This window comes from Gossypium raimondii, chromosome 1, assembly GCF_025698545.1.
Source record: "Gossypium raimondii isolate GPD5lz chromosome 1, ASM2569854v1, whole genome shotgun sequence".
NCBI classification, from domain to species: Eukaryota; Viridiplantae; Streptophyta; class Magnoliopsida; order Malvales; family Malvaceae; genus Gossypium; species Gossypium raimondii.
In genome coordinates, this window is record NC_068565.1 from 6,610,576 (window position 1) to 6,682,664 (window position 72,089).

General features: G+C 31.3%; 3 protein-coding genes and 1 non-coding gene across 4 annotated transcripts; 3 read left to right on the forward strand and 1 right to left on the reverse strand.

The window, feature by feature from the left end:
• The first annotated feature begins 1,493 nt into the window (after window positions 1-1,493).
• Window positions 1,494-2,212, forward strand: LOC105779387 (TIR-only protein). The gene is made up of 2 exons (XM_012603134.2): window positions 1,494-2,052; window positions 2,134-2,212. The coding sequence occupies exons 1-2, from the start codon at window positions 1,547-1,549 to the stop codon at window positions 2,210-2,212; spliced, it is 585 nt and encodes a 194-aa protein (XP_012458588.1). The 5' UTR covers window positions 1,494-1,546.
• A 19,100-nt stretch (window positions 2,213-21,312) lies between these two features.
• LOC105779397 (ABC transporter G family member 9) lies at window positions 21,313-23,786 on the forward strand. The gene is made up of 4 exons (XM_012603143.2): window positions 21,313-21,519; window positions 21,610-22,402; window positions 22,480-22,802; window positions 22,891-23,786. Exons 1-4 carry the CDS (start codon window positions 21,421-21,423, stop codon window positions 23,557-23,559), a joined length of 1,884 nt encoding a protein of 627 aa, XP_012458597.1. The 5' UTR covers window positions 21,313-21,420; the 3' UTR covers window positions 23,560-23,786.
• Window positions 23,787-37,273: 13,487 nt separating this feature from the next.
• On the forward strand, window positions 37,274-38,775 carry LOC105779409 (NAC domain-containing protein 72). The gene is made up of 3 exons (XM_012603148.2): window positions 37,274-37,551; window positions 37,650-37,918; window positions 38,005-38,775. Exons 1-3 carry the CDS (start codon window positions 37,371-37,373, stop codon window positions 38,593-38,595), a joined length of 1,041 nt encoding a protein of 346 aa, XP_012458602.1. The 5' UTR covers window positions 37,274-37,370; the 3' UTR covers window positions 38,596-38,775.
• A 13,111-nt stretch (window positions 38,776-51,886) lies between these two features.
• On the reverse strand, window positions 51,887-51,993 carry LOC128032638 (small nucleolar RNA R71). The gene has a single exon (XR_008188886.1). It is a non-coding gene; the product is annotated as a small nucleolar RNA R71 (small nucleolar RNA).
• Window positions 51,994-72,089: the final 20,096 nt, after the last annotated feature.

Consider the following 72,089-nt stretch of genomic DNA (forward strand, 5'->3'; position numbering starts at 1 on the left):
ATTGGAATTAATTTTTAATAATATATAAAATTAATTAATTCAGTTAATAATAAAAAGGCTACTTTGATTCGATCTTATAATAGAAACACAAATTACATTTTCCAATTATTATTATTAGGGTAAACTACAAAAATAGTCACTTTTGTTTGCTTCAGATTATATATTGTAGCGACTTATGTTAGAAATATTAAGTTTTAGTCACTTATGTTATTGTTTTGTTACGAAGTGGTCACTCTACCGTTAAGCTCCGTTACCTCCCTAATGGTGGTTTTATGTGGTAGTCCAAATGGGTTTTAAATGCTAACTTGGCAGTCCAAATTAAATTTATTTAATCAAAAACCTATTTTCATCTCATTAACTGGATATATAAGTTGGCATTTAAAATCCATTTGGATTGCCACGTAGGACTACCGTTAGGGAGGTAACGGAATTTAACGATAGAGTGATAATTTTGTAACAAAACGATAACGTAAATGACTAACATAACATTTCAAATATAAATGACTAAAATATAATTTAATACAAACAAAAATGATATTTTTATAGTTTACTCTTATTATTATTATTATTATTATTATTATTATTATTATAAGCTTGATCGGAGGTGCATGCGGAAACCCAAATCTTGAAAAAGGTGAGGGAAATTACCTTTTCACAACCCAGAAATTCCTTCAATGGGGGGTTGAACAAGCACCTAACGATGTTGATGTTGATGTTTAATTTGTCTGATAATATTGTACTTCGTTTGATCAAACAATCAAAGTAGACATATCTCATGTGTTTCACATGTATCCCTTCCCTTTAGGCCTTTATTTATTTATACTATAGGGTTAGTATTTTTTATATAATTCTTATTATTACTCCTGTTTTTATCTATAAAATTTTAAATTGGGAAATAATATACATTTAAGTGTATGTAAACTCGTATTGTAGTAGTAATAATAATAATAATGTCATACTATTAAAGGGTAGTCGTTAATACATTATTAATAAAATATTTTAATTTCATTGAATTATTTTAATATCTTAATATTTAAATTTTACTACATTTAACTCTACAATGCACTAAATAAATTTGATAGAGTATTAAAATTAAGCAAGTAAAAATAATTAAATACAACATTAACTATTTAGGTTTGTAAAATGGATTGTTCACATGACCATGTTTTCATAGTTATATTGATCTCATGCTTGTTTTTAAAAAAGGAATTCAATGTAACTTGTTTGAAGGGCGAATGAAAGTTTTCAAAGGTTCTGAGGCAGCATAGATTTGGTCAAGGTTTATTTTTGTTTCCTTTCTTTTCCCCATCCACCTTGTCAAAATCAAACTCACATTCTTCCTTGTTACTTTCTTTACAATTCAACTATAGAAGTAGAACTGCTCCTATATGAAGATTCCAACACAGTTTACCCCACATTTCCAGACTCCCCCTATATATATATGCATATGGCACCATAATACCAATAATCTTAACATACAAGCCACACAAAATAAAAAAATATAATCAGGGTTTCCTTTATTTTCCTTCTTCATCGACCCAACACCATGCATATGCAACGTTATTCATCAGCAGCCATGAAAATGATGAACTTCCATCGCAACTTTCTTGCCCTCCAAACACCAACGAATCCCCTTGTGACAAATAAAGCTTGCGATGTTTTCATTAACCATAGGGGCATTGACACCAAGCGGACTATAGCCACCTTGCTTTACGATCACCTTTCTCGGTTAAACCTTCAACCTTTCTTGGATAACAAGAATATGAAACCCGGCGATAAGTTGTTCGACAACATCGATAACGCGATAAAGAATTGCAAGGTCGGCATCACGGTTTTCTCGCCGAATTACTGTAAGTCCTATTTTTGCCTCCATGAATTGGCTCTTATCATGGAGTCGAAGAAGAAGGTAATCCCGATCTTTTGCGACATTAAGCCTTCGCAACTTGCTCTTGTCAACAACGGAACTGTCCCGGACAAAGACTTGGAGAGGTTCAAATTGGCTATTGAGGAAGCGAAAAATACTGTCGGGCTCACGTTCGACTCGTTAAAAGGGTAAGCCAATAATCAATCTTTTCTAAAGTTTAGTTTAATCGGTTCATACATAACCAATTTTTTTATTTTGATTTTATGTAGGAATTGGTCCGATGTAGTGACGAGTGCTTCCGAGATTGTGATCGAAAGCTTGATCGAGATGAAAAGCGAAGAGATATGATTAAGAGCATGAACAATACTCCCATCGCCCCTTTCTGATTCAGACTCAAAAGTCTGGGAATGGAAATTACTAATGATTTCCTCCGTCACAATTTTTTTACATTGTTCTCATTAATTTGCTTTGTTATCTTTCATGTTAATAAGCCTATAGTTATATTCTTTCCTTTTTTAAATCTTTCTTTACATGTATACTTTGTAATCGAAACAAGAAAAACAAAGACACATAGTTTTGAATCTTTGGTTCATTTGTACAATCATACTCAGTTGTAATAAAATTCAAGTTAATGGTGCTCTCTTTTATTTATTCATATTTTTGTTTCATTGGTTATATTATTGATGATTACAGAAATTGAATTTGATGTTCAATATTCAAAGATTGGTTTCATGACTTTCAAATCCAAACTACATTCAAAGGGAAAATGCCAAGAAATTTAATGTTTATATACGTATTTGTGAAGATTGAAGGTTTATTTTTTTGTGGTAAAAGAGGCAGCAAATTAGGTGTTATATATGGAATTTCATTTGATATATTGTGAAGTGCCAAATCCTGTAGGAAAGCAGCATCAGACTACATCCTATATATCCAACAAAATATTTCTCCATTGCCAGCACCAATTTTCTTATGTAAAAAGACAAAAGAAAGAAAGAACACTAGATTCCAAACTACGTAGATGTCCATGATTATAAACAAAATAGAATTCCTCCCAATTTCTTTTCCTTCCGTGGTTTAGAAGAATGAGTTATTTTGGGTGAATTTCATTGTAAAGTCCCTCTTTTATAGGGATTGATTTAAATTAGTCATTCTACTATTAAATAGATTAATTTAATCTTTTACTATTAAAAAAGAGTCAAATAAAGTCAAGCTGTAATAGAGTTAACATTTATTGTTGAAAAATTTATATGAAAATATTCTTTTCATTTTCAGTTAACTCCAAAGAATATCATTTTATTTGCATGACCATAAAAACTTTTATAATATAACTTTGTTATACAATAAACAATATTTTAAACAGTAAACACTAATTCCATTGGAATTAATTTTTTAATAATATATAAATTTAATTAATTCAGTTAATAATAAAAAGGCTACTTTGATTCGATCTTATAATAGAAACACAAATTACATTTTCCAATTATTATTATTAGGGTAAACTACAAAAATAGTCACTTTTGTTTGCTTCAGATTATATTTTAGTCACTTATGTTATCATTTTGTTACGAAGTGGTCACTCTACTGTTAAGCTTCGTTACCTCCCTAACGGCGGTCCTATGTGGCAGTCCAAATGGGTTTTAAATGCCAACTTGGCAGTCTAAATTAAATTTATTTAATCAAAAACCTATTTTCATCCCAATAACTGGACATGCAAGTTGGTATTTAAAACCTATTTTGGCTGCCATGGTAGAGTGACCATTTTATAACAAAACGATAACATAAATGACTAAAACGTAATATTTCAAACATAAATAACTAAAATATAATTTAAGACAAACAAAAGTAGCTATTTGAAGTGTGAATGAAAGTTTTCAAAAGTTCTAAGGCAGCATAGATTTGGTCAAGGTTTATTTTTGTTTCCTTTCTTTTTCCATCCACCTTGTCAAAATCAAACTCACATTCTTCCTTATGTAAAAATATTTCTCCATTGCCAGCACCAATTTTCTTATGTAAAAAGACAAGAAAGAAAGCACATTAGATTCCAAACTAGATGCCCATGATTACAAAACAATAGGTGATTATGTTGGCCCCAAGCCCGCAACCCTGAAATTATGCAACATTTCGAAGTGGTACTTTTTGATAGAAATGGACTAGATGTTATCTACTATTATTTCTAACATGTAATCACTTTTAAAAAATGATATCCAATAAATTTGATATGCAATTTCTAGCCTCTGTAAACTATTTACCAAATCTTCAATATGATCCTGTAAATTTAGAACGTCGGTAATGACAATATATCGCAAAGAAAAGAGAAATAAAAATAAAGAACACACAGATTTTTACTTGGAAACCTTTTTGGGGAAAAAATCACGGGCAGATGAGAAGAAAATTCACTATGTCAAATTCGAATAATTATAAGAGGAGTTTCGACTACTTCTATTTATAGGTTGAAAAAACCTAATTCTAATCAAAGTCAAATATATTATGCTAATAAATGCTAAATATATTATACTCATAAATACTAAATCTTCTAGAAAAAAGATATATTTTGTTTAACTTGACTTGCAAGCAATCTCTTAGTTTTTGGGTCACACAACTCTAAAAATCTCCACATTGACAAGAATTCTCAACGAACATGTAATCCCAAACCCGGCCTAGATGTTATGGCCGAATCTGTCGATGTCATATGGAAAGGGATTTGAAGACAAGATTGTCGAGTTTAAAAATCGTTACAGTAAGTTAGCTTTTATTTAATTAAAAAAAAACTAGTTGATTTGCTTTAAAACTTGTCTCTTAGCTGAAGCTTTTATAACCAATTAATTTAGGGAAAATCGTTTCTATTTACGAAGAACCTTAGTTTTTAGAAAAAAAATCGTGTTTTGTGGAGTTGCAATTTAAAAAAAAATCCATAAAAAACAGTATAAAGTCCCAAATTTAAAGCCAACCAGTCCATAATCTAGAAGATACATCAAAAACCCCCAAACAAGTAATAAATTCTAGGCATTAACATAAAACAGTCTAAAATTTACGTGTGGCCACCATCGAGTCCTCCGCTGCACCTACCCGTCAAGTCTGGGGATTACCTGTACAGATTAAACAAAGAAAGGGTGAGTTTTTTTAAACTCAGTGTGTAGTCCCCACAGAAAACATGCATACAGATAATCAACAAAATTCAGTTAGATACAGTTTAGGGCCCGTGCCCATCACAGAATCAGTTTGGGCCATCAGATACAGAATGCAGATACAGTAAATCAGAATCCTACCCGCCAGCCTCTACACACCATCTCCGTTCAACCCTACGCACCATGTGAGAATTAATCAACCCACCCATCCCTACACACCATGCTGTATTGAAATGCGACACATAATCAGAAGGTTGCAGCTGAGCTGCCAGATAATAGGCTTAATAGCCTTTCAGACACTTCCTTCAAATATCATCAACCCACCCCAATGTAATGCAACATACAAAATATGTCATGCCATTATGCAATTAATAGTACATACATTTAGATATTATAAGTCATGCTCGGTATAGAAATCAGACAGACATATCACACATATAAGGGTCTAAGTAAAACTTACCGACCCTACAGTAGGTTTACAGTCGACTTGGGCGACCCGTGCAACCTTACAGAACTTTTCAAAAAAATGGGCTCACATGCCCATGTGGCCCACTCGACCCAAATTGGCCTTGGCCACGTGGTCCATTTTTAATGTAACCCGTTCTAGTTAATTATTCATATATGTTTTCACTATTTACTTATATGTTCCTTCAAAACTGTCTACTTGAGTCATTGTTACTAAATTATTTATATATTGAGCTACAGAATTCCGAATTAAGATCTGCTTGATGTTTTTGAAACTAGACTCAAATACCTTTCTACCATAAAATTTTCAGAATTTTTAGTTCAGCCAATAAATACAGTAAAATCTTCAAACTTACCCCTATTCTACTGGCTGACAGCTCCGACCCTTCTTTGCTAAAAATTAATTATCTCTTAATACAAAATTTGGATGATGTTTTCTTTTGTTTCTATTGAAAATATACTCATTAATAATTTAAACATGTAAATTTTAACCCCTAATTATTTTTCTCCAATTTTTGATAATTTTCCAAAGTTAGAAAAAGGGAACTCGAATTCATTCTAGTCTTGTCTCACAAAGTTTATTATATCTCACGATTTTCAATTCCATTACTGACACCATTTCTTCTATGAGAAACTAGACTCAATAAGCTTTAATTCCATATTTTTTCATCCTCTAATTCGATTTCCACAATTTTTGGCGATTTTTCAAAGTTAGTCTACTGCTGCTGTCCGCCGAATCCCTTATTTCTGCGTTTTGGGTACACACCTGATTTTGTTTGATGTTAAAACAGTCCCCGAGCACTCCAAAAGCTATAATCAAGATACTCAACATCAATTATTAGATATACAAGCGAATTGACAACCAAGAATGAAAAAAAACCCAACTTACCACCAACAATAACCCTCCGTTTAACTATTGTTAAGACTAGAACACTGAATTCACCAGTCCGAGCCTCCCCCTACGCCCAAATCGCAGAGAAAAAACATTACCACTTCAGTCGTTAAGAGATTCATGACAGAAACGAAGAGAAATACTTACCGAAACTAAGCGAGCACTAACCGTGTACGAAAACGAAGGAAAATAAATGGATTAGGGAAAAATCAAGAAGAAGAAAAATAAGAGAAAGATGGAAAAACTCAGAGAATTTCAGTAAGAGAAGAGGGAGAAGAATAGACGGCAGAATTTTTTTTTAGAAAAGAGAGCCAAAATTTGGTTATGGGAATAAAATAAAATAAAATCCCGATAACCCCCAAAATCCCTTAATCTTCTCCCCCAATTCCCACTACACATCCACTACTCAGAATCCCCTTATTACACAACTCTATCTCGAAATCTAAGCAAAAAAATAATACCCTTACCTACATAAGGATTCGAACACAAGACCTCCACCTTAATAACACACCCTTTAACCACTAGACTAACAAGGCCATTCTGATGTAATTTACCCAACAATCAAATAAAAGCCTACTAAACAAGAGTAAGACCTAATTCATTCAAAATACCAAAATTTTCCCAAGCGAAGGCTTGAACTTGGGACCTCCCAAACACTCTCAGAACACATAACCACTAAAGCTGACAGATATTTGTATCATATTTTCACAATAATGAAATTAAAAATTTTGGGGCGTTATAGAATAAGTTTTTCACCTCTTCTATAAAACCCCTTAAGGGTTTAACTTCAACAATGAATACCAACCAAGCCTAAGTAATGCTCAAACTTGGTTATAGGAAGTGACTTAGTCATCATATCTGTAGGATTTTCATGAGTACTAATTTTGCTCACAACAATATCACCACGAGCAGTAATATCACGAACAAAATGATACCAAACATCATTGTGTTTTGTTCTCTCATGAAACATTTGATCTTTTGTAAAGAAGATGGCACTCTGACTGTCACAAAATACTGTACTGATTTGAAGGTCTTCATTGAGTTCACTAAAGAGTCCATTCAACCAAATAACTTCTTTACAAGCCTCAGTAATCACCATGTACTCAGCTTCAGTGGTAGACAAAGCAACTGTAGTTTGGAAAGTGGCTATCCAACTGATTGCACAACCTCCGATTGTAAAGATATAACTTGTGAGAGATTTTCTTCTATTGAGGTCTCTAGTAAAATCAGCATCAACATACCCAAAGACTCCGTCTCTAGTTCTTCCAAACTGTAAGCAAACATCAGTAATACCTCATAAGTATATTAAAATCCACTGAATTTCTTTCCAAAGTTCATTATCGGGATTCGTCATGTATCTACTAACTGCACTGATAGTATATGATAAATTTAGACGTGAACAAACCATAGCATACATGAGAGATAGAGTATGGAACATGTGACATGTACTCAATCTCATCATCTGATTGTGGAGACAAAACAGATGAAAGTATGAAATGGGTTGCTAAAGGAGTGCTAACAGGCGTAGCACTCTGCATATTGAACCTGCAAAGAACTTTGTGATAGCCCGAAATAGGGTCTAATCGGAATAGTGGTTTCGTAACCACAAATTCGAAGTGAAATAGTTTAATTTTATAAAGTTCTATTAATTTTCGATTGATTGAAATATTGTGTGAAAATATGGATAGGAAATTTTAATGATTTAGTGCCTAATTGAATTTTTAGGACTAAATTGAGAAAAATGTAAAGTGTGTCTAATTAGTGATTAAATGACTTAATTGAATTATTGCATGAAATTGGAAGTGTTTATGTGGCAATTAGACCATAAATTAGTGTTATGGACACAAAAGGGTAATTCTAGAAAAATATCTAAGTAATGGGTCAAGGGCATTTTTGTCCAAATTAAGTAAAAGACAAAATAAAGAGGAAATAAGTGTCCATCTTCTTCAAAATTGAAGAGCTTGCTGCTGAAACTTTCATGCTTCAATAGTTAGGGTTTTTGATTTTTCTAAGCTCAATTGTAAGTGATTTCTTGCCCTGTTTTTAATTATTTTCGTATTTTTATGCTCATTGAAGCTTGAATTTCATGTTTCTACCATTTAATTTAAATGAAATCAAAGTTTAAAAATTGACCCATTCATGAGATAACTGTAAATTGATTAGTGATGTTAGATAATGAATGTTTGAAGTGTTAATTACAAGTTTTACTAGATGAATTTCCATGAAAATATTGAAAAATGACTAAATTGTGAAAGATGGTAAAGTGTGCATAAAGTTGTGATTTTGTGAAATTGAGGGCTTTTATGAGCATGAAATATGATTTAGTGAAGTTTGAAATTTAAGAATTTAGTGAATTTTATTTTTACGAGCTTTGGGACAAAAGTGGAATTTTTAAAAAGTTATGGGGAAAAATGTAAATTTGCCAAAATGTTGTGTATGAATTGTATTTGAATGGAATGTTGATAAAATGTATTAAATTGTGTTAATATAGATCAGGAAAGAAGGAATAGTGGAAGTGATCGGGGAAAAGAGAAAGTTATCGACTAAATTACAAAAATAGTCGTTTTGCATCTGAGGTAAGTTACGTGTAAATAATAGTTATATTTTTATAAATTGTGAACTATATTTGATATGTGAATTAATATTCAATGTGGAAGGAAAATTGTTCATGAATTATTCAAGTGATAAAGTGTTGAAAATAAAGTGTTAAGTGTAAATTGCCGGTTGAACTTAGGAATAGAAATGGATACAAGTGACATGTCACTAGAGATCAGTGTTACAGTGTTACAGTGAGTCCCGGGTGCTGGGTGATCTAGCATGTGTTGCAGACACCTAACAGCTTGTGTGAGCAGGCCCATGGACATTTCCAGTGTTATTGATTAGTGGTAGCTTCGGCTACATATCAGTGGTAGCTACGGCTACAAATTAGTTGTAGCTTCGGCTACATATCAGTGTGGCACTTATGCGCTAAATCTCTACGTATCTGTGTATATTCTGAGTGTTCAACGGGATTAATAATGAGTTAAAGTGAATATGAAATGAAGTGTGTATGCAGGTACATTTGAAAAGAATGAGCATAAGTGATAAATGTTAAGTGTGAAAATGTATATGCAAGTGAATTGGTAAGATTGTGCATGTGTAAGTGATTGAAATTGCTAAGAAATGTTGTGAATAGTTATAAGTTAAAAGTGTTAATTATTAAATGAGTATTATTGTTTACATGTAACTTACTAAGCTATTAGTAGCTTACACCTTTCTTCCTTTCCTTTGTTTTATAGTATTTTGAGCTTGCTCGAATTGGGGATCGTCGGAGCTCGTATCACACTATCACAGCCATCTCGGTATTATGTGTTTTCAAAAAGTTTAAAGTTATGGCATGTATAGAGTCTTAATCATATTGAGTATGTTCTTATGATATGGCTAAGATTAGCTATTGAAATGGTTAGTAAAGACTATGTTTTGGAGTTATGTATGTGGAAATGGTAGTTAAAACAAAGAAGCAGTTTCTTTGACAGCAACAGTGACGTGAATGTGAAAAATCACCATAAATAGTAGAAATGGAATTAGAGAGTGAATGATATATAGAATTAAAGCTTATCAAGTCTATTTTTACATGAAAGAAACAGTGTAGGCAAAGGAATTTTTATATTTCGAGATATTTGAATTTTAGTGAGACAAGGTCAGAATGGTTTTTGAAGTCCCATATTCTAACTTTATAAAATTATTATAAATTGTACAGAAATAATTATGGGTCATAATTTATATGTATAGATTCCTTAGTGAGTCTATTTGCAAAAGAAATAAATGATAACCTTATATGAATTCTGTAAAATGAGATAATTGATTTTTAGTGCCAAGAGGTCAGAACTGTCAAGTAGTGAAACAAGGGAGACTTTAATGAATAAACTGTACTAATTGGCTAAACCAAAAATTATAAAAATTTTATTGTAAGAAGGTATATGAGTCTAATTTCAGGAAAAATTTATGGATTTAAATTTTTAGTTTCGTAACTCGAGATATAATTAAATTAGTGACAGTCGCGCAGGTGAACAATTTTGTTGTGAACAGTGAATTTAATTTTAAAAGCAAATTTTTATGCTCCGAATTGGTAAATTAAATTGGATGACATCTCGTACTAGATTCCGACGACGGTCTCGGGTAAGGAGTGTTACAAACTTTCTCAATGTACCCCTTCTGACTTAGGTACAATTTACTTGTTTTTTATCTCTGAGAATCTCCATACCAATTATCTTCTTTGCTGGTCCCAAATCTTTCATCTGAAATTCTTCACTTAGTTGGGCTTTGACCTTTATTATGTCTCATTTATCTTTTGCTGCTATCAACATGTCATCAACATAAATGAGTAGATACACAAAAGAACAATCATTGTTTTTCATAAAGTAAACACAATTGCCAAAACTACTTCTTTTGAAATCATGAGAAGTCATAAAGAAATCAAACCTCTTGTACCATTATCTTGGTGACTGTTTCAAATTGTAAACGGACTTTTTCAGCAAGTAAACATAGTCATCTTTTTTTGAGACTGTAAAAACCTCTGGTTGTTGTATGTAAATATCTTTCTCAAGTTCTCCATGCAAAAATGCAGTTTTTACATCTAACTGCTCAAGCTTCAAATCATGCATGGCCACAATACCAAGTAAAACTCAAATCGAACTCTGCTTCACAATTAGGGAGAACACATCTGTGAAGTCCACTCCTGAAATTTGACTATAACCCTTTGCAACAAACCTTGCTTTATATATGAGTTATTCAACTCTTGGAGTCCCTTCTTTCTTTTTAAACACTCATTTACAATAAATAGCCTTTTTTACCTTCAGGAAGTTTTACAAGGTCCCATGTTCTATTTTTGTGGAGTGATTCTATCTCCTCTTGCATAGCAAACATACACTTTTCTGAGTCTTCACAACTAACTGCCTTAGAATAATTAGATGGCTCTTGGTTTGCATTTATATCTTCAGCCACATTGAAATCATAAGCAACTAGATCAGCCTAGGCATACTTCTTTGAAGGTTTAATTTCTCTTCTAGTGCTGTTTTTGGCGATAAAGTATTGTGGTAAAGAAGCAACTTTATTTTGAATTTTTGTACTGACTTGAGGAGTCGACTCTATTGTAGATTCTGAATTAATTTGATGCTCCACCTGCTTTTGATTTTCTTTATTGGAAGAGTCTTTAAGAGATAAGTTAGGTAGTATAGCAGTTTCATCAAAAACATCTTTACTAATCACAACTTTTCTATTTTTAGGACATAATAACTTATACCCTTTTACACCAGCCTTATAACCAAGAAAAACACATTTAATGGATCTCGGTTACAATTTTTCATTATCAACATGAGCATACGAAGGACATCGAAAGATCTTTAAATCAGAATAGTCAGCAAGATTACCAGACCATACCTCTTGTGGAGTCTTTTTTTCAATGGCAACGGATGCAGATCGGTTGATAAAAAAACATGCCGTAGAGGCTACTTCGGCCCGAAACGACTTTGGTAAGTTAACATTTGACAACATACATCAAACATTCTCCATGATCGTTTTGTTTATTCATTCTGACGTTGTTTTGCTGTGGAGTATAACGAACTGTCAAGTGTCTCACGATCCCTTCTAACTTGTACAAGTTATTAAACTCATTAGAATAGAACTCTAAGCCATTGTCTGTGCGGAGGTATTTTATTTGTTTTCTCGTCTGTTTTTCAATCATAATTTTCCAAGATTTAAATGTGAAAAACACATCGCTTTTTTGCTTCAGGAAGAATGCCCAAGCTTTTCTAGATAAATCATCAATAAACATTAGCATATAATTAGCCCCACCTCTCGAAGGCACTCTGGATGGCCCCCACAAATTAGAATAAATATACTCCAACATTCCCTTCGTGGTATGGATTCCTCTAGTGAATCGAACTCTCTTTTGCTTCCCAAAAACATAGTGCTCACATAACCTCAGTTTTCAAATTTATTGCCCATCAAGAAGTCCTCTTTTGCTCAATTCTGCCATGCCATTCTCACTCATATGCCCTAGGCGCATGTGCCAAAGTTTAGTAATATCATCATCTGACAAGGAAGAGGAAGTGACAGTTGCATCACCAGTAACAGTAGAACCCTGCAAAATATATAACTTGGCAGTCTTTCTCTGCCCTTTCATCACAACAAGGGAACCTTTAGAAATCTTCAAAACCCCACTTTCAGCTGTGTATTTGTACCATTTTGAATCAAGAGTAGTCAACAAAATTAAATTTCTCTTAAATTCTGGAACATTTTGCACATCACTAAGTGTTCTGACAACTCCGTCAAACATCTTAACTTTAATCGTTCCAACACCTGCAATTTTACACGAAGCATTATTTCCCTTCAAAATAACACCTTCAAACACTGTTTCGTAAGTTGTAAACCAATCCCGATTGGGACTCATATAGAAGGTGTAGCCTGAGTCAAAGATTCACTCCTCACTCACTTTAGAATTGTTGACAGAAGCGACTAGAAGTTCACCGTCGCTGTAGTCTTCTACAACATCAGCTTCACCGAAATTTTCTAATTGTTTTCCCTTTTGATTCGCAACCTCCCTTTGGATCTTATTCTTTAGCTTATAGCACTCAAATTTAACGTGCCATTTCTTCTTGCAGAAGTTACAAGTTTTACCTCCGTTTGAAGACTTCGATCTACCTTTAGGTTTACCGCGAGGATTCTATTCCTGTGTCCTTGTAACGCCTCAAAATTTCTAATTTCGTTATTGTGAAAATATGACACAAATATCTGTCAGCTTTAGTGGTTATGTGTTATAGGAGTGTTTGGGAGGTCCCAAGTTCAAGCGTTCGCTTGGGTAAATTTTCGTATTTTGAATGAATTAGGCCTTACTCTTGTTTAATAGACTTTTATTTTATTGTTGGGTAAATTAATCAGAATGGGCTTGCTGGTCTGGTGGTTAAATAGTGTGTTATTATGGTGGAAGTCTTGTATTCGAATCCTTATGCAGGCAAGGGTATTATTTTTTTTACTTAGATTTCGGGATAGAGTTGTGTAATAGGGAGATTCTGAGTAGTAGATGTGTAGTGGGAACTAGAGAGAAGATTAAGAGATTTTGGGGGTTATCGGGATTGTATTTTAATTTTTTTCCCATAACCGAATTTTGACTATCTTTTTTAAAACAAATTCTGTCGTCTATTCTTCTCCCTCTTCTCTTACTGAAATTCTTTGCATTTTCTATCTTTCTCTTCTTTTTCTTCTTCTTAATTTTTCCCTAATCTATTTATTTTCCTTCGTTTTTGCACGCGGTTAGTGCTCGCTTAGTTTCGGTAAGTGTTTCTCTTCGTTTCTGTCATGAATCTCTTAACAACTGAAGTGGTAATTTTTTCTCTACGATTTGGGCATAGGGGGAGGCTCAGATTGGTGAATTCAGTGTTCTCGTCTTAATAATAGTTAAACGGAGGGTTATCGTTGGTGGTAAGTTGGGTTTCGAATCATTCTTGGTTGTCAATTCACTTGTAAATCCGTTAAATTGATGTTGAGTGTCTTGATTATAGGCTTTGGACTACTCGAGGACTATTTTAGCTTCAAAAAAAACTAAGTGTGTACCCGAAATGCAAAAAAAAAGGGATTCGGCGGAAAGCCGAAATTGTTTGTTGTTTGGACAGTAGCAGTAGGCTAACTTTGAAAAATCGCCATAAATTATGGAAATCAAATTAGAGGATGAAAAAAATATGGAATTAAATCTTATTGAGTCTAGTTTCTCATAGAAGAAATGGCGTAACTAATGGAATTGTACATCGTGAGGTATAATAAACTTTGTGAGACAAGGTCAGATTGAATTCGTGTTCCCTTGTTCTGACTTTGGAAAATCATCAAAAATTGGATAAAAATAATTAGGGGTTAAAATTTACATGTTTAAATTATTAATGAGTCTATTTTCAACAAAACAAATGGAAACATCATCCAAATTTTGTACTAAGAGATAATTAATTTTTAGCAAAGAAGGGACGAAGCTGTCAGATAGCAGAACAAGGGTAGTTTGAAGATTTTATTGTACTTATTGGCTAAACCAAAAATTATGAAAATTTTATGGTAGAAAGGTATTTGAGTCTAGTTCCAAAAAAATCAAGCGGATCTTAATTTGGGATTCTGTAGCTCAAGATATAAATAATTTAGTAACGGAGACTCAAGTAGATAGCTTTGAAGGAACATATAAGTAAATAGTGAAAACATATATGAATAATTAATTAGCACGGGTTACATTAAAAATGGATCACGTGGCCAAGGACAATTTGGGCCGAGTGGGCCACATGGGCATGTGAGCCCATTTTTTTGAAAAGTTCTGTAAGGTTGCACAGGTTGCCTAAGTTGACTGTGGACCTACTGTAGGGTCAGTAAGCTTTCCTTAGACCCCTATATGTGTGATCTATCTGTCTGATTTTTATACCGAGTATGACTTATGATACCTGAATGTTTGTACTATTAATTGCATAATGGCATGACATATTTTCTATGTTGCATTGCATTGGGGTAGGTTGATGATATTTGGAGGAAGTGTCTGAAAGGCTATTAAGCCTGTTATCTGGCAGCTCAACTGCAACCTTCTGATTATGTGCCGCATTTCGGTACATCATGGTGTGTAGCGATGAATGGGTTGATTTAATCCCCACATGGTGTAGGGTTGGACGGAGATGGTATGTAGAGGCTGGTGGGTAGGATTCTAATTTACTGTATCTGCATTCTGTATCTGATATGGGCTAGGGCCCTAATGTATTTCTGAAACTGTATCTGAATGAGCTAAGGCCCAAACTGATTCTGTGACGGGCACGGGCCCCAGACTGTATCTAACTGAATTCTGATGATTATCTGTATGTATGTTTTCTGTGGGGATTACACACTGAGTTTGCGAAAACTCACCCTTTCTTTGTTTAATCTGTACAGGTAATCCTCAGACTTGACGGGTCGGTGCATCGGAGGACTCAACGGTGACCACACATAAATTTTAGACTGTTTTCCGTTAATGCCTAGAATTTATTACTTATTTGGGGTTTTTGATGTATCTTCTAGACTACGGACTGGTTGGCTTTAAATTTGGGACTTTATACTATTTTTTATGGATTTTTTAAAAAACTACAACTCCACAAAACACGGTTTTTTCTAAAAACTAAGGTTTTTCGTAAATAGAAACGATTTTCCCTAAATTAATTGGTTACAAAAGCTTCCGCTAAGAGACAAGTTTTAAAGCAAATCAACTAGTTTTTTTTTTCAATTAAATAAAAGCTAACTTACTGTAACAATTTTTAAACTCGGCAATCTTGTCTTCAAATCCCTTTCCATGTGACATCGCCAGATTTGGCCATAACATCTAGGCTGGGTTTGGGGTGTTATAATCCTTCCACGATCATAATCAGCATCCCGTTCTTGTCTCCCACGAACAATAAGACTCTCTCCCTTTGAGTCAGGTTTAACCACTAGATGCTTTATCTTATCATACGAGGTCAAAGAATCATAAACCTCATCAATTGTAAGAGACTCGCGACTATATAAAATCATGTCTCTAAAGGTTGAATAAGACGGAGGCAACGAACAAAGTAGAATCATCCCTAGATTTTCCTTATCATACTGAACCTTCATGGTCTCCAAGTTTGAGAGAATTTCTTTAATCACTGTTAAGTGTTCGTGCACAGACGCACCTTCCTCCAAACGATGATCATAAAGACGCTGCTTCATATGCAACTTGCTAGTTAGAGTTTTCGACGTACATATTTGTTCAGCCTTTTCCATAATGCAGCGGCGGTCTTCTCCTTCATCACATCCTGCAAAATTTCGTTAGACAAATGTAGATGTAATTGTGTTAACGTCTTTTGATCCCTACGCTTCTTCTCTCCATCTGTTAATGTTGAAGGCATATTATCTATCCCTAGCAGGACATCCTCTAGATCCATCTGAGCAAGAACTGCTTGCATCTTAATCTGCCACAACGCGCACCTTAATCTGCCACAACGCAAATCTGGTCAATCCAACAACAAAATTTCATGCTTCAAAGACACCATTACCGTGATCGAGATGAACAACCCAGAAGCTCTGATATTAATTTGTAAAAATAGAATGTCGGTAATGATGATATATCGCAAAGAAAAAAGAAATAAAATAAAGAACACACAAATTTTTACGTGAAAACCCTTTCGGGGAAAAAACCACGGGCAGAGAAGAATAACATTTACCATGTCAAATTCGAATGATTACAAGAGGAGTTTCGACTACATCTATTTATAGGTTGAAAAAACCTAATTCTAATCAAAGTCAAATATATTATGCTAATAAATGCTAAATATATTATACTCATAAATACTAAATCTTCTAGAAAGAAAATATATATTTTGTTTAATTTGACTTACAAGCAATCTCTTAAAATTTGAATCATATAATTCTAACGCATCCACTAAAGAAAACAAACTCTTTTGTACAAACACAAATATTCTTTATAAAAATGACTAAAAATTTCAAAAGTTAAAGTGAGTTTAGAGGAGACTTTCAACTTTTGAATCTTTATTTTCATTCTCACTTTACGGAAAGGTTTTATTGCATGTAGGATGTGAATGAAAGATTTACAAATAGCAGCAGCCTTTTGTGTTCTTTAAAATTTATGTTGAGTATAGAGTAATTTTAAAATTCGTGATCGAATCTATATTTTTAATGAGCTTACAGAATGCAAATAATTAATTACTAGACTCGTTCGGTAAATACATTGAGAAATAAAATTAAAAAAAATCAAATACAAACAAAATAAATGCTTTACTTATTAAGTCCACATAAACTTATATCTTATGAATCGCTTCTGTTACTATGTTCTTTTTTATTATACAAAACCCCACCAACAATCAAATACAAATAGTGCCTTTTTGACTGTTTCCGATGACTGTTCACAGAATTGTGATTCTCATTTTACTTCTTTTGGAATTTCTTAGGACTTGGAAGGGTCAAAAAACTGGGCATAGCACTGTTAATTGAAGATGAATCTTATTGTCAAGGTTTTAATTTTTGTGGTCGATTTTCTCTAGTAATTAACAACTATGATTAGACTAAGCCAGGAGGCAAAAGGATGCTTCAAGTATTATCATTAACAAATCAAATATCATACAATGCATTTAACCTGATCAAAGAGGATACAATTAAAATTTCATAAAATAAATAGGATATAAAATTTAATTTCTATATAATAAATCAAGTAGATCTTAGATTACTTTGTCCTTTTGGTGTCAAGTTGATTAATAAAATTCCAACTTTCTTTTAAAGGCTTGGCTTGTCAGAATTCCTACTATAACACATGCAAAATGAATAAGATCCAAAAGGTCAAACAAAGGCCTTCTGGGCGATAACTAAGCCCCTTTACAGAACTTCAAGGAAGGCCCAAACAAATTTATCTAAAAATATTGGAATTTCGAGTTTTAAATTGACATTGAAAAATATACATATTTGTGTATTACACTTTTAATTGATTAATCATCAATAACTCTTTTTTGCCCAAACAAAAATATCATCAAGATAATATTTCATATAAGAAACTAATATGAGATTATAGAAATGTAAGATTATCGTATAAAATGTCGGGTATGTTACATTTATTCTATTTGGTTCGTTTAATTGGAATATAAGATTTTGGTGTTTTGTTGGTGGAATGTAAGATTATTTTGAAACATAGTTTACACTAAATCATCATTGTTGTAAGTTTTTTTTAACAACTCTACTTCTTTAAATTTCTTTGTCTCAATTTCATAAAATTATACATTTCATAAGCATGAAATAGATTCTTTAATATCTTAAAGTTATGGTATTATGGCCATTGTATATGCAACCTGGCTACTAATCTGGATCATAGATGGTCCACAATGGGTATTTAAAGAAACGTGTTATTGGTCGATTTATTGTCAAAGCTGAATATTAAAGTGTGCCTATGCAAGGACTAATATTATGTGTTGAATCATTATTAAGTGAGTCGAAAATTGTACTTGATGACAAGCTAATCTTGTAGTGCGATAATTTAAACATTGTGGTTGTTTGGGTTAATCCAATTATTTATTTTAAGTTCAAACAAGTTGAGTTAAACTTGCTCTTTGTTCAGAAAAAAGTAGCGGCAAGAAAATTTATTGTTGTAGAAATAACAGTTCATGAGCAAATAACTATATCTTAATGAAAGCATTGTCATGCAAGATCAAAAACAAGTGGAAAGTGCTCGATATGCCACAACCTCTTGTTAATACTTAGTATCCATTGTTATAATTGCTTTTATGTGTCAATTTTGTTGCTTCTTTTGCTTGGTATCCATCTTATTATTTCATTTTGTAGATGACATTGATTAGTGCAACTAAATGTTGACAAGGTACAACATGACATAGAATTCATAGAGTTTGGTAAGTTAGTGAATGTTAATGATTTAATTCACAATCCTTAAGTCTTCAATTTAAATAAAAAAAATTGAAAATTTACGTGTGTTGTTCATGTATTGGTTGCTACCAAGTGAGCAGGTTTCTCAAACGATGTTAAAGGCTTTGGAGCATTTTTTGTATAAATATTATATTGCACAATGAAAGTTCAATGTGTTATTACAAAAAAATTTGATGGTTCTTCTCTTTTCACTTACTCATAAAGTTTTAAGAAAATCCATTTGCAATCAATCAACCAACTCTGCTTTTACCAACTTTATATGATTTGTATATTTCAACCACCCAAATTATGGATGATTTATGAAAATTTAATCATGAGTCTTTTTAATTCTCTTAAATCATGAAAATGACTTAAAAATCTTATTGGTAATTGTAGAAGAATATAATTAAAAACTGTTTAAAATAATATAATTTTAAGTTAAAAATTAAATAATATATTTGTTATTAATCTTTATATTTTACAAAAGTTGTGGACTTAGTTCTTTTACTTTTAAATTGGTCACTTTTAGTTTTTGTCCTTTTGAGATTTTGAAATTTTAGTCCCAACCCAAACAGTTACAGTTAAATTTACTCGGTTACATTCAATTTCTAGTCCTGTACTATGCGTACAATTGTTGCTTTAGCCTATATTCTCTAATTGGGTCATTCTAAGTCTTTATACTTTTTGAATTTTGAAACTCCAGTCTTGATGCAAATGACCATCATTAATCCATTAACTGGATTTTTAGTTAGTAATATATGGAAATAACAAGTTGACATGGCATTACACATATGATAATATAATCGTTGCATTAGATTTTAGAAATAGCGAACTTAATTAAATGAATTTAACAATTATCGTTTGGTAAAATTGAAATTTTAGAATTTGAAACGTATATGGACTAAAATAACCAAATAAAATACAAGAACAAAATCCACAACTTTCATAAAGCATAGGGACTAACGCAGATTTAACCAATTGTTAAACACATATACTTATATTTCAATAATATGTAATGAATTATTAATATAAGTAATACTATTATTTTATTAAAGATACAAAAATATAATTTGTAAATACTTAGTAATAAATTTTATACAATATAAAGTTATGAAAATATTATTTAATAATTATTACAATATTTTAGGAGTTTTAAAATATTTATATGATTAATGCAATATTATATTAATTTAATACATGAAATTGTGTTTTGGGTATTTAAGATTAGTATAGTACTTTACAATTCATTTTAAACTTTTACGAAATATTAATTTAAAATAAATAGTTTCATGATAAAAAGCTTTAAGCAATTAAAACTTATGTCAATATTTCTATTTAGAAAATGTAAAAGAATAAATTATTATATAAATCTCAAAATTATACATGAACTTTGATTTAATGTGCAATTGTATACATGAGCTTTAGTTTGATGCAATTATACATATAAAACTTTGATTGTGTTTCAAATGTATACATGAAACTTTAATTTTGATCCAATCATACACATTTATAGAAATAAATAGATCAATCAATTTTTATATTGGATAAATATAATTATTTCATACGCAAGATATAAACATAAGATGGTGCTATATCAATAATTGTGTTAATAATTTGTGAGAATTAGATCAAACTAAAATTTCATGTATAAAATTGTACAAAATTAAAGTTCATATATAATTTTGATATTTATAATGCTATAACCTAGAAAAGTTATTTTTAGTAGTGAATAATTTTATATTATTTATTTTATATTAATATAATATTTAAGTATTAATTTTATGGGAAAATATTTAGTACAATTGGAGTTTTAGATTTCACAATCAAATAAAATATTAAAAATTAAATATTAAAAAACACAAGTAAATTTTAAAATAAAAATATATATTGTCAATGTATATTACTATTTTTGTATGCTCGAAATGAAAATTTTCAATTCATATTTTTATTTTTAAAATTTTAAAAGATTTTATTTTACACAAATGATGTATTAAATAATTATTTTTAAAAAATAGGATTTAAGGACATATGTCAATGATACCAAATAATTACCTTAATATGAAAATGATATTATTATATTAATAAATATAAATATTTCAATGTTTATGTCATATTACCGTTTGAAAAATCTATATTTAAAAAGAAAAAGAAAAAAAAGTCAAGATCCAATAAATTATGGAGATGGGAAATATGGTTGGCCCATCATGACAGCGGTGACAACCGCATTTGTCTGGCTGCTTTCTTTAAAAATATATCTAAATATTTTTTAGAAAAATATAACTCAGAATCATTTGGTACACTCCTCACTCAAATGCAAAGTTGCATTTAGAAAAAGGGATAATTATTAAAAATATAATATTTTAAAATCAATGACCAAGTTGCAAAGAAAATATATATATATATATATTTGGCTATTTTAAAAATCTACAACATGGTTACTCAAACAAAACAAAATCAGTGACATTCATGGAAGTAACATAGAAAGTATGATATTTGGTCAACCGTCAAACATTGCTTCCCAGCAACAAATTAAATAGCTGAGGTTCATAATCATTATCAACTAATTACTTAAAACAGATAAGACTTGACAATTTATAAATATTTAAATTCCAAGTTAAAGAGAAAGAGAGGAAACCAGAAGTTTCTTTTTGCAGGGATTAGTAAGAATGGCGAAAGAGTTGGATGTTGAAGCTGCAAATAAGTCAGAAGATAACATGAAACCAACAGCTATCTTCAAGAGTACAAATGAATCTGTTGTTTTAAAGGTATGAACAGTGATTCTCTTTTTTTTTTTAAAGAAGATTGTAAATTTTGAGTTTTGAATGATTGTATTTTCATGGTTTGTTTTTTTACAGTTTGTTGATGTTGTTTATTCAATCAAGTTTGGGAAATCGGGTCATTATTTTCAAAAGAAATCAGGTTCTGGAGAGAAAGTGATCTTAAATGGGATTACTGGGGTGGTTGAACCAGGAGAAATGTTAGCCATGCTTGGTCCATCTGGCAGTGGCAAAACAACACTATTGACTGCATTAGGGGGTCGCCTAGGTGGTTGCCTCAGTGGAACCGTAACTTACAATGGCAAGCCTTTCTCCAATTCAGTGAAACGAAACACAGGGTTTGTGACTCAAGATGATGTTCTATACCCTCACTTGACCGTCACCGAAACGCTCGTTTTTACCGCTCTGCTTCGATTGCCGAATAGTTTTAGTAAACAAGAGAAGATCATGCATGCTGAAGCTGTCATCAATGAACTTGGACTAGTTGACTGCAAGAATAGCATCATTGGGGACCCATTTACCAGAGGAGTTTCGGGTGGGGAGCGAAAAAGGGTTAGTATAGGTCAAGAAATGCTTATAAACCCAAGCTTGTTATTCTTAGACGAGCCTACATCGGGTCTGGATTCAACTACGGCGCAAAGGCTGGTGTCGACGTTGTCGGAGTTTGCTAAAGGTGGAAGAACAATTGTGCTGACAATACACCAGCCATCAAGTAGACTGTTTTACATGTTTGATAAGGTTTTACTGCTATCAGAGGGTAACCCTTTGTATTTTGGACGAGGATCGGCTACTATGGATTATTTTTCGAGTATCGGATATGCCCCATCAGTTGCCATGAACCCTTCAGATTTCCTATTGGACCTTTCAAATGGTATATGCTTTAATCTTATAGTGACAATTTTGCATACATCTACTTCAGCTGATTTGAATCCTGTAATGTTTATATAGGTATTACATCATCAAATGAGTCACCAAAGGAACAAACCCTGGTGAAGACAACACTAGTTTCAGCATACAAGAGCAACATTGGTGAGAAACTAAGGGAAGAGCTCAAGGATAACAGCAAGCACCATCATGATCAAATGGAAAGCAAGACATTTGAAAGGTGGCCTACAACATGGTGGCAACAGTTCACCGTATTGCTTCAAAGGGGACTTAAGGAAAGGAAACATGAATCATTCTCCGTATTCAACACTGTTGAGGTCCTTGTTGTAGCTGTCCTATTAGGACTATTATGGTGGCAATCTGATGTAGCTCACTTGCAGGACCAGGTATGAATAAACATTGGATGGCATTGATATATGGGATGAACTTCAGAAAAATAGGCTGATATATGTTGTTAATTTTGAAAACATGCAGATTGGATTCCTCTTCTTTATTTTAGGATTCTGGGGTTTGTTCCCTCTATACCAAGCAATTTTCACCTTCCCTCAAGAACGTTTAATGCTCGAAAAAGAACGGTCTGCGGGCTTGTATAGGCTATCTTCATATTTCATGTCAAGAATCATATCTGATCTCCCCATGGAGCTTACACTTCCCATTGTTTTCATCACAATATCATATTGGATGGCAGGGCTTAAACCCACAGCAGGGAGTTTCCTATACACCCTATTTGCACTTATTTTATGTGTCTTAGGCTCTCAAGGCATAGGGTTAGCCATTGGTGCCTTAGTGATGAACACGAAATCGGCAGCCACTCTCGGTTCTATCATCATGCTCACGTTCTTACTCGCCAGCGGCTACTATATTCAACAATTTCCGGGTTTCATGTCATGGATCAAATACATTGCACTTACCCATTACGCATACAAACTCTTGTTGGGGTCTCAATACCAGCCACATGATACTTACCCTTGTAATGAACCTGGGAAGGTTTGCTTAGTAGGAGATTTCCAACCTATAAAAACTGTGGGGCTAGATGGTCAACTCATCTCAGCTGTTGCCCTGATTCTAATGGTTTTGATCTACAGACTAGTTGCTTATTTGGCCCTCATGAGAATTGGTGTGACCCAAAAATTGGCCAAGTAGCTGAATCTTAATCCATTATTTGCATAAAACCAAAGAGTGGTATCAATTAAATTATAGATGCCATTGTCTTCCATTCTTTTCTTCTTCTTTTTTTCATTTTAGTGGCTTGTATATTATATGTATTTGATTAGAGATAGAGAGAATAGTGTACCAAAATAAATCAATTATGACATTATTTGTATTTTATATATTCTTTTTCAATTAAGGTAATGATCCTTTTCCACTTAGTGAAGTTCAAATGCATAAGTATTTAGGACTATGGAAATCAGAGACTGCACTTAAAAATCATGATTATAATCCATCTCAACAAACAGCAATCCCTTGATGCATTAGTAGTGACGTGACTTGTTCTATAATAGAAAAATAACAGGAAGAAAAACCATTATAGCAACATAAAGCTCCAAAATTAAATATCATATTTTCATATCTACATTGAAGGTAGCCAGATTCCGAAACTCATACCCATCTCTCTTTCAAATTATTTCTTGCAATTCACCGATTATCTTCATGCTTCTTTGAGCATTTGGGAAGGAAGTAAGACAAAAGCACAAGAATTAAGGGCTCCCCCATGAATTAGGATATAAATCTAAATCAAAATAAATCTGAGCAAAATTTACACGTAATAAAACTTAAAATATAAATTGAAAACTTACTAACTTTTAAGATTTATCATATAAATTAACTTAACTAAACCTAAAAATATTTTTAAAAATTCTAGTCAATTATGCTCAATTGCTTAATTTGATGACATCCATGATTGAATTCAATTTCCTAGTTTCTTATCTTAGTCTTGATTTGAAATAAAATAAATTTCTTTCTTAATAGTCAACGAAGAGCATCGACTAGTAAAACGTTTAAGCATCCACATTTTTAACTACATGATGGTATACCAAGAAAAGTATATATGTGATAGAAGAAACAATTATAAGTAAAGAAGTGACTAACTAACTACACATAATTTTTTTTATATATATATAAGGGAAGAGATAGAAAATATTAAATTTGGGATTAGTATCAATTGAAGTTTTAATATAAAATTTTATTAATTTTAAATAAAAAACCTAAATAATCTTATTAATATGCTATTTTATTTTAAAATTTTTTCAATTGAATTAATGTTGGGAATTCTACAGACATTAAATTCATAATACTCATTGTTTATTGGAAAAAAAACTTGGTTAATGCATATATGTAAATATATAAAATTTTTGTTTCTCATCAAAATATATATAATTTATTTAATTATAAAATTTTTATTAAGAGGTGATTTATACATATACCGCAAAAATGATTTATAAATAACATATAACGTTTTCATGTTCCAATTGAACACTTTCCATTTTGATTATTCTCAAAGAGAAGATTTTTTACCAAACATCTGCGAATTTATACGTTATCAGTATAATATAAGCTTACTTTTAATATGCTTTCTTAGCACAATATATAAAGTATACTAGCTGACTTTAATTATACACATTAAACACATTGTTCCAAATTAATGGCTGCAAGTGACATGAGACATGACATTATACTGACACCGAAATTATCATATATATTTAAAGTTATAGATATTTATATTTCTCTGTTTTCTAAATTTTAAAATTCATGTCTAATTGTTAACACTATTAATTTTTCTTTGTTAAAATTATTATTGTGACATTTAAAACAAACCCTTAATTGGCAACTTTGTAACTAAAAAGTGATATTGTAATGAATGTGAATTTAACAATATAATTATAACAATGCTAACAGTTGGACCATAGCTTTGAAATCTAAAAAGTAGAGGGATTAAATTCCTAGAAATAAAATTATAAGAACTAAATTCTAAATTTAAAAAGAGTGCAGAGACTTGTCAAAACCATTTATTTGTGAAAACGAGGTCGATTTGGATTTTGAAAACAAAAACGAACATGGGGTCGCCACCAATCTTTTCTGATGAGGTGTGATTGGGTCACTTTGTAAAATGGTTGTTTTTAATAAACGATTTAATTTTATTAAAACAACAATTTTGGTTTGCAAAATTCAGAAAAATGGCTTCGGGAGTCGGTTACATACAAGGAAGGATTAACACCCTCGTAACGCCTAAAATTGGTACCTAGTTGATTAATTAGTGTCTTAGCGTCAAAGATTGAAAACTTTGAAGAATTTTAAAAATACGATCCTAAAAAATTTTGAATAATATGGGTTGGAATTTAGGATTCTCTTGTTCCGAAAGAATATCACATCCAGCACGTTAGGATACGATACTTTAAACTCTGGAAACCAAGATCACCTTATGGTTTCCAAAACCCATACTTTGAAATTTTAATAGGATATTTGGCTATTTGGTCAAACGAGAAATCGAAACCAAGCACATTAGGACACGTTTTCTCAAATTTCCAAACGCAAAATATTGTCTTATTTAGAAAAATTTTCCTTTTGACTTTGGGTAAAAATTATATATAACGGAATAACAATTATGATAATGTAAGCAAAAAATAATACGAGCAAAACAAAAAGATAGATAAATAAAAAAACGAATCAATTATATATACAATAACAAGTAAATAAACAAATAAAAACTAAAACATTTTTAAAAATAATAATAATAATAATAATGGAGACATAAATAAATAAGTAATTATATATCAAGTAAAACAATAATGACAATAACGAAAATAAATAAAATTATAAAAAATATGTATGTATATATATAACAGAGTTTGAAATTAAAAGAAAATATAAGTAAATATACAATAATAATATTAATAACAGAATAGTGAATCAATCCAAAACATAAAAAGATATAAGTAAATAATCAATAATATATAGTAAAACCGAAATATCTTTAAACTTAGATACATAAATATAAATAGAAATAGAATAATAATAATAATAATAATAATAATAATAATAATAATAATAATAATATCAAACCTATTAATTTAAATAATAAAATAACCAAAATAACAACAAAAAAGGACTAAATTGAATCTTGAAACAAAGTTTTGGGGGGATCTGTAAATAAATAAAAAGGAGTGGTCCGGGACCTAAATAGAACGCGCTAAAGGGGCGAGGGTCTGATTGGGCAATATTTCCAACCCTAACACACAACGTTTCAGCGCAGACTAAAATGAAACGTACGAAAAATTATGCGGCCAAATTAAAAAGTCGAAATGGGACCAGATTGCACTAAGGCGCGAAAGAGGAGGGACCTCGTGCGCAAGTATCCCCTTCACCACAGAAACACGCGGATCCTGAGGGTGGACGGGTCGTGTTGCGGGTTAGGGCCAAAACGACGTCGTTTTGGCACCTAACCCCTAGTTGCTAAACGGCACCGTTTTATTTAGGGTATTTAAGCAAAATTTTTTTTAAAAAAAATCATTTCATCCACCATTTTATAAAAAAAATTCAAAACCCTTCCCATTTTCTCTCAAACGCCCGGCCTTTGGTTCCCCAACCTCCACCGCGCCGCCTCCGTGGCCAGTGGCCGGAGCCGCACGAAACGGGTTTTTCAGCCTTTGCTTCGCTTCACGACGTACTCGAGAGTTGAATTCTCTCAGCGCAGAAAGCAAAAGAAAAAAAAAGGACCCTGGCCACCTTTGGAGTCCAAACCTATCGACGACGAGAGGGCGACCGACGGCGGGGCTACGGGCCGATTCAGGTAACCTCTTTCTTCTTTATTTTTCTGGAATTAGATTCGTAAAAAAATAAAAATAAAAATGGATAGAAAAATAAAACGCAAAGAGAAAAACAGTAAAAAAAATATAAATCAACACCTTTTAAATTTTTTCTTCTGTTTCGATTCCTTCGTGGTTGTAAAAAAATTACAGAAGTGATATTCAACTTTTTATAGCCGATTTGTTTCAATTTTTCTTGTTTTTCTTTTGCTGGTTGCGAGTTTATTTTGTCTTGCAGGTGATTGACTAGCGCAAGTGGGGCGGCGACGTGACCGTGGCAGTGGCAGACGCGTGGTGGTGGCTGCTGGCAAGTCAAGGGTCAGAGGACCCTAGGTGCGACGCACCTAGGGCTAGGGTTGCTCCCTCTTTTTTCTGAAAATGGACATTGGGCTTGTGGGTTGTTGGGCCTGGCATTGTAATTGGGCTTTTTTTTAATTTTTGTTTGATTTAGGGTTTGGGTTTTAATTAATTTGTTTGGGTATTATTGGACCCCAGACAAAATTTGGGTTTTACAGCTGCCCCTTTTTACTCATTGTCGTGTAACGGGAATGAAGCAAAGACTTTTAAGAAAGACCAATTTTGCCCGGTCTCGCCGAGTCTTGACTTGTTTTGATGCTTCTCTTTTCAAGTAGCTTCATTCCAGTCCATTGCGTCTTGTTGCTTCGATCCACTGCACTGCACTTCAGAGAGATACGGCTTGTAGCTTCAATCCACTCTGCTGTAACTTCAAGGGGACGAGATTTGTGGTTTTAGTCTGCTCCACTACAACGTCAGGGAGATAAGACTTGTTACTTCAACCTGCTCCACTGCGACTTCAGGGAGATAAAGTTTGATATGATAAGATCCGTTATCTACAGTCTGCTCCACTACAACTTTAGGGAGATAAGACTCGTTATGGTAGATTTAATCCGACCTACTGCAACTTCAAAGGTATAGGATTCATCATTTTAATCCGCTCCACTGCAACTTCAGGGAGATAGGATTAATAGCTTCAGTCTGCTCCACTGCAACTTTAGGGAGATAAGATTGCTATCTTCAATTTGCTCCACTGCAACTTCAGAGAGATAAGATCCATCATTTTAATCCGCTCCACTGTAACTTCAGGGAGATGGGATTATTGGCTTTAATCTGCTCCACTACAATTCCAGTGAGATAAGATTTGCCATCTTCTTCAATCCATTCCATTGCAACTTCAGTGGTATAGGATTTGTGGTTTTACCAATCTGTTCTCTATGGAACATAACCTATAGAATTCATTTCATGGGCCCATTTATGCCTAGTGATTAGGATGTTATGATCGGAATGAATCAAAATCTCCTAACTAGATGTGTATGAATGAATGCAAAATGTCATGAAAATGATATCTTAATGTTTGAGTTGTTATTGCTCGTGTTCATTAATGCCTCATTACCAACACGTCAGAATGCTATCTTGTTCGGCTGGTAACACTGTAATCTTCAAGGTTCAATCTACTGTACCTTTGGGACATAAAATTTGAACCATCTTCCTCCCATTAAGTATAAGACCTGGCTCTTTCTCAATCCTCTCCCACTGCAATTCAAGGATACAGGATCTGAATCTCTTTGGTCTCCTACACCATTCCCAGGGTGTCGTACCAAATGTTTATGCACAATTATAGAACTTTCTCTTCTGAGAAACCTCTTCTTATCACTCGGTGATCATTGCTTTTTTTTTCATTGAAGCTTTGTCACCAACACGACATCTTATCATTTTGTTCAATCAAGATTTGGACAACAAAATCTGAAAGGATAGCCTTAATTTAGACTTTTCCTTCTTAGACATTCCAACCTTTAAACTTGGTGTATTCTAAACAATAGTCCTGTTTCAGGTTCCTATATTATTTAGAAACTTCTAGAGTAATATTTAAAACTTCCCTTGTGAAAGTATTATTAGTCCATTAATCATTATTCAAATGCAACATGCTTACAAAAAGATCATAACAATGGATAAAGATAGAATTGATTTGGAAGCATAGCTTGAAATGAATAAATTATCAAGGATAATAAGAATAAAGAGGAATTGATTGGGAACACGTATCTTGAAAAAGAAAGAAGTATTCCAAGAACAACAAATTTAATATAAATAGTATGAAGATTAGGTGCCCCAGATATCGCAGCTTGAACTTCTCTATACAAACTTTCCAAAGACCTTTCTGAGTTTGGCATGTGTTTAGGAGATCTACAGTACTCTGTCGATGCCCTAAGATGTTGCCTACCCTTTCCTGTTGATTCAGGTATAGCAAGATCACCACATGCCCCAATCTGATCAAAATTTGTGCCGCCCTTTTCAGGTTTTCAACTCAAATCCCCTTTGGTCTCAAGGCGCCCTTTGCGGGTTTTCACCTTGGCCTCTCCTTTTTACTTTTTCATCTTTTCATCATTTTATTATTTTTTTTTCATTTTATTCAATTTAATCCCTAAACTCGGGATATGTATATCTTTCGATATATAGCTTCGGATCAAAATTTGATTTCACATTCTTTCATTAGGGACTCTATACTTTCTATTCCTAGCATAATTCATGATAGGTTTTCAATTTATTCAATTTGATCCCTAATATTACAAAGTTAACTATCAAGCTTATTAAGCTTTACAATTTAGTCCTTATCATAATCTAAGTTTAATTTCTATCAATTTCAAGCCTAATTCATCAATTTCTCAACAATGGCAACTTACTAAAAATTCAAAATTGATCAAATTGATATATGGGATAGTTAAATCAAGCTCTCATGACCATAAATCTATAAAAATAAAAGAAAAATGACTTAAGGACTTACTTGTAACAATGGCCGAATGTAAATAAAATGTTGAAGGTTTCTTTGCTTCTTTAACAATGGTGGATGGCAACGAAGAAGATGAAGTGAAGTGTTTTTATGTTTCTTCCCACTTTCTTTGTTATGTATACGAAGAAGATGAAGTGTAATTAACTCAATTAACTATTATTAACCTTTAATTAAGTCATTTCTTATACATTAATTTATTATTAATTAACTTAAGTGCCATCCATCATCTTTTCCCACTAACCTTAATCTAATGGTTTATTGACCATTTTAATCCTTTGGATAATTTCTAGCTAGGACCCCATGCCCTTTCTTAATTAAAACTCAATAACAATTAGACTTTTACAATTTAGTCCATGAGCCTTAATTAACTACTTTTTTGGCTAAATTACTGATCTATCATAATTTGTTATGACAAAATTAGGCTTTCCCATTATATTTACGAAGCTTGTTTTCGAGCAAATTAGTGTATTTTCTGTAGTTTTTCATAGTTTTTAGAATTTCGATTCGATAAGTGTAACAATCTCTTTTTACTTATTTTGAGACTCTGTAACAACCCTTGCCTAGTCCGATCTCCGGACCTGAGTTTCAGGATGCTACTACAGTTACCGGAACATTCACTCGCAAATCATAACATTGAATTCAATATAAATCATCAAGTTATTCTAAATACATGCATAATAGAAGTTATGAACCAAACAAAGACTAAATTTAGCATATAAACATAACTTAATAGATTTAAGCATGAATAAGGACCAATTTGAATTTTTTTAAAAATAAACAATGTAGTAACTTCTATGTGAACTTAGCTAGCAAAAACAACAACAAAAAGGTATCAAGGACTAATCGTAATTTTTCTTTATTTCGCGATTATCCTCCATTTAATTCAATTCCGATCTATAATAATTTATTTTAATTTATCAATTCCAAACATCTTATAACAAGCTATTATAAACATATATAAATTCAATTTCATTTTGGATTCTCCTAAATTTTTGCATTTTATTCAATTTAGCCCTAAAACCAAAATAATCATAACTTTCAAAGTTGGGTCTCGATTTCAAAATTAATCTCAATTTCATCCTTCTACACCTTCTATTATAAATAATTACAGAAATTTCATACCAATTTTAAAGTATTTACACTTTAGTCTTTATATTCAAAACTAACAATTTTTAAATTACAAATAGTCATTTTCTTATCTAAACTTCTAACTTAACCATTTAACACCAAGAACACCAAGAATTCAACAATGTAAATTTTAGAAACTATAAAAATTTTGAAAAATAACATATGAATTAGCTAAATCAAGCTACAACAATCACGAAAATATAAAATTGACAAAAAAAAAAAGCTTCAAATGGCTTACCATGCATAGACCAATTGTTGAGCTTCAAAAATGGTTCCTCCCATCGTATTGTAAGGTTCAGCCATGAGAAAAAAAAAGAAATGGAAAGATGATGGCCCCCTTTTTTCTTTTATTTGTTTTATTAATTTAACATTAATATTAATTTAATTAAAATTTTAACATGTACAGAAGCACCTAACCGTCTACCATTATAAAAATGGTCTAATTGTCACTTTAAACCTTAGTTTAATATTATTTAACCCTTTTGACAAATAAAAATCAGTAGTGGTTAACTTTTACGATTTTTACATTTAGTCCTTGTACCTTAATTAGTCACCAATTCGGCGAAATTACCTATCCAAAATTCAATTCACCTATAGAATAACTCCGTAATTATTTAATAAAAATATTTACAGGTTAGATTTACGGAAATGAGGTCCCGATATCTCATTTTCCAACACCATTGAATTTAGGATTGAAACACTTGTACCTTAACTAACTATCCAATTAAAAAATTCGTCAAACCAAAATTCAATATAATACTATAATTGACTCGTAAATATTAATTAATAACATTTACGGACTAGATCATCGGAGAACAGGGTTTTGAAACCACTGCTTCCAACACTACTGACTTTTGAATCGTTACATTCTTTCTCAAATACAACAAAAAAATCAGAATATTACTTGTATTTAAGGTACAATTTACACATTTCTAACTTTGAAGCACAATATTTCTAAATGAATTTCCTTCAACCCAACAATGGCCATACACAACCAAAAAGTCAAGACATTTCTCACCATTACCAAAACATAGTGCCAAAGCCTAAATTGCACAAATTCTTCAACTAAAATCACAAAACCCTTTGTTTTTCAAACACCCAACAATGGCAGTACACAACCAAAACACAGACCCTAATTTCCTTCAACCCAACAATTAAAAATCAAAAATTTACCTCTTTGAAGTTCGCACACTCAAAAAATTTTCTCCCTTTGTTCCATGGAGTATTTGCGTTGCAAATGGGAGCCCTTAACCCACAATGGCAGTACAAAACCCTTTTTTAAGCACTTGATTTTCTGTTGGTTGAAGAAGACATTTTGTGTGAGATGGTTCTTCAACAATGTTATGAACAGATAAACCCTAAGAGAATCCCTAAGACAATGTTAACAAAAAAACGTAGAAAATGAAAGAGGTAGAAAACGATGGAAAAACAATGGAAAATTTAGAAATATGGTGCAAGGAGAAAAATTAAATGGAAATTTTTTTAAGGGATTTTTTAAAGGAAAATTAATTAAAGGGGTCCTATCACTAGTCAATAGGATGCCACGTGATGCTGCGCAATTGGCAAATGCTACCACATCATCAAAAAACTAAGGGCATTAGACTCGGGTACCAATTTAGTTGATGAAAAAAATTTGAATATCAATTTGGGATAAAAAAAAAACTTTAAGTACCAATCTAAGAGAAAAGTAAACAAATTCAAGTAACAATTATATATTTTTCCCTAAAATATATAACATATGAACACTTATCACAACTTAAGATAATTTGAAACCAAATTAACCCGAATTTAAAAATAACCCGATTTGAGCTCCGCCAAACCCACCCCTTTACCACCTCTATTCGAGATGGATGGAATATTTAAAAAGTTTTAAACTGAAATTTTTTCATTCTCTTTCTTTCTCCATATATATATATATATATATATATATATATATTATATTTATAAATATAATCCAACAAAAAGTATTCTAAGCTATGCGGGATTCTATTTCTTAGATGACAAACAATTCTCATTAAACACTGAAATTTCACATGTGAATTTTTTATTTATTTTAGATTTCAGCAGGATAAATTGGCTAAAAGATTATGTATTTATTTTATTTACTCACTTTTAAATAAATTAAAATAATTTTTTTCAAATACATTAATTTATTCAATTTTAAAATTAAAAAACCTAAAATATCAATTTACAAAATATCTTCATAGTTAAAAAAAATCATGCAAACATGTCATTTCACCAATACCTTTAAAATGACATCTTGCTTTAAAAGTATGACACCTAAAACTAACATGACATTATTTATTTTATATGACATATTAACAAATATTTTAAATTATAAAAATAAAAAAACCCGAAGTACAATGAATTAGCAAGCAAACAACTATATTTCAAAATTTAATGTTTTAGTTATTTTTTTGGTTAAAAATAGTAATTCAATTATTTTAAAAATTAAGAGATATTTTTGTTTGACTAACAGTATGCATATAATATTAAACAAGTAGAGAGGGTTGTGAGTAGTAGAGCTTCAACATTGAAAATGAGAAACCCACATTGATGCATTTTTCACATGAATAAAAGGTTGTTGAATATTACTTTTCGTTTATTCAAATTCAATTTGACAATTAATTATTCAACATTCAATTCAGCAGACTTGCTGGTTTTCTGCTTCATTTCATTTCATACATACTCTCTTCTTTACTCACTTCCCCATTCCATATATTTTTAACCTAATAATACTTTTCAAAATGATTTAATAATTAGAAACCAATATTTTGTTTATGTATATTAATATTAATATTATTTATTAGGCATTTATGATTAGCGAATCGAAAATTAGATAAGATCCAAGTCGTCTATTCACAATTCAGATAGGACCCACCAGTCGGGTACATACAAGTCTTACGGTATGAAGCTCGTAAAGGGTGTTTGCAAGGGAGGCTGGTAGACACAACTCGCACAAGACTAAGGAGTGTCTAGCAGGCAACCTGGAGCAATACACATGTCCAACATGCATAGAGTCTATTAAGAACATCAATTCTATGAACAATAACCATGTATATAAATATTCGATTGTTCTCTCTAACAAAACACAACGAAAAATTACTCAACATTATTAATATTCAGTTATAAATAAGAGATATTAATTTAAGTTCATTTTAAACATGTGATGGACTTATAAGCTTTTTAATATTTTCTTTTGTCAAATTTGTGTTGCTAAAATTTTCTTATTTTCTCTATATAAATTTCTTCATTCAACTTATTTTTGTCAAACTTTACATTAAAAATCAAATCCTAAACTCAAATTCTAATAAGCTTTTTTTTCTTACTTTTCTTTTGCTATTTTATTTTTCAAATTAAGAAATAAAACTAATTTTTAAAGTCCATAGTATTTTAAATATGATGGCCACCACTTGACCAAACTAACAAATAGTTCATATGATAATTGAAAGTAGTTAGGACATTTTGGATTCTCTTTTAATTACTACAAAATGGTTATTATAGAAATAAAAACAATTACCAAATTAATTTAAGCCAATTTTAGTACACATCAATTTTTATGTTTTGAGATCTTAATTAAAATTAATTAAAATGGGTTTGATAATACGGAAGTGTTAGTCTTGAGTATCCAAGTTCGAGATTTATTATGTACAATATGTGTAGGTCTCCGAACTCTATCATGTATTTTAGTTTATTGGCTTTAATCTAGACCGTATAAATTTTTAATTTGTTTGTACAGTAATAGTTTAATACTAGTAGTTACTCAGACTTGTATTTATATATAATTTTAATATTATTCTATTTAAATACACGTGTGCATTTGTTATTCAATTCAAGTTATTTGTAATAGTAATTATAATAGTAAAAGGAAATAAAGTATATTTTATATCTCATCATGAAATTGCATCATTACAAAGGGACTTGAATTCAAAAGCAGCCCTTTTGATTCTGTGTGTGTAGAGAATATAATTAATAAATCAATTTTAGAACAAAATTAAATTTTTAAAAAAAAGTAGGTGTCCAAGAATCTTCAAACTCTATGACAGCTGCTGCTACAATCTTTACCAAAATTTTAAATCCAATAATTTACCTACAACTTCATGACAATAAAATGATTAACCCCATTTTCAATTTACTCCCAAAATTACCATTTATCTTTTTAGAAAAAACGATGTTTTGATGCATTAAGTATGCTTTTATTTTCTTAACACAAATTATGATTTAGGAAAAAATATTTAAGACAATGAAATTTAAATTAAAACTTGATTGATAGTATATTTGTGTTTTGAAATATTCTTAGCAAAAAGCATAGACCTAACTTTCCCTTTTGGTTCTTAGTATAAAAAGTCTAGATTTAGATGATGGTCACATTAGCACCACATCTTAATCTCCTTTTACTCTTTATAATATGTCTATGCCATGGCTTTACTCTCTTTTTTTCTTTTTCATCTACTTAAACTAGAAGCCTCCACACATTCAAAGATTTTGAAAGAGACAAAAGAGCAAAAGGAAATTGATGAGAAAGTGAACTCAATTTAGCATATTCGTGGCAATTCGACTTCACAACTTGTGTCTTTGTCAATGTTATTATCTTAATTTGTTGCTTTTTATTTGATTATGTATATTTTCGGGGTTTAAAATTCGTAACAAATTATGGCCTCATAATTGCATCACCGTTGAAATCACAAGATAAGTTTTTCTTCTTTTTGTATTATCTATATTTAAAATTGAAAAAAAAAATTGAGTTTAAAATTTTTAGTCTTGATTTGATAATAATATTGTTGAGTTGTACTGAATTGTATTTCCCGTAAATTATATGTAGATTCTCTTCGAATTTTATTTTGATTTAACCTTCACATTAGTAGGTTATTGAATTGTTATAATAGATGAACGCAAAATAAGAAAAATAAAAACACACAGAAACCATGGTAGAGGAGAAGAAAGCTACAAATGTTGAAAAACGAATAATACAAGAGGAGTTTCGACTACATCTATTTAAAGATTGAAAAACCCTATTCTAATTAATATCAAATAAAATAAGTGTAGTTTTATACGGATTCTACTTATGCGGCCCTCGGCCTCTTGTCCCCACATATCTCTTATTTTGCCACTGTATTTATTTATTTTTAACAAGTGACAGGATTTGGGTCATACAAACTCTAACATGAGTAATTAAAAAAAATCATTCTAATTTTAATTCTAAAACCATTCGAATAAAAGAAGCTAATAAAAGGGGAAAATATTTGATATATTGTTAATGTAGTTTTTAGACTTCACAAGTGTCCAATATAAATATAGTAAAATATTAAATATTTTTAAAATGTGATAATTTGTTAAGATTACTTATGAAATAAATAAAAATACATGATACTAACCCATAAAAAAATAGAATATAATTCCATTGACAAAAAAAGCAAAAACTTTGACCTATATAATAAATAATCAATCAAATTTCATTATTTGAATGTGTGACACATCAATTGAATAAATGGTCCAAAACTCCATGAATGGATTAAAACTTGTAAGCTAGTTCATAGAAGTTATTGAGTGAAAGAAACCCTAATCCCAAACATTTAAATCAACGAAAATGAAAATCCAACAAATAAATAAAAAAGTCAATTAAAACGTGTCACGAGTCACAACCAGCCAATTGTTTTTTATTTCCCTTTTTACCTTCATCATTCCTCTTTACTTTAATTTCCACAAAATTCTAGCCTAACTCTTCCACACGTGTTGGCCGACGTGTCCTCCCTTCTTTCAAGGCATGATAAACGTTAAACTCTCCAATAAAAATTAAAAATAAAATAGCAAAAGGACAAAAGCTCCAAACTCCATAATTTTTTTTATTGCTTTACAGTATTTGGGGGTGATTCTAGAAACAAAGCAAGAAAAATTGACACGTGTCCTAAAACTTTTATGATACCCTTTTTGTAAATTTTCGTGACGGTTCATGTACCCTGTTTGTAGGATAAGGTCGGCCGTAGATGTCAGGCACGTGTCGTTAGCTAACGGTGATAAAGTGGGTCCCACTTAGACAAAAGTTAGACAAGGACGACCGTACTTATCTCTTTTTAGACACTATCGATCTATCCTCCCTTCTATTTAAATACCTTCCCTTTCCCCTAACTCTGAAAAAAAAGAGAGAGAAAAAAACCTTTTTTTACTGTGTTTTATTTTCTCTTGTACTAAAACTGTTTGGTCGGCAAGAAAACTTTAGAATCATGGGAGTGCCGGAAACTGATCCATTGGCTCAATTGAGCTTGCCGCCGGGGTTTCGGTTTTATCCAACTGATGAAGAGCTTTTAGTGCAATATTTATGCAGGAAAGTTGCAGGGCATCATTTTTCTCTGCAAATCATTGGCGAAATCGATTTATACAAATTTAATCCATGGGATTTACCGAGTAAGTTTCACCGAGTCCAAAGCAAAGAATTAACTTTGTTTTTCTTTTTTTGTTCATTTCTTTACTAATAATAAAAAATTTAAATTGTTTTTTGACAGGTAAAGCTTTGTTTGGTGAAAAAGAATGGTATTTTTTCAGTCCTAGAGACAGAAAATATCCGAACGGGTCACGACCTAATAGAGTTGCAGGGTCCGGGTACTGGAAAGCTACCGGAACTGATAAAATTATTACAACGGAAGGCCGTAAAGTGGGTATAAAAAAAGCTCTGGTTTTTTACGTCGGAAAAGCTCCCAAAGGAACTAAAACTAATTGGATTATGCATGAATATCGACTCATTGAAACTTCTCGTAAAAGTGGTAGCTCCAAGGTAATCTATTTTTTTTTAAAAATTAATTATTGAATAATAATTGTTCGAACTTTGAATAATAATTACCTTTTTTTTTTTTTTTGTAGTTGGATGATTGGGTTTTATGTCGAATATACAAGAAGAATTCAAGTGGTCAAAAACCTTTGTCAAGTGTTTCAAGCAGAGAGCAAAGCACGAATGGGTCATCATCATCGTCTTCTTCACAACTGGATGACATGCTTGAGTCATTGCCCGAGTTGGACGATCGTTTCTTTGCTTTGCCACGCGTTAACTCGTTCAAAACGCTTCAAAACGATGTGAAACTGGGGTTTCAAAGTCTGGGGATCGGGAATTTGGATTGGGGGAGTCTTGGTGGGCTTAGCTCGGTGCCTGAGCTGGTACCGAGTGGACAACCTCAAACTCAAACTCAGAGTCCGGGGATTACTAGTTATGGAAATAGTAACGTATATGTCAGCACAATGCCGCCTACACTTTGTCAGATGGACGTGTCGACAAATAAGATTGGTAACTCGGTGGAAGAGGAAGTACAGAGTGGACTCAGAACTCAGCGAGCTGATAACTCGGGGATATTTCGACAAAACTCGAATGTGTTGAACAGTCACAACTTCTCTAACTCGATTGACCCGTATGGGTTTCGGTGCCCGACTCAATCGGGTGGATTTGGGTTTAGACAATAAAAAGAAAGTATAGGTAGAAGGACCAGGAAAGGAATTTCAGAAATTGTGTAAATATTTTGAATTCTTTTGGGCTAACCTTTTGGAATTATAGAAACCAAAAGAGTTTAAAAAGATGGCCAGAATTTGAAATTTTGCTCTGTGTTTTTAGCATAATTAAAATTTTATCAGTTTATAATCTAATCTTTGATTAAGTTATGAAATTTTATGATTATTTTCCAGAAAATTTATAAATCAAATATAAACATATATTTAAATATTATAATGCAGGGTATCATTTTTATGTAAAATTTTAATGCATTTATTAATTTGTGCATGTAATATAAGAAACATATCAATGCAGATGTTAATAACTTTCATTTTATATAAAATTTTGAATTTATCCCCATCGTATATGTATTCACAAATTACGAATATATATGATTTGTAATTGTAATTTTTTTTAAAAAAATGGGGGTAAATATTTGTTGTTGATTTTGCAATTAAAAGATAAAATGGTTTTACCAAGAAAAAAGAAAAGGTTGATTAGAAGTTGAATTTTCAAAAGATACATTTGCTAAGAAATGAGGAAACGGGGAGCCGCACACAAGATAAGAACATTATCACAAGCAAAGGTCTAAAAAGTCCAAAACTAAAGAGTAGAAAAATGAAATTGAAATGAAAGGAGTGGGGGTTTTTCATTCTTATCAAAATAGACAATATGAATGGTTATTATTCCACCATGTGTTAACCAATCATAGGTCCAAACAAAGTGAAATGATATGTACTAGGTTGTCTTTCTTTTATTTGAAAAGAATTAGGTGTTAATTGATTGAATTTAGTTATTGCTATCAACGGAGTTTTTAGATAAATGCTTTATTGATTCATTTCATATCATGGATCATAGAAGTTAAATTCAAAATCGGTAGGGTATACCCTTTTCTCGAAACGAAATACCAAGAAAAATTACAATAGAACTCTTTGGATCATCTATCAGTTGCTCAACAAATTCTTTCTTTGGAATCTTTTAAAAAAAAGATTCAGGGGTTGACAAGTGTCTATAGGAGTATAGTAAAATATTAAAAAAACACATAACAATTTTTAAAGCTACTTATGAAATAAAAAAAATACACTAGCAGTGTCCTAAATACTAACATTTATAAATATATTATTTGATAAATATAATTAAAAAAGGTAAAATATATATTTAAAACATTCAAAATAATAAGAGTATTGTGATTTGATATTTTATTTAAATAATAATATAGTGTTAAGATAAAAAAATTAATTTACTCATTAAAATGGTTCGTATTAAGTGATAAGTAGCCCTTAATTTATTTATTTTTTATTTTTATTAAAAAGTCAATTAAATGATGTTTAATATTTGTTATCAAATGCATTAAAAACTTAAACTATTAAAAATTATTGGAGCCAATTTTGTCATCCAATTATAACGTCAATTGTAACTTAAGGCGTAGTTGAAAATTGGACAAAAGTTACCATTTGTGAATTGGTATAATTTTAATCCAAAACTTGGCTTTGTGTCTTGGACTCTGTCAAATTTATATAGTGCTCTGTGATGCTGATATGTGATGATATCAAATCAAAGTCTTAATGTAATCTAAGTTCCATTGTTTAGAAGAACAAATCATATTGACTTTTGAATACCACTTAGTGTAAAGATAAATAGACGACTGTTTTGTATGGCTACTTACAGGGGAAATGTGATTGTTCTTGATTGTAAAGTAAAATGACTTGTATTCCGTTAGACAGGAGATAAAAGAGCACTTCATTTTGTTCATTAACGAACTGTTATTTTTTTAGTGTAAAAATTGTAAGTAAACACAAGTGAGTCACTTGGTTGATGTTTAAGCTTTTGGCGAGAATGACTTAGAGGAGAGTAATCATGCTTGGAGTATATAGGTGTGAGGTTGCTACTTGGTGAGTTAGTAGGACTTAAATCATAGCTTGTACTTATTGAAATATAGGATTAACTCTCTATGCAAGGCCTTGTAGTATAGGAGGATTCTGAAGCGCATAAGTAAGTTTTCTATGTCCATCTTCTACACGATCATTATCACCAGAATTAGAAAGAAAATAAAGATGAATTGTGGAGAGGGTACATTATTTAAAGTTCCACAAGTTGAATTTCATAGTCAATTAGTTCTAGACCCTGCACATGATTTGTTGCCAATTGCAACTAGGCCTGACACTAGCCTAAAAATGTGTCACATGTTTGTGCAAAACCACATGTTGATTGTAACACCCCTCAACCGACCCGATCACCAGATCCGAATGTGTGATGTCATATTACATGACCAAAGTAACTTAGGCTAACTTGACACGTATCCATAAAATTTAGTTAATAATTGTCGTCCACATCAATTAAATCACCCAATATATATACACATACATTCATAATATATAGAATACTATTTCATAATGTTGATGAATTGTTATTTCTAAGTGCAAAAATTGTAAGTAAATATAAGTGCGTTGGTTTACATCTAAGCTTTCAGGGGGGAAAGACTTAGAGAAGAGTGATATTGCTTAGATTATAGGTGTGAGGTTACTACTTGGTGAATGAGTAGGACTTAAATTACAGTTTTACTTATTGAAGTGTAGTGGACTGGCTCTCTAGACAAGACACTGCGGAAGTAGAAAGATTTCGAACTGTGTAAACAAGTTCTCTATGTCCATCTTTGTTTTTACCTGTAGTTGTCACTTGGTCCAGTTGCACCTTATGAAATATATGGATGTATATCTACTTAGAAAATTTCAACCAACTCTCAAATATTTTAATTTTCTATTAGTTATCAAATAAGCTCATTTGGGTGCATTTAGTTCATGTTATGTAGCAGAACATCCCATAACCTCACATTCTAGATTAAAATTACTTTATTTGGATTTGGAACATCCTCACCATATTGTAATATCACATTTTTAAATACTGTCAAGACATTGAAATATTGGGTGGAACTCAATACCACTCATTCTTTAGGTTATTTTAGATTGCATACATAATTTAAAATTTTGGACCAATTTACCCTTTGTTTTTATTATTTTAATATTTTTTGTCCTCTTTTTCAAATGAAATTGAAGTTTAAAATAAAACAAAATTCCCTCCTTTTCTTAACAATGAAACAATAAAGGTTAAACTTTAAAATTGTAATTATTGTGTAAACAACATATGATGGTAGTAATTAGGGTAGTAATTAAGTTTCCTTGTTGACACCAGAATGACGAAGGTTCAAGTCTTGTTGATGCAATCCCTCTCCTTAGGGGCATAGTCAAGGGGGCAGGCATGGGCTTGGCCCCTTGACTCAATGGTGTTATTGTAGTTGAAGTTCCTTCAAAATGTCAATTATTCAATTTCGTCCCTTTTAACTTTTATTTAATTAGAACAATTGTAAGTTTAGCCTTTTTCAAAAATTTGGAATTTAACTAGAGCTGTTTTAATACAAAATTATTTAGCTTTGGACCCCTTAAAATTTTTTAATTTGATCTCCCCACATAATTTCTACCTTCGCTTCTACTCTCCCCTAATTCATAACTTAACACTTTTGAAATGATCGGATCACTTCCAAGAAATTCCCTTTTTTAGGATAAAAAGAAAAGAAGAGAAAAAGAAGGGTAAACTACACCTATGGTCACTTTTGTTTATCTTAGGTTACATTTCAGTCACTTATGTTAGAAATGTTACGTTTTAGTCACTTACGTTATCGTGTTGTAACATTTTAGTCACTGAGCTGTTAATTATCGTTAATGGTGTAATGGTAAGCTGACGTGGCATGTTAAATTATCATTTCAAACAAAAACTTTAGGTTAAATTATACAATTGGTCCCCATAATTTTTCGTTTTGAGCAATTTAATTCTTTTATGTTCTTTTAACTTTCCTCTTTTTTTCTTTATTTTTCATTCTCTTCTGCTTCTCCCTCTGTTTTCCTACATTCTTTATTTCTTTTAACATACCAGGAAGTTGAATTGGTAGTGAAGAAAGAAGCATGGTATGGGTTTATGGGTTTTGGTTATAGGCAAATGATGACAGTCGACTTCCTACTTCTTTTTTCACTGCCAATTCGACTTTCTAATATGTTAAAAGAAATGGGAAATGTATGAAAACAGAGGGAGAAACAAAAGAGAATGGAAAAAAAAGAGAGGAAAGTTTAAAGAACATAAAAGAAAAAAATTAAATTACTTAAAAGGAAAAATATGGGGATCAATTGTATAATTTAACCTAAAATTTTGTTTGAAATGATGATTTAACGTACACGTCAGCTACTGCTACACCATTAACGCATTTATTAATGGCTCAGTGACTAAAATGTTATAACATGATAACATAAATTACTAAAATGTAACATTTCAAACATAAGTGACTAGAACGTAATTTAAGGTAAGTAAAAGTGACCATGGGTGTAGTTTACCACAAAAAAAGAAAAAGGAAAACATAAGCAGATAAATATAAAGTTCCTAAGTACGGTTCAAGATATGCATTGATTTTCTGTTGTCGTTTTCTAATATCCTTTTCCTTGCACCGACCACGATTATTAGCCAATACGGCTGCGAAACAAAATCAATTAATTAAAAGTTTTATATAAATATTTTACCAAATCTAAAAATACTTAATATTTAGTACAATAATGGTCTCGTTAGTGCTATTAAAGAAGAAATTAAATAAATTTAATTTTAAAATTTTATGCATAAAATTATATAAAATCAAAGTTTATGTATATAATTGTACATTAAATCATAATTTTTATATAATTTTAAGATTTTTCCTTAATTTTATAACATACAAATTACAAATCAATCAATCAATTAGAAAGCTTTTGAGTTTCAAATGCTGTTGAAATGTTGCTATATTTGAATAAATTAATAAGATTTATTATTATGTGGATGGGAGAAATGATGCAAGTTTTCTTCACCTTTTCCCCAATACTCTTTTGTGCATGTGTGAACATATAATATAAGAAAATAATTTTGAAAAAAAGTCAAATTCAAATCATACTATATATAAAATGAGAACTCGAAATGAAATTCCCTAGCTCGTAATTCATATAATGGGGACTTAAAGAGATTACAAAGTCAAAATCAAACATGTTTATGTATACGGCAATAAGACTTTTTTTTTCCTCGTTTGAGAAATAATGATAGGTTAGCATATATATTTCTATATTTAAATCGTGTATTGTTGATGTAGGAGAGTGTGGATTCAAGTGCACTGATTATGGGTAGTTCTAAGCATCATGCTAAAGAGTAGATAGGATCAAAATATATAATAAAATTATTCAAAAAAAATCACGTAATGTATGTTAGGTAAAAGATTGTTTTCTATATTATTCCTCCATTGGTGTTTCCATTATCATATTTGCAAGTAACCAATAAAAAAACAAAAAAAATATTGAAATTGGAATTCAAATTTTTTTCCTAATATGTTTTGGTGGTCTATTTTCTTTTAGAAAAGGGTCTACAGCTTTCCTAAATAAAACAAAAAGAAGGAAAAATATAGATAAAGATCATTCCCCTACTTAAAATTCAAGTTCAAAAGCACTATTTCTGCACCTAAATTCGTTATTCCTTCTCACTATCCCCACTCCCCCCAAAAGAGAATCATGGGTATTGGCTTTTACAATCACTTTCTAAATTGGATGAAATAAAAAAATTATTTTAGGTGTGACAAATTTACATTCATTCACGTGAACAACAATTGAGAAATGTGTTTTAGAGAATATGAAAATGCCATATTTTATGGCATTAGGCATACCCCAACTTGTTAGAAGCTTCCATCTTTACAAAAGCTATGTTTTGTCCCTTGTTTGATGAGAATGAAGATTTTATCGTTTCTTACCAATTCATGTGTTAATAATAGCTAAAATTCGAATTCGAAATCAACTAAAACTGAATTTATTGTATAATTAATCTATATTAAAAGATGCATATAATTAGACATAACTAAAATGATTAGGCAGCAAATTAAATTTTCATCATCATATATAAAAGCTTTGATAATTTTAAAAAAATTATATAGGATATACACTAAATTTAAAAAAAAAAAAAACTCTAAGGACAATGATTAAATGGATAAAAGATTAAAACTGTAAATTAATGATGGAGTTAAATTAGATTTCAAAAATAAAAGATTTAAATAAAAAGTTTTAAAATTTTAAAATATCAACCTCCTTTTAACGCGAATGACAGAGTTTGACTGTTCATTATCATTTATTCTCAACAAGATGAGTGCGTCTCAGCACGTTTGAACTATCGTTATAATCCCTTTAAAAGTTTTGAATTTTTAACTGTACTTTGGTCCGTAAATTTATTAGTATTATTATAACATCATTATGGATCCCGAAATCAAAATTAATTTGATGATTATTATAGAATTTTAGATTTTAAAATTTCATTGAAATTAGAAAATTATTTGGCTTTTGACCAAAGTGGAAGAGGGGAGTTTTCTTGACTAAAGGGTACGCATGCATTTGCGTCACAATAAAATAAGTAAATAAATAAAACTTGTGCCGACAATGAAAGAGAATCCCAAATTTCTAAACATTTTCCGGCTGCGTTTTGTGTAGGATTCTTTTTCATCTTTTCCACATGTATTAATTCGCTTTAATTATTCTACTTAGACTTTATTCTCACTTTACTTTTTTACATCTTAATAAAATTATCATATTTTAATTTTTGGTTTTAAAGAATTTAACATTGATTAAATATTTGCAATATATTGATACAAGTTTGAAAAAAAATATTATTATACTCCGCAGGTATTCCACGTGGCGACATTTAATTTTATTTTGATTTAAGTCTAGATTAAACTCTACTAAGATGGTAATTATTATATTAGGGATGGGGCTAGTAGGAGGCTCGACCCCCTAAAATAAGAAATTTTCCTTTTAACCTCTTTAAGATTTTTAAAATTTTAATTTAATAATAGTAAAATTGTACTTAAGCTCTCAAAATGAAAAAGAATCGATTTAGTCCTTTAAAAATTATAAAGATTTAGTTTATTAAAATAGTAGAATTATATTTTTACTATTATAAAAAAAATATACAATTTAATTCTAATCTCTTAAAAAAATGTTCAAGTTCGCCCTAATTAGGAACCCACTTTAAACCCTAATTTGCCCATAAATATCTTCCTTCCAAGATTAAGAGGATGATCAGAACAATAAAGAGAACATGACACATACAATAAAAGAAATCAACTATTAACCATCACTCTGCTAATATGTTTAAGGGTGTGTTTCTCTAGATGGAAAAGTGAAAAAAAAATTGATTGTGCTTAGTTGAAAATAAAAGAGAGATCATTTTTCATCATAATGTATAAAAATCAATCCTTTCAAATAGAAATGGGAAATGAGAAAAAATAAGAGAAATGCCTATGTTAATTAAAATTATGTACTTTTCAAATATATATATATATATTTCAACATTACCAAATAATGAATTAAAAGAAAATTATATTTCTTTCCTACCAAGACACCTATAATATATATATATGTTCCAAAATATAGATTTGAAATGCAAATATATTTGGGGTCGAAGATTTTATAAGCAAAATTAGATTTAGATACTAAAGTCTTTTTCTTTCTTGAATTAAATCTATTCAGATTTAGGGTTTTAGTTTAATTTTACCATCCATTCTTAAATTATGATTCATATTTTAAGTTAGTTTATAAATTTTAAAAATTTTAATTAAATCTTTAAAATATCAATATTGTATTAATTAGATTCTTTTATTATTCTAGCATCAGTTTGTGTGCTAAATGTCAATTTGAATTAAACACAAAACATGTTTAAAACTCGTGAATTAAATTTTAAACACACATATCTAGTAAGTAAAAATAGTGTCATCAGAATTTTGAAGTGTTATTTCTTTTTCTTAACACATTAGATTTAAGTTGTTCATGCGATAAGTACAAACATGTTTCGATTTTGATTCATATGTTTCAAACATATTCCACATGAGATCTAAGCTAACATTTAACACCCAATTTGATAGTTAAGTTGAAGAAGAACGTAATTGATACAATGCTGATATTTTCAGGATTTAGTTAGAATGTTTTGAAGTTTGATGACTAATTTAGAGTTTAGGTCATAGTTGGGAGATGCAGGATAAATTTACTTTTTTTGTTTCTTTAACATCATTTTACATTTTAGTATAACATGGGCCGATTTTGAGAAAATTGTGTAAGTGGTCCTTATATATTGGATAGGCTGGATAATCTGGGCTCAGATTAGTGTTGTTGTTAACCCAGCCCAAATACTCACCAGATTAGCATTGCATTACCCTTCAATTATCTGTCGACCTTAGATTAGAACTATCCATATTTGATTTCGAGACAATCGGTTGGATCTAAATTCAAAGTAAATATATTTAAATTTAGTTATAAAAATATATAAATTTCAAAATAAAAAGTTTAATATTATTATAACATACAAATAATAAACTTGAGTTGTCGGGCCACAAACTAAACCGACCCAATTCGTACGTAAGTCTAACCAGAATCTATAATGATTGAAATTAAAAAATATTATAAATTTTAAGAGCTTGAATTTAACAATGACTTTTTATTGGGTTTGAATTTTTTTTTGTCTAAATTAATTCCTAAATTTGATTTAACCCAAAATAATGATTTAACTTGAGGTTAATTTTATGTGTAGATGCTTTCTTAATCACAAAATTAAATGGCATGTTCTTCTTTCTAGATGGAAAAGAAGTCAAGATATATAGTGACCTTTTCTAAGTGGATTTCTTAAATATCTACTTTTGCTCCAATTTGTCCATTTCTGGAAAGTAATTAATTAAAGATCTTCCTATTTTATTTATTGGATTAATTATTAATTAATTAAAATTCTTACTTATGCTATACATTGGTGAATTGTTTATATTTATTAAAATGTGTTGTATTAAATGAATTTTGTTATAAATATCTTATTAAGTGGATGTCCATCATGATCAAGATAAAGTTTTAATGTACAAACGAGAAGGAATAAATAATTTATTTGAAATTAGTATTGACTGATATTTTTTTTGTGGGAATGAGTCTAGTTAATATGAGTCAAGGTATAATAAATTGTTTAAAATTTGAAATTTTATAATAGATAGTTAACATTTAGTTTCAATGCATCATCCCATTTATTCCAAGAATCTAGATATTATAATAAGAGTAAAGAGTGTAAAAATATGGATACAATAAATTTATTAATGCATTCTGAATTCAACTTTTAGAGAGTTTAATTTAAAGAACAATTTTTATTACAACTCTTGATTTAAGCTTAATCAGTCCTACACCAATGAATAAGTGCAGTTTTAAAGTTGTCTCTAAATTGTTATAATTACTCACCTTACAATCAATCTCTCTTTCCAAAGGACTAAGAAAAGAGAGCCAAAATACTCAACAAAATAACACTCCAAAGCACACCCTGTTGTGCGTATGACAATTTATAAACAGGCTTTAAATAACTTCATCCACGTTAAAAAATATGGGATAGGCTAACCTTTAACAAGTTCAGTCTCACTTGAATTAGATAATAAGTTTTTTACTTGAAGTAAATCTAAACTAATGAACTCCTTATCTTTTAAGATAGTAAGATAGAGTCCAAGTCAATTATGAACTCTTCTAATTCCTTCAAAATTGTTGTCACATTTATATCTAGTTCCCTTGAACATAAAAACACATCTAGCATCTGCTGCTTAATAAAATAAATAACCAACATTATTTTTATACAAGTTATAATAGCTAACTCAATAAATAACTTTGATTGTCCCCAATTGTTGTTCCAATCAATGTTATAACAAAAAATAAAACAATAGAGTATAACGGTTAAAGTTTCTAACAATCTCTCCATTTGGCATGTTGATAAAACCTTGCAAAAAATGATAACACACAAGACGCGTACAAGGTAAATAAAGTCAATAAATAAGTGAACTAGATTATAACTCCCCTTAAGAAATGCATCAGCAACATCATGTTTAAAAACTCCTCTTATCAGCATGAGTCATTAAATCATCTATCAAGCATAAGAAGGGAGTATGCAACATATCATATCGAAAACAATAAAATGCAATTAAGAGGTAAATAACTTGGTCCAAACAAAGCATATTTGCTTCCGGTCTTCTCCCCTTTTTTTTAGCAAAAATGCCAAAGAGGATCTCTTTTATTAAACTGACTTCAAAAACAAAAAACTCCTTTTGGAAATAATCCTTATTCCTCGTAGGATAAATTTTGCCTCTTTCGTCTTGTTCAAGTGACAATTTCAATATAACATTAAGAATATGAAGCATCTCACTTAGGCTAAGGTCTTTCTAGATGTAGGTTTGAAAAAAACTTTTGTAACACCTCAATTTTCTTAAGTTTGGATTGTTAAATTATGTCAAATAATTTAATTTAGTTTAGTGGTTGAGTGTTGTGATTGTGTGCGTAATGTTTTGGGTTCGAGCCCTGTTTTATGAATTTTTTTAATTTTGACTCAATCCATTTCCCTGATCATTTGACTTAAATCTTAATTCCGCACAAGTTATGATAGAATGAGTTTGTTGGTTCAGTGGTAAGACTCTGACCTATTCCTAAGTTTTGGGTTCAAGCCTTGTTGTGCGCATAAGTGAGTTCCTTTTTGCTTCATGATTTGTTAGAAATTAAGTTTATTTTAAATTCTAAAATCTGGAAGGTTGGATTAGCATTAGAATATTTTGTTTTTATTTTTATTTTTAAAATTATCACAATCCCTAAAATCACTCCTTTTTACCGTCCAACTTTTCCCACTCCCCCTTTTTCACTTTCTCCTCCTCTTTTGTCACGTTTTTTTTTCTCTCTTTTCCATCTTTCTTTCTTTTGTTTGTTCCCTACTGGCTGCCATTGAGTTAATGTGGGTTACCTTTTGATTCTTCGTTATGATCATAAATCCAAGTAAAGGTAAGTAACATTGATTTATTTTTTGATTTTAAGGTTTAACTCATTCTTTGAATAAGGAGAGTTGTTAGTGTTTATTCTCAATTTTCGTTGTGTTAAACATTCTTGTGGTATTTGATTAAGTGAAGGGTGCGGAATTCAAGATTCTCCGGTGGAGTAGTCATTGTTTCGACGTTGTTATTTTGTGAAGTGCTCGTATGTTGATTTTAGGGTCTATTTTTTTGGAAAAGAGGGTGTATTTAAGTGAAACTTTGGGTTAAGTTGCATTTATTAATCGATGCATTTTGATACCATATGTAGGTTTTGGAGTGCGTTTGATAAGCTGTAAAAGCAACATATTTAAATCTCATTCTTAATGCGGTTTTGGATGATTAATTATGTAAATTAGTGAATTTGATTCTACTAATCCTTTAAATTCATGTTTCTATACTTAGGAGAGCATTTGAGAATGAAAAGAGTGAAAAACGAGCCAAAATCAGACAAATAGAGCTATTTTTAGAATCCACAAGGCCAGGGCATTTCCACACGGCCTGGCCACACGCCCATGTGCCAGCTCGTGTCGATTTTGCAACCTGCTTCCCAGATACACGGAAAAACTAAATTTTTAGGCTTTCTGAGCATTCTAAAGTCTATAAATACCAATTAGAAGAAAACCTAAGGGGTCAATTAGAGAAGATCAAAGAAAACACTCGAATAAAGCTATCGAAATCAACTCGAAAGTGGATCTCCCTCAAGATTGAAGATCTCCATTTAATTTTTTTTGTAGTTTTATTGAGCTTCTTTATGTCTTGTGGTTATCATAACTTTGAGATGTTTATATTTAGGATTATGAACTAAAGTCCCTAGATACCTAGGGGGATGAAACCTATGATGAATCTTACTATTTAATTTATGTTTTTACACGATAAATACTTGATTCTTGTTCTCAATTATGTATGATTATTTTGTGTTTTTATATTTTTGGGATATTAATTCATGTTTAATGTGCTTATTTCAGTGGAGCAAAAGTCCTTGTTTAAGAGTAGATCTAGCGTAATTGAGTAGAGTTGCATGCAATCCTAGAAATAGAACGACATAAATCTACCGGATTAGAGTCAAATCTAATAGGGGAATCCATAGATCGAGTTAATACGACGATAGGGGTTTTAATTAGAAAGAGATTTCAATTAATCAACCTAGAGTCGGTTGTTCTTACTCTCGAAAGAGATATTAACATAATTGTGGGATTTTTACGGATCAAGACACAAGTGAATAAATCGTTTAATTCATATTCAGAATAATAGGTGAAGTCTAGGTGGATTCTTTCTTGGGTATTGTCTTTCTCATTGGTTATCTTCGACTATTTTCCTACTTCATTCTCTGTTGTGTTCTTAGTTAAATTAGATTAGTAAATATAGATTAAAAACAATCACTTCAATTTGTTGGCTAAATAATAGAAAAACGGCAATTACTAGTAATTTTAGTCTTCGTGGATATGATATTCCTTACTCACCGTAACTATACTATTGTTTGATAGGTGCGCTTTTGTTGGTTAAATAATAGAAAAACGGTAATTACAAGTACTTTTAGTCTTCGTGAATATGATATTCCCTACTCATCATAACTATACTATTGTTTGATAGGTGCGCTTACCTTAGTCGTATTTATAGTTAGTTTAGTGACCATCAAGTTTTTGGCACTGTTACTGGGGACTAAAATATTAGGAACACTCTGTTTTTATTAATTTAGTCATTTTTATTTCTATTATAATTTTTATTTGGTTTTTAGTTTAATTTTTGTTTTCTAATTTTTATTTTATTTGCTTCTGGCAGGTTCTTTCAGTTTATGACTAGAAGAAACCCGTCAGGACCATTATTATTTGACAGTGAGATTGAAAGTACAGCTCGCAAAAATTGTAGAGAAGCAAGACAGAGTCGACAGAGTATAATAAATGAGCAAGAGAATGTTATTATTATTACTAAGGAGATGGGTGATAATCAGAATAATTAGCTACCTCATGCAGTTGCTGTAAATCCAGATCTTGTTCCTCATACTATGTACGATTATGCCAAGCCCACTCTAACTGGGGATGAATCGAGCATTGTGTGACCCACTATTACCGCAAATAACTTCGAACTGAAGCCGAACACTATTCAAATGGTACAACAATTTGTTCAGTTCGATGATTTGCAAGACGGAGATCCAAATACTCATTTGGCTATTTTTCTGTAAGTCTGTGATACTTTTAAGATAAATGGCGTTTCCGACGATGCAATTCACCTACGGTTATTCCCTTTCTCGTTGAGGAACAAAGTTAAACAGTGGTTGAATTTTTTTACCACGAGGCTCTATCACTACATGGGATCAAATGACCGAGAAATTCCTACTGAAGTACTTCCCACCGGCTAAGACAGCTAAGTTGAGGAATGATATCTCTTCCTTTGTTTAGATTGACTTAGAGACCCTATATGATGTACGGGAAAGGTATAAGGATTTATTGAGACAGTGCCCTCACCATGAGTTACCTCTATGGCTACAAGTTCAAACCTTCTACAACGATTTAAATACCTCAACTAGGCAATTGATCGATGCAGCAGCCGGTGGAACTCTAAACAATAAAACACCTGAAGCGGCTTATGAGTTTATAAATAAGATGGCACTGAATAATTATCAGTGACAAGTCATGAGTAAAAAGCCGATGAAAGCAGCCAGTGTTTTTAATTTAGATGCACTCACCATGTTATTGAATTAGGTAGAACAATTAAATAAGAAAATTGATGGTTTATATGTTTCTATGCAAGTACATCCGGTGATACAGTGTGACGCAAATGGAGGTGGAATGAACAATCGAGAATGTTTACTTTAAGGTCCTAGCACAGAAAACGAACAAATCAATTATATGGGTAGTAATTTTAGGCCTTAAAGTAACTCTTATAGTAATACCTATAATGCAGGTTGGAGGAACCATCCCCATTTCTCTTAGGGTGGTCAAGGAAATCAGAGAGCACAACCCCCTCCAGGCTTCCAACAATAACCTTACCAGTAAGAGAAAAAGTCGAATCTTGAGGAGATATTGATGAAGTTTATCTCGGTGTCAGAAATGCATTTTCAAAACACTGAAGCAACATTTAAAAACCAACAAGCATCGATTCAAGAACTAAAGAATCAAATCGGCCAACTTGCTAAGTTAATTTTAGAATGACCACAAGGAAGTTTGCCTAGCAATATCGAAACTAACCTTAGGGAGCAACTTTATGTAATTACTGTGCGATATGAAGAAGGGTTAGTTGAATCTAAACTAGAACAAAAGCAAGAAATTGTGGTAAGTAACAGTAAGGTCGAGGTAAGCCAGAATGAACAAAAACCGGTTGGTAAAGAATATAAACCTCGAGTGACATATCCTAACACGACGAAGAGAGACCACATGAACGAACAATTTGGTAAATTTCTTAAACTTCTGAAAAAAATTACATATTAACTTACCGTTTATTGAAGCACTTTCGCAGATGGCCAATTCCTTTAAATTTTTAAAGGAGCTTTTGGCGAACAAGAGGAAGTTAGATGATTCGTTGCATGTGGAGCTAAATGCAGTTTACTCAACCATTTTGCAAAATAAACTACCCAACAAATTGAAAGATCTAAGGAGTTTTACTATTCCTTGTTTAATTGGTAGTTTGAATATTAATAATGTTTTAGCTGATTTAGGGGCTAGTATTAACGTTATGCCTTATAAAATGTTTAAGCAATTAGGTATTGAGAAATCCAAACAAACTAGGATGAGTATTCAATTAGCAGATATAACCATTAGATTTCCTAGGGGTATTATTGAAGATGTTCTTTTAAAAAATGATAAATTCATATTCCCAGTTGATTTTGTTGTTTTAGACATGGATGAGGATAGTGAAGTACCTTTGATTCTAAGTCGGCCTTTTTTAGCAACTGCTAGAACTATAATTGATGTTGGTACGGGTGAGTAAGTACTTCATGTACGTGACGAAACGATTACTCTCCAAGCTCATGATTTTGTTAAGATATCTAGTGATCGAGATGATTTTACAAGTTCTGTTAGTATGAGTAACCATGTGGCTCAACTTTCTTTGTAAGAAACACCTCAGAAAAATGCAATGGAACCACGTTTTAGTCCATGCAATAGAAAAAAAATGACTCCTGATGAACGAATGTTGCAAATCGATGAACTAGATGAATGACGAACACATGTTAAGGAGAAATCGAAAAAGCATAATGAAGAGTTAAGGAGACACCATGATAAGCATGTGGACGGAACGTACCAATTTAAGGTTGGAGACAAGGCACTTCTAGATAAAACAGATCCTCGAATTGCTACTTTGGAGCTTGATGCAAACGGATCAAATCCCTTTACGGAACTTAATGTCTTCCTATACGGTACAATCAAGGTAACTCATTATGAATTTGGTACATTTAAGGTAAATAGTACTCGACTTAAACCTTATTTTGATAATAGAATTGATAATGAGAAAAAAGAGCTTCGGCTCTGTGAACCACCGTAACCGTGCAAATACGAGGTAAGTTGAGCTTAGACTTTAAATAAGCGCTTCTCGGGAGGCAACCCGAGTGTTAACACTGCTAATTTTCTTAATTTTATTTCATGATATTTATAAAATTAATTAATTTTCAAAATTTAAAAAATAATTTTAACCCACATGACCTGGACATATGAACGTGTCCCAGGCCGTGTGCACTATAAAGGGTTCAACAGTGAGTTACACGGCCTAGCAATATGGTCATGTGACCCACACAGCCTTGACACACAAACGTGTCCTTGGCTGTGTAGATCTTGGGACTTAATTTTTTTCAAAAATTCAAAGATTACACAGCCTAGACACACAGGTGTGTCCTAAGCCGTGTGAAACTTGAAGCTATTTTTTTAATTTTAAATCAAGTTAGAGAGTTATACGGGCAAGACACACGGCCGTGTGCGAGACACGACCGAGCCACATGGACGTGTGAGCACTCACAAGGCCGTGGAAGAAGCGAAAGAGATTACATACGGCCGTATGACACGGTCGTGTGGCACACACGGACGTGTTCGCGATCGTGTGAAGACTGGGCCTTTTTTTAAAAAACTACACGGGTCGAGAACACCTCACACGGGCGTGTGACACGACCGTTTGACCCAACACGGGCCTCACACAACCATGTCACCCATTTTAAACCCCTAATCCCCTTTTCATTTTTTTTACTTTGTTTTCTTCCTCTAGCCTTAAGTCTAGCTGCCGCTCCCACTTTATTCCCCTATTCTGGCCACCATTTTCTTCCCGTCGATAGCCCTTCATCCCTTCCCTTCTCTATTTCTTCCCTTCGCCACCATCCATCCAGTCTTCTCACGCTGGCGCCGAACCGCCCCCTCACCCACGCTCTAGTTGCATGCCCACTCATTTCCCTCTCCGAGCAGCCCACATTTCCTGCCCCACTAGCCGCATTTTAACCTCTCCCCCCTTTCTCCTTTCGTCCTCCATGCACACCCCGACTCCCACAGACTCCCTCACCTCATCATCCCTTGTCGAACCAGCCCCACCCTAGCTTTTTCTCCTTTGCGCCGACAACCAACGCCGCGCGAACCTCCAAGATCCGGCCACCCACCATCAGTTCCCCACTGTTTTCCTTTCCCACCTTTTATTTATTATTTAATTATTCCATTATTATATTGTTTTTTTCCTTTTTCTAGTATTTGTTAATTTTCATTTATGCATTATTATTGTTTTTTTTGTCATTAGTATATGTTGTTCTATTTTCTTATTATGATTATGATTATTATTATTTTCTTCTTAATGTTATTATCATTCGTTTCTTATCAATATTATTTATTTTAATGTTTCGTTTATTGTTTTATTATGATTATTTTAACTTTTGTCTTTTAGTTTCTCATTTTGTTATTTTTATTTATTCGTTCATTATAATCTATGTTATCTCTAGTTGGAATCTTAGTAGAATAAGTTCATGGTTTTTGAATGATTAGGTGTTCGTACATATTGTTTTAGGCTTAGATTCCTATTTTGACTACTTGGATTTTACCTTCTTGCCTTTGTTTGCATATTTGATAATGCTTTATTTATTAATAAATTCTTTCATTTTTCAGGCACAGCATGACGAACACTCGCATCAAGTCTAAGGTCGTCGTCCCCGCTTTGAAAAAACGGAAGACCCTTGGCATGACCTCTTCCTCGAGCGCCTCCGCCGAGGCCCATCACCCTTATATTTGATTTTTAGCGGGTCCCCAGAAGGACTTATTTCAGCTACTTCAACTGCAACTGCTCGACTTAGGCCACTGTATTGATTAGGCCACTTTGGAGCTGGTCCAATTAGCTAATCATGTGCTCGCGTTTATTACCACATCCCTGTGAGACCGGTTCGTCTCTATCATTAAGCCCACATACACAAAGCTGGCTTTGGAGTTCTGCTATATATTTACTCTCCAGCATGTGATGATGACTCATGACGAGCCGGGCACTATCACTTTCTGACTCGATGGCCTGGTGCGCAATATGAGTGTCCTTGAGTTCGGCGCTGCTTTGGGACTATACACTGATGAGTTTATGAGTGCCGATAACTTCATCCGCCTACACCGGCACATCCGCTACTCACCATCTAGTTGTTGGATCAATCTTATGGCGAGCAAAACACCTTATGACGAAAGTTGCTCGAAGGTGACTTCTCTCCCTCCAGCTTTACGGTATATTCATGCTCTCTTAGCTCACACATTAACCGGTAGAAGGGAGAGTACCGAAGTCATGAGTACCACCGATGCATATTTTTTATAGAGCATGGCTATAGGGCATATTTTTTATTTAGCCTACTTCATCGCCCTAGCATTCTGCCATCAAACAGACTGTATCAGGAAGGGTCCTATCTGTTTAGGCTCTTATGTGACTCAACTATCTCGACACTTCAGTCTTCTCGTCATATCGGAGTAGTCCTCTACGCTTACACTCGCCAGCCAGATGTCATCACAGGGAATATCGAGCATGACCCATATGAGGATAATCGAGCGACTCCGTGAAGTAGATCCTCTTCAGTACTGATTATTTCATTCTGACTCTCAAAATGAACCTAATGACTTTACTGATGATGTCCCTTTCCATCACGAGAACCCACCCCATCCTTCACCTTCGAGTCACCATTCTGTTTCTTCTGCTCTACATTAGAGGACCTCTCCGAGTGGTTCACTAGCTTTGAGCAGCATTGCTTTCAGAGGTTCGATGGTATTGACGTGACACTACAGCAGATCTGTCAGCACCTCCACATATCTTCTTCGGCACTGGCGACTCACCCTATTGATGCCTCCGACGATGAGGGTAATTGATTTTATTTTTTTCTTTTTAATTTAATTTAATTTTATGTTTATGTTTATTTCTATTTTTAGTTGTTTTGTTTTATTTTTATTTTCTTATACTTTTTTTAATTATTATCTTTTGAACTATATTTGTATGGTTGTTTCTACTCGAGTTATAACCCCTTAATCTTCTTCACTATTTGTGTTTATTTTCTTATTAGTTTGCTCGGAATCATGCACTACATCTAGATTTGTCTACAATTCCCCTTTTCACCATTCTAGCAATTTCATCCAATATTCAGGGCAGTTTCAGTTTTCTCCCTCTCTTATGATATTCTGTTTATACTGTGATTATATTTGTTTTTACATTGAGGACAATGTACATCTTAAGTGTGGGGAGGTTATTTATATAATTATTAGAAAATCCTGAATTATTTATTGTATTCAAGTAATTTTCTCATACTTTCGTTAGAATAAATTTTTATCGATTTGGAATTTTTTTCATATGTTTTAGGTTAATTTGTCGATAATTGTGTATTGATTGATTTAAACTTGAAGACATGAGAGAATCAAGCATGATAAGTTATTTTTCAAAATTAAAATTTTTAAGTTGTTTCTTTAAATTGAAGTATTATCTTAAAGTTTGATATTTGCAAGATTGACATCAAAAACCATAAATTTTTTGTGAGATTTTGAGCCTTTAGAGCATACATTTTTCTTGTTCATTTTATTGTTGGTTATGAGTGTGTCAATGTGATTTGTTATTCTAGAACTTGCTTCGATTATACAAGTTGAAACTACACCTTTGATTTGATATATTGAGATGATAAAGGCACTTAGGTTTTAACTCACTTACCCCATAAAAAGCCTACCTTTTTAATTAACCCTTAGTGAACCCCGTTGAGCCTAACACACTGTTTATTGATTTACCCATTAATGTTAATCCATAACTCATATTTTGTTCATTGAGAGTTTTCCCCGTTTTATTGACTCCCTTTTTGTCTAGATTTGATTTGGTTAATTGCCTAGCTATGCTCTTCTGGTTAATCCGTTGAATTATTTCTTATGGTTAAAAAAAGAAAATATCAAAAAATATATATTTAGATTGATTATTATTTAGTTCTATGTTGATTGAGCTTGAACAGTTAAATTCATATTTTGAGAAGAAGCTCGTTTTTTTTAATAGTTCTCGATTGATGTAATTATTTTTAATTCAGCACTTGTTCATTTTTTTCTAGTTTGGTAATTTATCAATTCAATCTCGATTATAACCAACTTTTCTAGCCTTTCTCCACACCCTTAACCTAAGCCCCATTACAACCTCTTAAAGACCTTTTGATTTGTGTATCATATCATTTTATAGTGGTGGAGATTTGATTTTCTTGCAAGCCTATGGTAATGACTTTTCATGTTTGACTATTGAGTGTTTATTCTTGAACCTTAAACACTTTGAGTGATTTGAGTGAATCTTTAGTGAGGATGTCGATTTTGAATTAAAGGTAATTAATTACTTAGATAAGGGGAGACACCTATGTTTTCATTTTAAAAAATGTTAGCTTGGATTGTTTGAGACTTTAGTGCTCTTTTAGTTGAATTACACATGCATGATTATTTGTGAATTATTTTGAGACTTTATTGATGGGAATTACAAGTTGAGAAATATTAATTTTAATGATAGTTGAGGATTTTACTTGAGGAAAAGCAAACGCTTAAGTGTGGGGATATTTGATAAGCTGTAAAATAACATATTTTAATCCCATTCTTAATGCATTTTTGAATGATTAATTATGAAAATTATGTAAATTACTTCATGTTTAATGTGCTTATTTCAATGAAGCAAAAGTCCCTATTTAAGAGTAGATCTAGCGGAATTGAATGAAGTTGCATATAATCCTAGAAATAGGACGACATAAATCTACCAGATTAGAGTAAAATCTAATAGGGGAATCTATAGATCGAGTTAATGTGACGACAAGAGTTTTAATTAGAAAGAGGTTTCAATTAATCAACCTAGAGTTAGTTGTTCTTACTCTCGAAAGAGGTATTAACATAATTTTAGGATTTCTATGGATCAAGACACAAGTGAATAAATCGTTTAATTCAAATTCAGAATAATAGGTGAAGTCTAGGTGGATTCTTTCTTGGGTATTGTCTTTCTCATTGTTTATCTTCAATTATTTTCCTATTTCATTCTCTATTATGTTCTTAGTTAAATTAGATTAGTAAATTTAGATTAAAAACAATCACTCCAATTTGTCGGCTAAATAATAGAAAAACGGTAATTACTAGTACTTTTAGTCTTCATGGAGACGATATTCCCTACTCACCATAACTATACTATTGTTTGATAGGTGCGCTTGCCTTAGTCGTATTTATAGTTAGTTTAGTGACCATCAGCATGTTGTGTGGTTGATCAGAACTGTCATTAGGTGTGTGAACTTATCCCGAAAACTCGACTAGAACTCAAAAAAACCCGAAAATAGGGACTGTTTTCGAAACTGCTCTACGTTACACAGTCTAAACAGTTAAGCTGTGTGGGCTACAAAGGTTGGCTTGCTGGGCCGTATGGGCCCTTGTTGGTCAATTTGAAGGCCCGATTTTGGGCCAATTATGAGACACTAAAATTGGATCTGTGGTTATTTTGTAGGCTTATAAAAGCATAAATTCAATATGTTACATACTAGTATGCTTAGAAAGCATGAGACGTAGGATTAGTTCTGTACAAGCGATATGATATGACATGATCTGTATGTTTGGGTGTGCATGCTATACATTACATGTGATAGGAATATATGTTAGTTTGATTAGGCAAGTGCATCAGGGTGGGTTTTGATATGTGATGGAGGAAGTATATTCTAGCAGTATTATTGCAAATTATGGCGGTTAATCGCAATATCTGTCTGGCAACTCAGCTGCATCTTTATGAGTGACATACCACCACTTACTGGTGTGATTGGATAGATGGACTCATATAGTCCTGATTGGTGTGATTGGTTGGTCGGAGATAATGTGTAGCGGATGGGGGGTAAGATTTGTTCTAATATGATATATGTTTTTGAAAATATGAAATTTTTTTCTATTATTTGTATTGTATATGTGTATGTTATAAGTAAAATTATATATGTAGACCAAGTCACACACTGGGCTTCCAGCTCACTCGTCTGTTTGATTTGTTTCAGGTGATCCTCAATCTTAGGATTTGGTGACGACTCCAAAGCTCGGTTTAGACATTTTAATATTAAGCATGTTTTGGATTTAATGTGGGCTTTACGCACTTTTGGACATTTTAAATTGTTTTTGGGACATTTATTTTGGTATTTGTTTTTTATTTGCAAGCATAATATTCTTAAATGATATTTTTAACAAAGACGACATAACTGTTGAAACACTACGATTTTCAAAATTAAGAATTCCAAAGTATTTTTCCACTACAATTTTTTTTGCAATGTTGTTTTGCAATGTTGGGTATTTTAAGTGAATTGGTTGGTTTAAAAATAATCAATAAGACAAGTTCCTTCAAAACGCGTCTCACACAAATTTCTAGACAGACAATAAACAGACAATATTTTATGTATCAATGTAACATTCATAATCCGATCGTAACGTCTAGCCTGAATTTGGGGTGTTACAACCTTGCATATTCCTAACATGTACAGTTTAAAAGTCTCTAAGATATAGAACTTCTTCTCCTTCTTCCACTTGAGAGTAGAACATAAAGGTATTTTAATTGCCACAAATTTGCTTAGTGGCACTACTATCTAATTAGTTACATTAGCCACAATATTGACTTGAGAAATGACCACAAAAATAATATCATATGCTTCGACCAAATTGACATTTGTTACTTTAAACATACATTTTCTCACTATCACACTTATTTCCAGAAACCAACTATGAATTTGTCACACACAAAACAATTTTCCCTTTCTTTTTTTTTCTGTGTCTCAAAATTTTATTTTGCATTTGTAACCAATCCAAAAAAAAACATCATAAATCATGTTTAAAATAAATTCAATTCACATATATAAGCATACCATTCGAAGTATGTTTAAAATAAATAAATAAAACTTACATACTCGTTCAAATCCAATAATGTAACAAATAAGAAATTCCCATCATAGTTGCAAATTAATACAACTTTAACAATTGAGTCAAATTATTAAATAATGCTCCAAGTTAAATCCATGTTCGGCCCAACCACCCAATCCATATGAAGGGTAAAATTAATATTAACCAAGTTCAAAGTAAATTCACGTTAAGAATTTCACTTTATTAAACTCTATTTAAAGCCGACTAATTTTCCAATAATCATAGAAATAACATACTTTAATCATAGAAATAATATATTTTAGATGCTGAGAATTTTTTTTCAAAATTAAACCTACCGTAAACTATAAGAAATATTTAGATCTCACCCTTTTTATACATGCATGAGAATCTCGAACAATATAAATATTAATATCATTAAAAGATAGGCAGGAAGGCAACAACTAAAGTAGGCATATGGTACATTCATGGAAAATTAACACAGGCAACATTATCATAATAATAATAACAACGAACATGGGCATTGATAATATAAACAACATCTAAGTACAAAAATATCTTTAAGATTGTTAGTAAATATTACATTAAGTTGATGAATTGAAAATATGAGTTGAATAGCTTGAGGCATGTTAGACTTTGTCTTTAAGGATATTTCGCCGTATAACATATCCCTTAAGATTCAACAAGCTTTTCCATTATAAAATGAAAGTAAAATCAACATTAGATCACCAAAAAAAAAACCAATATCAAAAGGATGGAGAGAATAAGTGAGAGGAGAAAGAGTTTTAAGGTCCAGTTGTTACAACATTGTTGAATATTTAAATTACAAAATAAAAAAATCTTTAAAAAGTCATTAAAAGTTGATTATTTGATGGTTGTTTTAAGTTTAAACAATCTCAGAAATTGGGTTGAGTTAGTTTTGCATTGATAAATAATTTTACGATATTTCATAATGAGGTGATTCATTTTGAATTCAAGTAATTTAAAATTTTTAAATAGGGTCATATCGAATCACTTTTTCAAGGCATATTAAATTTAAATCATTTTGTGTTTGTTTAGATCATTTTAAAATTAAGACATTACAAAATTAAATTCAACAAAATTAAATGATTCATTTTTATAATTAAATCAAATTATTTCAAATTTCAATGCAAGATCAAACTTTTGATCTGGACAGATCAAACATACATCCCATTAAGACCACATTCATCCATAATGATAGTAATAATTATAAGGATTAGCTAAAGAGAAAATTAAAATTTGATTTGTGACTGCTAGATGTATGTATATCATATATTAATTACTTTAGATTTTATAATAATGGTGGCCACTAGCTAGGTTTTAGGTGGCTTGAATTCAATGTAGGCTTTCAAATTTGTGATTGCTTTATAAATTATCTTTGGCGTTGGTCCATGACACAGACTAAAAAGCTTTGTCCTGATTTTCAAAAATGGAATGTGAATTGTATTTGCAATTTGTATACTAAATTCGGCTTCAATCCAAAGCATTAAAGGAACCGAAATTCTATATCAGGTACAGCAATTGTGGCCCTCGATTCTGCCTTGTTTGCCTTTGTTCAGCTCTACTCATTAAACACTATGTTTGGTAGCCAAATTAAATAAGAGAGGGAGGATTTCTTTTTTCCTTTTCTTTCATTTATGAGAGAAGAAAATTTGTTGGAAAAAAATGAATTAAATGCAAAGTTATAAATATAATTATTAATTTAAGTTGAATGAGTGTTTTTTTTTTTCGCATTTGAAATAATTAAATTTCAAAGAAAAGATATAAATTTGCATTCTTTTCACCTTCATAGTTGCTTGAGTTATACAGTATGTAATTGTTATTTGTGGGTTTTAATCTCATCATTTATTGTCGTTATGTGTGAATTTTAGTCCGATGGGATAATTTTAATTGGATTATTTTAATTCTCAGCTTTTGCTTTATATTGATTTGATTCTAATTTGTAATTACGTGGATATATATTTCTGATTGTATTGTATTTGTGTTTATACTATGATTGCATTGCTTGTACTTACAAACTCTAAAAAGGAATAATCAATTTCCTTGTTTAATTTTAATTATAAAATATTTTATTTATATTAATAAATGTTAATTAGAGATTTTGAATAAGTTAAAAGATACCTTAAATAAAAATTTTATAAAACTTTGGGGTCGAGGTATAGTCTCTATTGAGTTTACTCCATACTATAATTTTTCCTACCAAACAGGACGTAGCATATTTTAGTTTGTTCATAAGTAGCTTTCGATAATGAAAATGAAATCCAATTTTATGAATTGAAAGAGATGGATATATGATGAATGAGATCATTTGAATTAAAACAAAACCGGTCTTTTCTTGAAATTAACGTATAGTGTATGCCATATGCTTCAATTCATATATATATATATATATATAAAAGATAAGTTCTATGGTTTCATTAAAACAATTTTGTAATTCAATCTTAGCTATAAAAATGCAACGATGATAACAATCAAGAAATGCAGGGGTTTGAGTTGAAAGTTAAAAACTACATCGGCTGGAATTGGCACCCCATTAACATTCAAACAAGTAAACTATAATAGGTTAATTCCATTTTATTTATCCAATTCAATTCGTGTTGATTTTTTTTTTTTAAATGAGGACAAAATTGATAGATACGTATTTTAATTTGATAGGTTAATTTTGTATTTTTTTTAAATCTTGTATAATTTTTATGTAAAGCTTGAAAAAAATGACAAATTCTGCTACGCTTTAAGTATAAAAGCATGAGACTTGTATTTTAAACAAGCCCCACGCTTTTTATCCAATTCTATTTTATAGGCCTAATATTTTGATTTAAACTTTTTCAAATATTGAGCAGGCCTTTGGGTTTTGACAAATAACTCAACCCTTGAGAAAATATTTATATTTATCTACAAGTTAATTAAAATATCCTTCAAGTCTTTGTCCTCTTCATACATTTGAAATTTAGTTCATCTACTTTTATTTCTTGAAATTTAGTCCTATTTTTAAATTTTAAAACTTAAGTCCAATTGTTAACACCATTAAAGCGCTTCTGTTAAATTACTGGTGTGACATTTTGAAATAAATGGAATATTCATTTGGTAGCCATGTAAAAAAAACATGGCATTATATTGAACCTAAGTCAACTAGGGGTGAGAAAAACTTAATTCGAATAGAAAAAATCGATTTTTTTTTCAAATTTCGAATTTTGAATTTTGATTTATTCGGTTTTTTGAATCAACTCGATAAGTCATTCGGTTTTTCGAGTTGAAGTCGAGTTGAACTTTGCAACACAAATAATTCAAATAACTTGAATGACAAATTAATGTAACTACCCGTTGTATCCCTGACAGATTCAAAAATGTGCAAATTGATTTCTCTTAAAAAATTACACACAAAAAAAATCAAAATTATCTTCAAAAATACAAAATATTTATAATATATTATTTCCAAAATTTTATAAATATATATATAAATTCAAAAAATTTAAAATAATTAATTAATCTTAAAAATATATGTGCCTTTTATGTTCCTTAACTTGAAATTTAGTCATATCGCTAACAATATTTCAATTTGATCAGTTTAATTTTTTAATTTAACTCGAATAAATTTATTCAACTTGACTCAACTCAACTCGCATTTCTTTTCATTCAACTCGATTCGAAAAAAAATTTCAAAAATTGAGTTAGGATAATAAAATAGGATTCATCAACTTGATTAACTCAAAAATTTTACTTGATTTGTCTCAATTCGATCGATGCTCATCCTTAGTGTCAACAAAGTAAAAAGGCTAAATTCTTTGAAATAAAAGTAGAGGGAGTAAATTCGTAAAGTGAAAAATGCATATGACAAGCACATTTGAACTTTATCTAAATTATATTTTAAAGAAAAAAACAATGAAATATTTGACATTGATTTTAGAACCAATCCGGCTATATCTTAAAATAAATGAACCTTAATACACTAACAACTCAAAGAATTTGTTTGAATTCACACATAGGTTTAAAAAGCTCACGCATTTTTATTTTTGTTTCCACTTCCTTTAGGTTTACAGTCAGTTTCAATTTGCATAGTCAATGCCGAATATAGAGTTTGATATTGCATGAAATTGAGATTTGAACTGAACTAAAGCCCCCTAATACCCTATCCATGCTATTTAAGTAAGAGTTTGATGATATTTAGGTTGGTCCAATAATTGAACCAAATTAACAAGGTTCATTTAATACTGCAAACAATTTCGATTTCGATTTCGTACCATGCTTTGTCGTGTTTCAAATCTCAATCATCCTCAAATCAAACCAAGATCATGCAATGGGACATTATCCAACATTTTTGGATTCATAACATCTTTTTGGACATCTAAGTCTAGCGTGTAAGTATCAATTTGCGGCTTTAGGGACCTCAATAGCAACGTGGGGAATTTGAAACTAAGCTTACACTTTTCCATATTAAAAATAATCTTCATTTAGGGTTTATACATATATATATATTATATGTATGATATGAATCACTTATTATATCATCTAAATTGCATTGATGCACTATAAACATATATAACTAGGTTTCATATGTGTGATACGCAAGTAAAGAAGATGAATATTGGGTAAAAGTATCATGATTCTGTATTAGGAGTCAGATTGCATTTTGTTGCCATTACTAAAATGATGGTCGAATTAGTCTCTTTAAGTTAGATCAAAGAGCAAATTGGTCCTTTCAATTAAAAAATTCATCCATTTGTATTATTAAAAACTAGCGTAGTTGATGAAATAGTGAAACAATAACACGTGACCTACCACGTTTATCTCATGCTGACATACACTAATTTATTTTTAAAAGTAGAAATGGATGAATTTTTTAACAGAATGACTAGTTTGCTCTTTGATCTAACGCACATGGACTAATTTGCCTATTTTTCTAGTAGAGGGAACAAAATACAATTCGACTCCTAATACCTAAATATTGCCATAACATAAAAATCTAACTTTTGTAGAAGGGTATTGAAATTTGAGGATTTGAAATCATGCACGACGTATTAGTGTATTGCTATAACTATAATTTCAGATTCATGGAATATTGTCTAGAAATCAAAACAAACCCTAGCCATAGTTTTCATAAGTTTTCATCTTATAAACGCAAGCTCTTGTGCTTTTTTACTTTGATTTTTTCGCGATAGCGACGGATACTAAAGCCAACCTTGCATACATGATATTAAGAAATCGAATTTGAGGACTGGATTTTTTTCGAAGGTTTTCCAACTAGGGTTAACACATGAAATTTAGGTAACTTAAATACATATGTATGCCAACTAACAGTTTGTAGAATCCATCACATGTGATAGGGTCATGCAATTGTGACATTGCCGAAATCTGTTGAGAGGAGGAGGAAATTTGGCCTTTCTTGTGGCGTAATGCTCGGTGATGGTGTCGAATATGAACTTTACCTATGCCAAATCCCCACCATAGGAAAGGATGATGTAAGGGGATATTAAGTAAATAAATAAATAAACAAAAAAGGTATGCCAAAAACATTGAACGAAATTTTTTAACTAAATTGAGAAAGATAATGTGCTAAAATACCTAAAGGGAGAGGACTTTGTCAAAAGAAATAAAAAAATACCATTAGGTTTTAAAGTAAAGGGAGCTATCATGAATTAAATTGAAAAAATAAAGAATTGCCAAATAACACCACTTTAATAAACCCTCATTTTCCTTATTTTATAAAAGAATAATGTCTCATTTGGTACTTGTACTTTCATAAAATGTTTACTGTGGTATTTGTACTTTGAAAATATTCAATGTGGCACCTAAATTATCAAGCTATGTACTATTATGATGCCTAGAGTTAATATCGTTAGTGAATTCAAAACCATTTAATGAAAATTTGACACATAATATTTTTTTCAAATCATCAAGTCCATGTAGATAATATAGCATTGTGTGGAAAACTAAATAGAACAAACTAACTAATTTTTTTAAAAAAATAACTAAACCTAAATGCTTATGGTTAACAAAAAAAATTTTAAATACTAAACTTACAAAAGCAAAAGGTCATCTTCTCCATCAAAATAAATATTGAAGTCATTTTCTCCAAAGAGTTTACCATTTGAAAACAAGTTTTCTCCACATAAAACCATATTTGTAGAAATTTGATCTCAATTTTCTCCAAATTTTCTTTCAAAACTTCACCTTCTTCTTAGCTTAAGATGAATCCAAAAATTTTAGAAGCAAAATTCGAAGAATCTCATACTACACAATTATGTGTTACTTGATTTCCTACAAATAATTGTAGGAAAATGACATTAGCTAGTATTTACTTTAATGGAGGATATGATGTTTTTGTTTATGTAAGCTTAGTATTTCCTTTTTTTTATTAACCATATTTTATTTAGGTTTATTTTATATAATGCTTAAAATTACTTATAATCCCTCACAAACTCTTACATAGGATGATAAAACGTGCTTTAGCACGTTTGAACCCATGTTCTCTTACACTAGCAATAATGCTGATGCCAATTAAGTTAAGACTTAATCGGCATATGTCGTTGAGATTTAGTTATTTATTTTTAATTTAATTTAATTATTTTTTATTTAGTTTTTCTCATAATATTATAATATCGGTGTGGACTTATGATTTGGGAAAAAATTCTACATGTTGAATTTTCATTGGCTAGTTTAGCATTAACTAACTGTGTTAACTTCATGCATCATAATAATACAAAGATTGACAAGATAAGTACCACATTAGATATTTTCAAAGTATAAGCATCGCATTTGACATTTTATGAAAATACAAGTACTAAATGTGACATTATCCCTTTTATAAAAAAAGTTTTGAATAAGACAAATTGAATACGAGGCGTATATTTTACTTATAAGTGATTTGTAATGCATTAAATCTATATTACCAAATTACTTCATTAGTGAAAAAAGAAAAAGAAAAGGCTCTTATTTTTCCTAATTTTGAATTGCAAGAAATCTTCAAAAAAAATGTTTAAAGTTCATTAAACAAGGTTCATGCATCGAGGTTTTGAGATAAGGGATTGAGTTTAAGACGTACGAGATTGTACAATCTCAAGCTTTATTTGCTTAATCACATTGGGTCAATAAGATGGCTTTGCTTAGATGCTATATAATTATGAACATCGGATTAAAGCATGTTGGTTTACTTGTGTTACACGAAGAACCGTCGACGAAAAGAGAAAACCAAAATTTATATTAAAGAAAGAAAGACGATAAAGGGGGTGGATTATGAAACGAAATACACAAGCACATGGAGATTTACTGTTTTTTTCCACAGCAGAAAAAATAAAGGGGATTGTTAGGTTTACCATTTGAGAGAGGAAGAAGATGACTGGTAACATAATTTGGTAACACATCATCTTTGGCCATTAACTTAAGGCTTATGCAACTCACATGGGGAGATTATGTGGCATGATTAATATTGACCACCCATGTTTTGAATATATATATATATATATATATAAGAAACATAGGCACTATGAATAAAAGTTTGATTACATTGATATAAGCATGATAATTCATTTTAATTTGGTAACTAGCATGGTTTTTAAAAATAAAATAAAATAAAGAAGGCTATCACCTTCGATTACTTAGTCACTATGAATATATCACCCATCGTGATCCCTTGTATATCAAACAAAAGGGAACTTCGAAATGCCTAGGGAGGCCTACATTCACTCTCAACATGAAATTAGTAGCAAGTTTGCCTCTTTAAACACATGTTTCAACTTTACCTCCCAATTTCTTGAGAACGGGGTTTGGATTCTTCGTGCTAAAGTTGGAAGCCCTACATCCTCTCATCTCTCATTAATCAACTTTGTTGGAACTTACAATTGATAATTATTAAGAAAAACATAGTGTTTGAATGAAAGTGGTAGATGCAGTGCCCACAGAAGGTGGCATTGCAAAGAACAACAAAATAAGTATACAAGTTGTTTACACAATTCATTTCCCTTGCATCTGTGGAACTAGCTTAGTGTGGATAATCCAATATCTTTAATCTCAATACACAAGTGATTTAAGTCTTGTCACACCTCGATATTGCAACATAACTTTTGTACCTAAAGATCTAAATCACTCATTTCTAAGTTCTCAAAGGGGAGAACTTAGGTTGTAAACCAAAAAATAAACTTGTTTACACTCTCAAATACACTCGCAAGTAACAGGTTCCTCAATGAACAGATAAGTGATCAAACTTTCGATAAAATCACCTATAGAAGTCTCTCCAATATATAAACTTTCAATACTTGCTAACATACTAGATCAATTACAATCGATTCCTCTATAAAGTGGCATCTAAAATAGCATAATAATAAAGGCCATGATAAAGTAGGACCAATTGAGATAAATCTTCAATGCAATCCTGATCCAATCTCCATATTTCAAAGGAACAATTACATTTTTTTATTGGGCTGACTTACAATGGACCTCGCCCCTCTAGCGAACTCATTCTTGTTCCATCCTATCGGTATTCATGAAGTCTGCTTCATGCAGAACCTTCCATGGCTATTCCTTCTTCTAGCTATCGAAGAAGATGAAGAACGGAAAAAAAAAGAAACAAAATAGAGAAGAAAATCATCCTTGGGAAGCCATGTCCCAGCTATATATAGTTCTTCCCGCTCTATTACCAACCTCATGAGAGCTGTGCATTCATAATCATGCTGTCCCTCACTAAGGAACCGACTGGTTCCATTCTAATTGAACTAGGTTTGGTTTTTAACCATGTTCGGTTTAGTTTCCAACTTTTCTATTTATTTCAATGGAGGTCGCCAACTTGCGGCTTCTTTCGATTTAGCCCTCCAATTATTTCCAATTTTCGAATTAATTGGGAATTGGGTGTTACATGTACAAGCTCAATCCAAAGATTAAGTTCCCAATGATAAATATGGTATAAAGTACTCGAAAATAAGGTCATTAAGTGTTCAAAGAGCTTAATTTGACGTATATAAATATGGTAGATCACCACCCACGATCCAAAAGTTTTTGTGGCCACCATATGTTCCACCTACACTGTCTTAGGTTCAGTTACCTCTTTTTGTAAATCATCCATACTAGCGTTTATAGTCAATGGGCATGTCTTTTTAATGTGATCCTACCTCCCACACTTGAAATAGATATGAGGCAACTGCTTTATTCAACACATTGTAGTTGGCGATCAATATGAATCATTGATACCAAAGGTTTACTAAGATCCAGAACTATCGCCATACAAGTGAATTTTCCTCTCGATATATTATGTGATTGAAAATCAATTTTAACCATCTTTCCAATCAACTCAACAATAGCGTTGAAGAGACTTCTCTATATAAAGCTCCAGATAATTTTCGTAGTTTAATCCAAGTGACCACGTTCAATGGGTAGAGTTCACTCGTATTAAAAGGAGACCATGGTTGTTAGGGGTGTAGCCAAAGGGTGTTAGCCAGGGGCCTTGGCCCCCTTGACTAAATTGAGAAATTGCTTTATAGCCTCAACCCAAAATTAAAATTTTTAATTTAATCCTCTTTAACCTATTAAATGAAAACATTATAATTTTAACCCTTTTGAAAATTTAGTAATTTAATTTAAAGCATTTTTAATACAAGATTTTTAGCTTTGTCACCCCAAACTTTATAATCTAATCTACTCCTGAAAACAAAATTTCTGACTCCATTAATGATTGTTTCATTAAATATTGTCCATACATTACCTAAGGACCTCCTAATAAGATTTTCATATAATCTTCTTTAGCACTAAATTTTGCCATATAATAGTCATTCTCCATATCAGTCAATTGAAAGTGTAGTGATGGCTTCCCAAAGCATAAGTCTTATTCAACATAGCATTAAAGCCACTCTTTCTACCCCAGATGTTCAATGATCACCGTACATGTCATACTCTGATTCACCAAAGCATGGACTCGATCAAAAAACGTGATCGACGGGACCCCTAAAAAAGATCCATTATAACATCATCTAATAGTTCTAAATCCTCATCATTTGGCTTCGATCCTCTATTGATCTAATTCGAGTTAGCGTTCAATAACATCTCCTTGAACATTATACTCAGTTCCTCCCTTTGATACACTTCCATTCCACCCTCATCGAGGGGGTCCTCCTCACGTAATGTTACCTTTTTTGTGGTCTTACAGCTGCCATTTTTAATCGCCGAAGAACCACTAGCGTGGGTTTATTTATGTAACTTTTTAACAATAATTTTTGAAGAATTGAAATGTAAAGTCTATTACAAAATTCAATTTTATTTTCTTTGTGGCGTTTTTTTTTTTTTTTTTTGTTTAGTTGGGGACATATTTTCCCTAGTTAACCTACAAATAAAGCTCTCGTCACTGTGAACTATACATATTTATCGAGCTGAAAATATAGTAGCGAAATTAATCCATTTTTTAGTGTAAAGAAAGACTTTTGGGATTAAAAAAATAATTGCAGATTCTGAAATTTAAATTCTAATTGAATTACTAATTAATTAAATTTTAAATCATAAAATAAATTTCTTTAGATTCGATTAGGATTTCAATCAGATTTTTGGGATGCAATTGTGAAGTAAAAATCATTGAAGAATGTTGAGAAAAAGTGGGATCCACAAAATCAGACAAAATATCAGAAAAAAAATTAATTTGGGCGGCATTTGATATTTATTTATGTCACTTACATGAGTTCTTTTTTCAATTATCAGTAGTGATTTATGTGAAATTTTGGATTTGAAATGTGAGTGCTACAAATAACTAAATTCCAAATATGGCAATCCATACTTTTAACGTAAGGCAAATTTTGGACCTTTCATTGCATTGTATAGACCTTTTCAAAAAAAAAAAAAAAAGAACCCAGCCATGAATAACATATATTGTCATTTTCTTAAACTAAATGTATCGTTTTCTTTTAACATGTGATGGACATTTATTGAATAGTTTATTTCAACTTGAAATTTTCATTTAATTTTAATATTTTATCATGTTAGAATCCGATTTAATCCTGTTTAACAAGCAAATAAAAAGATTAAAGAAAGAAAAAGTTGACAATCACACCCCGTTCCAACCTAAAACTAAGGGGACTGGAAACTAAATTAATTTAATTTGATGTGATTGAGGGGGAAGTGTCTACCTTTTAGAGCTATTATTTTTCAGATGTCTATACTCAATTTTAGCTTCGAGTTTTTATCTCTTTACCTTAATGAGAGTCTAAAGAAATTCACAAAATTTTAGTGAAAGCATAGACAAAAATTAAATATTACATTTGTTAAATTA

Bases quoted from the DNA above. Each gene is read 5' to 3' on its own strand.
- LOC105779397 (XM_012603143.2), top strand. From the start codon at position 21,421: ATGGCGAAAGAGTTGGATGTTGAAGCTGCAAATAAGTCAGAAGATAAC. The intron at 22,403-22,479 runs GTATATGCTTTA...ATGTTTATATAG, and splicing joins CCTATTGGACCTTTCAAATG to GTATTACATCATCAAATGAG. The intron at 22,803-22,890 runs GTATGAATAAAC...GAAAACATGCAG, and splicing joins TAGCTCACTTGCAGGACCAG to ATTGGATTCCTCTTCTTTAT.
- LOC105779409 (XM_012603148.2), top strand. From the start codon at position 37,371: ATGGGAGTGCCGGAAACTGATCCATTGGCTCAATTGAGCTTGCCGCCG. The intron at 37,552-37,649 runs GTAAGTTTCACC...GTTTTTTGACAG, and splicing joins TAATCCATGGGATTTACCGA to GTAAAGCTTTGTTTGGTGAA. The intron at 37,919-38,004 runs GTAATCTATTTT...TTTTTTTTGTAG, and splicing joins GTAAAAGTGGTAGCTCCAAG to TTGGATGATTGGGTTTTATG.
- LOC105779387 (XM_012603134.2), top strand. From the start codon at position 1,547: ATGCATATGCAACGTTATTCATCAGCAGCCATGAAAATGATGAACTTC. The intron at 2,053-2,133 runs GTAAGCCAATAA...GATTTTATGTAG, and splicing joins ACGTTCGACTCGTTAAAAGG to GAATTGGTCCGATGTAGTGA.